Below are 72,089 nucleotides of genomic sequence, written 5' to 3'. Positions count from 1 at the left end.
TTGTTTTTACAAAACAAATATGCTTTGGCTCTGAGGGGGTAGCAAAGCATAAACTAGTGTTTGGGATGTTGAAACATGGCCATGTGTAATTTCAAATCCTGACTTAGATCCTTTTGTAGTATGGATTTTTGGGACAAAACCTTAACAACATGCCCTTAATTGTTTTTTGTTCTTTTTTTTATTTTTTTATTATCCTAATTTTTGCTTAGGCCGCCCTTTCAGGTTTTCAACCTAACGGGTGAGAAATTTTGATATGCCCCCTAGGTTCGCTTGAGGCTCATGCATGGTGCCTCTCATTGCCCCAGTGTAGGGCTTTGAGGTATCTATTCCTGTTTTTTTTTTTTTTGTCATGACCTTGTAGCAAGGAAGAACGAAAGAAACTATGCAGATTCTCGAAAATGATTTTTCAAGGACGTGAAATATTTGAAGGGTTTTCAATTGACTGATTAAGTCAAATGACTCTTATTCTCAATAACTCACTTTTCTCTCATAAAGACAAACTTTAAAGAATGATAAAATGAGGTCACGTGAATGTTTGTACTTTTTATTTGAAACACAATCAATCAAACGCTTTTTTTTAACTTATTGTTTTAAACTTTACTTGTTGTTTTATGGCACCCTCACCAAATTTGTAGAACGAGTAATTTCTTATTGAACAGTCTTGGAAGTCAAAACCTAGGACCGCAGGTCAACCGAGCAAACAAACCAATGGCTTACACTTACCTTCCAGTGGAAGTTAAATAAGCAAAGATGTAATTGTGAGAGGATGAGAGACGAGGATGTCAAATTTATCCATATTATTAGCACTATAACTGTGGTTTACAATAATGGCATAAACTTGAAAATGCTAATGAGTCATTAGAGACATCTTCAAACTGCCCCATGTATAGTTTCGTTTGCCAACGTCAGAATTCACAAGCAATTCTCTTCAAATCTCATCCTCTCTATTTGCCCCAGGCTTTTTATTTGTCAAAGTAGGATGATCAAATTTACCTCTTTTCAGACCTACTTCAATCCTTTCACCGACGAAAACTAAATCCGCAAAGGTTGAAGGTGTGTAACCCACCACCTTCTCATAGTAGAACACTAGTAACGTGTCTACTATCATTGTTATCATCTCCTTTTCCGTCATTGAGGGTGCCACTTGGGCTGCCAGATCCCTCCACCTTTAGGCGCATTCTTTGAAAGATTCGTGCCCCTTTTTATCCATGTTCTGTAACTGCATCCTATCCGGAGCCATATCAAAATTGTACTGATACTGCCTAATGAAGGCAACCATTAGGTCCTTCCAAGAATGGACTTGGGAAGGTTCCAAATTAGTGTACTAGGTGATGGCTGCCCCAGTAAGACTTTCCTGGAAGAAATGGATCAGCAATTATTCATCTTTCGAGTATGCCCCCATTTTCCGACAATACTGTTTCAGGTACTTTGATGATGTCGAGTACTAGGCACAGCTCTTCCATGTCAGCAAAGGCATAATCTCTGCCTCCTTCAATAGCCCTTAGCCTTTCCTCTATATGATTCAATTTCTCCCTTTCCACCATGGCAGGAGGGCCCTCCAAAGTGTTTGGCTGGGGTATGCCAAAAAATTCTTGTCCCTCAGTGGCATATCCAAGGTGAGGCTCAAAGTCGACTAAATTATGACCTCGGGGTGCTTCATGTGTCTCCCCCATGGGTTGAGAGACATGTGCATGATCAGATTGAGGTTGTTGGCTCTCAATGAGTATGGGAGTGGAGTTATTGACATTCTCATCGAGAGTGTGCACCACATTGGGTGGTGTATAGTTGGGAGGCAAGCCATATGGCGGGAAGGCATGCTTGTTCTGAACTTGCATGAAATGGGGGCCGCCTGTACTTCCTAATGCTTCGCCACCCTGCCCTACCATATCCGAGGCTGGATTACTTATTTGGTTGAGGCCAAATAGGGGAGTCGGGTCCACCCTAGCAATGGCGCTGGTAGCTGCAACTGCATCCGCATTGACCTCCATTATCTTCTTCATGCTCATCATGGCCTCCATCATTGTGGCCATTTGCTCTTTCATGGCCTCCATGTCGGCCTTCATACGCTCTTGCACCTCCTCTATTTCTCCCATTACTTTAGCTCCAGCATGTGTTCGGTAAGGGCGTTGTAAAGCGAGTTCTTTCCTTTTGATAACAATGATTACAATTCTGATTTCAAGTAAAGAATGCAATGAGCAATGCAACCAGTGAAAAGCATGGATGTATGAGAATGATGCATGGTTGAATTATTGCGAATTTTACACAGGACATAGGGTTGAATCAATTTAGATTTTCATTAAAACAACATGTTCCATCACATCTTGTCAAAGTGAAACTAGAAAGAACACATGGATGTCAACAGTCGTCCTTATTTTTTTTTTTTTTGTAAATCATGTGTTGGCAGTAGACAAAGAAGCAATGTAAGTCTTCTGCCCCAATTTTTGCAAGCCGATTACTTCCATACTTAACCTTGACTTGATGAACCTTTCCTTAAAAGCATGTGCTTGGTTCAACCCCATAATCCCAGGAATAGGATTTTTGATCGTCAATACTTCAACAACATCTCATAGAGATGAAAGACTTGGGCATACTTATGCTATGCATGGCAAATGCAATTATGAGATTGACATGAGATGCTCGACATGGTTGGTTTATAGCCATCATCATGGTACCCGACACATGTAACTAAGAATGTGGCGTAAACTTTCATTCTTCATTGTGCCTTTCATTTTGTTCTTCTTTTGCTTTTTTGTTTCTTTTCTGTTTTTGCAGAGGAAAATGCAAGGATCATGCATGACATGCGACAATGGAAGTAGAATATATGCAGTTGACCGAACAAAAGCATGTTAAATGAAGGCGTATGATAATGCAGTGATATATGAAAATGCAATGCATGAATATGATGTAGGAATGATATGCCTATTTACGATGCCATGAAGAGATGCATGACGCAATCAAGGAATATGCCAGTGTAAGCTTGGTACGTGCCCCCTAATTGAGGAACCTAATGGAAATGATCTAAAAGTCCACTTCTAGTGATGACTTCAAAGGGTGGTTTCAAGTAACTTTACTAGCTTCTAGAGATATCATCCTCTTAGTTAATACATCATGGTGATAGGGACTATCAGCGACAATGCATCACTAAAAGAGGAAAACTCTAGATGAGGTTTCATTGTCATCTAGCGAGTCGGAGACCCAGCATGACCACAGATCGACCTCCACTCTTTATGGCTCACATAGACCCGGGTATAGGGCCTAATATCTCAATGTGTGTGCGAGGTGTAGATGCCATGTGTGTGTAGAAAAAATATTTCTAACTATAAATGCAATCGATAGACAAACACACACCAAGCACAATAACATAACAAAGGTCATGTACAAATAAAAACAAAAGATAAAAGGGAATAGGGAGCATAAATAAAGAAGAAGTTGTGATAAAAACATTGCACACTGACTGAATGACCTAACTCTCACAGTCCCCAGTGGAGTCACCAACTGTCGCAACCTGCCCTTCGCCTGGAGGGTGACGTGAAGGCTCACGGGGCGTCTTCCGAGGAAGGAAAATGCGCGGAGTTGCCACCAAAATTTATTTGAGGAAAACGTCAGAAAAACCAAAAAGACGATGGTCTACGTATTTTGAAAATGAGGGTTCGAGAGTTGTTTACGCACGGGGAAGGTATTAGCACCCCACATGCCCGTCACAAGGGACAGCAGCCTCTAATCGAGTGTGCAAAACATGACTTCAAAATTATATATTTTCCCTTTTTATGCTTTTTTACGTATTTTTCCCTTTTATGTTTATCTTTTTGGGATCGACAAGGGTGTTTCCCTCGCTCCTACGTATTCTTAAGTGCAATGAGGAAATCAGACCTACGTAGTTCTTTGAGAACTGAAGGTTTGTTTGTTAAATTGATTTTTATCTTTTTTGAAAGATTGATTTTTGTTGCGAACAAAAGTCGTTTAAGGCATTGGACCTTTGAAACGATCTTTTGATTTTTGAAAAGAGAGAATCGTTAAGGCGTTGGACCTTTGAACGATCTCTTGATTTTTGAAAGGGGAGAAATCGTTAAGGGGTTGGACCATTGAACGATCTCTTGATTTTTTTATGAAATGAAGAAGTTTATGAGTTGGTTTTATTTTGGTTTTGGCTCATTAATTTTCAATCCCTTTTTTAAGATAACTTGCGATGTTAATGACCAGTTAAAACTTATGTTACATTGATGGAAAGAGTTTACAACACAAACAATCGATCGGAATTTATTTAAACAGTGATTAAGTGAGATTACAACACAAACGATTGGTTGAAACTCATTTAAACAGTGATTAAGTGAGATTACAACACAAACGATCGATTGAAACTCATTTAAACAGTGATTAAGTGAGATTACAACATAAACGATCGGTCGAATTTTATTTTAACGGTGATTAAACGAGATTACGGTACGAACGATCGGTCGAAACTCACTTTAAACAAAGAAAAATATCACCAATGATCGAAGAAGGAGATGAAGATCCACAAACAATAAAGGGGGACCCCTAAGGGTCCATAAATCAAGTTAAAATCCTTAAAAGCAAACACTAACCGGATGAAGAACGAAGAACAATGAAGAACAGTCAAAGAACGAACGACGAATGATGTAGGAATCGATCACAGATGCGATTCAGAAGTGTTTTGGCCTTGTTTTTTCTTTTTTCTTCCTCTTTTCTCTTCTTTCTTCTTCTTTCTGGACCTCTGGACTTCAGGGAACTCAGGGACCCTTTACTTCAGCCTTCTCACGCTTATTTATAGTGAAATAAGCCACTTGGAATGAAGGTAGCTCCCCCAGGCGAGCTGAGCTTGCCCAGGCAAGCTGGTTACTTCATCATGAATTTATCTAGGTGGCTTAGGGGTTGAAGAATGCCCCAAAAGTAACCATTTTGCCCTCCTTTTGAGTATTTTGCACATTTCCTTCCGAAACGTTGAAAAACCTTACAGAATGTGCTAACCTTCGAAACTGGCAAGAATCCAAATGTTTACAAATGATCGTTCCTGGACAAAATTAGGGTATGACACATGTTATGGTTCCTTTTATACAGGATACCTGCACTTAGGAAGAAACCGGCTGCTAACCTTCGCAACATTCTCTTGTCGTTGTCAGAAGCCTCCCATGGGTATTCCTTGTCTTTGACGTACCGCTTCATGTGGAAGTACCAAGGTTAACCATCTTGCTCCTTTTCTATCAAACAACAATGTGTGGGCTTGCCGCGACATCTAAATTCAATGTACGGCAAGTCCCCATGCGAGGTCAGCTGAAACATGGATACCAGAGTGGCGAGCACATCGGCGATTTGATTCTCCTCTCTAGGAATGTGGTGGAAGGATACGTCATCGAAGAACTCTGTTAGTTTCTTGATGTAGGCCTGGTAGGGTATCAACTTATGATCCCTAGTCTCCCATTCTCCTCTCAATTTGTGGATCACCAAGGCTGAGTCTCCATATACTTTGAGCAATTTGACCTTGAAGTCGATTGCTGCTTGGATCCCGAGGGCGTGTTAGACAAGTGGCCTCAGATATCTTAAGAACGGGGAGGGGGGTTGAATTAAGATATCACAAACTATTTCCCCAATTAAAATTCTATTTCACTTTCTATTCAAGTTACAAATTCCCTTAACAATGAACTTCTTAAATATTGATTCAAATAGAACAATCTGAATATAAATATAAAACAATAATAAATAAAAGAGTTTAAGGGAAGAGAAAGTGCAAACTCAGATTTATACTAGTTCGGCCACACCCTTGTGCCTACGTCCAGTCCCCAAGCAACCCGCTTGAGAGTTCCACTATCTTGTAAAATCCTTTTACAAGTTCTGAACACACAAGGACAATCCTTCCTTTGTGTTCATAATTCTTTTACAACAAGAGACCCTCGGTCTCTTAATCCCTTAGAGAATTAGAAAGAGGAGAAGAATGAATCTCTCTTGAAAGAGATAGATTTTACAATCTGAGCCCTCAAATGATTCCGTAATGAATTGCAAGTGGATTGGCCTAGGAATTCTTAAGAGGATAAAATGATTTTTCTCTTTGAGAGAATAAATACTTGTTGTTCTAAAAAACTCTGAGCAAATTCGTGTTCTAAGTCATATATATATAGACCATTGGTGGTCATGTAAAAACCATTTGAGAAGTTGTGACTCTTAGAAATATTTTTCTGAAAATCTTGTCTAGTAATCGATTACAACTTTTAAAATTTGAATTAAATCGTTTATTAACTGCTGGTAATCGATTACCAATATTGTGTAATCGATTACACAGTCTAAAATTTAAATTCAAATATTTAGTAGTTGTTGTAAATCATTTTTGGCCACTAGTAATCGATTACATCCTCTGGTAATCGATTACCAGAGAGTAAATCTCTTGAAAAACACTTTTTAACTTAAATTACTTGGCCAAACCTTTTGCTATATCAATTAGGAATTCCCTTCCTAAAATACTAGTGATCATCTTGATGTTGTGGCTTGTATTCTTGAATCATTGCCTTGAATTTAAACTTGAAAAGCCCATTTGCATCAAATCATCATGATCATTATCAAAACACCAAAGTCATTTGCTTCTACAGGGCGCACGCCTCATACTCAGCCATGTTATTCGTGCAGTCAAAGCCCAACCTAGCCGTGAAAGGTATGCATTGGTCGTCGGGGGTAACCAAAACCGCCCCAACTCCATGGCCTGGTGCATTAGACGCACTGTCAAACCACACAATCCATTTGTCCTTATCTTCATCCACCACCTCCTCCTCGAACAAGGTCATGATGTCCTCATCCAGGAATTCTAGATGCATAGGCTGGTAGTCATTGATGGGTTGCTGAGCCAGGTAGTCTACCAAGGTGCTTCCCTTTATCGCCTTTTGAGTGACATAAACAATGTCAAACTCTGACAGCAGAACCTGCCACATAGCGATTAGTCCGGTGAGAGCAAGCTTTTCAAATATGTACTTGACTGGGACCATCTTGGACACCAACCATGATGCAATCCTACCCCCCAAGGGCATTGGATAGAAGACTCCAAGAAGATTGGGCCAAAGATGCAAGAGAAGGCCCTATGATTCTCATGAGCCTTAGGGTAGATTACGGGCCCATGGGCTAAGTATGAGCCCACTTATCTTTGTACATATTAGATTAAGGTTTCATTAATTTTGGTCCTTGTATTTAGGGCTCCATAATGTAGGTAGGGTACCCAAGAAATATAGGATTTTTTAGCCCTTGTATTTTAGGGCACCTAGACTAGTTTTTGTATTAAGGGTAGTTTAGTAATTTCACATGCAATAAGTGAATATTTGATGTGTGTGGTTGGAAATAAATTTAATTGAATTGGTAGAAGCCCAATCCAATTAAATTTTAGAGGGCAAGGAGAGCATTTGTTTACCACACCCCATTTCCACATCATATAGTCACACTTTGTGCATGTTCTTCATGCTTTACATGCCTCATGACGCCTAAGCACACTTAGTGGAGAATCTTGGAATTGATCTTGGATTCATGGGCTGAACCATAAATAAAATTAACTAATCATAATTAGTGAAATTTTGGCTCCCAAGTTTGGCTCCACAAATTCAATTTCAAATTCAAGTGAAATTTGAATTGAAATTCAAATTTCCCTCCAATTTTGTGTGACACCTAGGCTATAAATAGAGGTCTTGTGTGTGCATTTTTTTAGAACTTTGATCATTTGAATATTAAACTTCAGTTTTCAGAGCACTTTTAGAGCACAAAAATTCGTGCTCTTCTCTTCCTCTCCCTTCATTCATCTCCTTCTTCCTCCAAGCTCTTATCCATGGCCTCCTATGGTGGTGAGCTTCTTCTAGACTGATCTTCTCCTTGAAGTGGCATCTCCTCTCTCTCTTCCTTCTCCATTCCACTGCCATTCATCTTCCAAGAAGCAAAGGAATCCATTGATGAAGAAGATCCTAGGCCTACAAGCTCCAATGGAGCTTACATCATGTGGTTTCAAGAGCATCTTCATCTAGGTGATGTTCTTTTGCCTCCACAATCTTTTTGTTCGGTGAATTCTCTTTAATTCCTTGTTCTTCATCTTACTCTCCATGTATATCCTCCATTGTCTTGTGGTTTGGTGCTGTTTAGAGTAGATTCAAAAAAATAAACCGATTAAATCTTAGATCTACACTTGTTATTGCATTTCTATGGTTCAAATTTTGTAGATCTACTCTTGAATCATGTTTTTGTGTTGATTTTAGGTTCTATCATTTTTCATTCATAATATTCTTGTGCTGAACCTTAGATCTAAATTTTCTTCCAAAATATTGATTAGAAAAAAAAACACAAAAATCTTAGTGTAAATCACTTAATCCATGTTGTCTTAGAGTCATGTTTAGTCATAGTAATTGTCACATTATGTTCTAAGTTTGCGTTGAATTTTTATTTTTGTTGATTGAATTCTAGATACATTTGTTCATGTATTCTTGTCATTCTTAGCCTATCTTTTGAATTTTGAGTCTAATTCATGCATGGTATTTAGTTCATAACATGTTCTAAGCTTGTTGTTTTGGCTCAAAATTTGTTCTATAATTGGTGCCTATTTTATACCAATCCTAGTTCTGAAATTTCAATTGAAAATTACTTTGAATACAAGTTCCAAAACTAGAGGTTTCTTGAGTCTTTTTTTTTTTTGTTTTTTTACTCTACTCTAGAGCCATTCTAAGTTTCTCTTTGAGTCCTAGCTTGCTTTCATGTGCTTTTCATTGCTTTAATTGTTGAATAATCCTTGAAAATTTGTCTTGTTAAAACTTTATTGATTTAGCTTTCATTTCATTTTTTTGGTCTTTGGTTATTGCTTGTCTCTTTGTTTCCTTGTTTGTGAGTTGCCATATAGGAAATTGGAAAGGAGGATTGGTGTCATCCCTTAAAGAAATTTGAGTCAAGAAGCAAGGGGAAAACCACCTTAAGAGCTATTGGACTAAGAAGCACTCCAAATTAAGTGAATCACCAAAGAGAGAACAACCACCAAAGTTGAGGACCTTGTTGTAATTTTGTAATTGACAATTTACTTACTTTCATTGATTTCAAATTTTGTAACAAAAACGCCTTTCATTGGAAGTAAGTTGGGAGCCTCCAATAGGTCACCCTACTTCCATTTATGTGTAATAATTTTAGGCAATTTTCCCTTCAGATTGTGAGTGTTTTGTTGGGAACCTTAAATTTGGTCATCCAAACACTCTTAGGATTCGCCTAGTTTATATTTCTTGCTTACTTTCATAGCTTATTTCCTTTACCTTCCATTGTCAAACCGCCTAGATAGCTTACCTTTTACCAATTAGTTTTTACCTTGTCTTTCACACCTCTTTTAGTGTTTATTTTGGCTAGTTTCAACCATAGTTTCTTTGACCTTTTGTTTTCAGACCCCCAACAAGAAAGAACCACAACTTAGGAACCAACATGAGTCTTCATTCTTCATCTAGTGTTAATGGTGAGGGTTCTACTCCTAAGGACCCCTTGTAAATGATATTAGATGAGTTGAGATCCCTTAAGTTGTGGAAAGAAAAACAAGAGAGAAAAGAAAAAGGAAAAAAAAGAGTGGAAGAAATAAGTGAAGATAAAAGAGAGGAAGAAAGAAGAAAAATAATGAAGGAAATGAAAAGAGAAAAACATGTCTCCTATAGTAGTCATGACTCTTGAAAGAGTTTAAGTGAAGAACTTAGCGACTATTATAGAGGGCGCCATAGTTCACATACTTAATATCATTCCCAAAGAAGAGAAAATGATAGAAGGCCTCAAAAGGTTAACATTAGACTCCCATATTTACATGGAAAAGATAATGTTGAGGCCTACTTAGATTGGGAAATGAAGGTTGAAAAACTCTTTGCTTGCTATCATATTAGCGAAGAGAGAAAAGTTCCATTGGCTACCCTTAGCTTTCAAGGGTACGCCCTCAATTGGTGGACTTCCCTTGTTAGGGAATGAAGGATTCATGGGGATCCTGCAGTAGAGTATTGGAATGATCTTAAGAGTGCCCTTAGGAAGAGGCACATTCCCTCCTACTATGAAAGGGAGCTTATGGACAAGCTCCAAAGGCTTAGACAAGGGAGTATGAGTGTTGAAGAATATAGACAACAAATGGAACTATTCCTTTTAAGAGTTGGACATAGGGAGGAGGAAAGAACAAGCATAGCTAGGTTCCTTAGTGGGCTTAATATGGAAGTGAGGGACAAGGTTGAACTCCTTCCATATAGGGACCTAGATGAGCTAGTCCAACTTTGTATAAGAGTGGAGCAACAACTTAAAAGAAAGCCTTCTTCAAAATCTAATGGTTGTCACTCTTATCCAAGGAAGGACCAAGCCCATGGAATTTTTGGTGCTGCACCTTCAAAACCCAAGGAAGATAAGGGTAAGACCGTAGAGAAATACACCCCTAAAACTAGTTCCCAAGTGTCATACCCTAATTTCGTCCGGGGACCATCTGTTTGTTGGGATGCGACCCTCGGTTGACCACTTCGAGGTACTTGGCACCCATCGTTAGGCGATCCGTGAAGTTCTGTGACATGCCGGAAGTCAAAAGAAAGCATTGTTGCACAATCCGTGAAGTTCTGTGACATGTCGGAAGTTAAAAGGAAGTGTTAATTTGCAATCCGTAAAGTTTCGTAACATCCCGGAAGCCAAAGATGGGATGATTACGTAATTCGTAAGGTTTCATGACATTTTGGAAAGAAAACATGTATCGTTACATAATCCGTAAAGTTCCGTAACGTTACGGAAAAAGAATCAGCAAAAAAAGGCAAGGGGTGTATTTAGTAAACAGGGGGTGAAAATTGCAACAAGGCCCACTTGGGCCTTCCTGGAAGTTCTCCAGAAGGCACCGCCTTCTGGAGGAAGCAACCTAGCTCGCCTGGGCGAGCTGGGTGGCAAGCTCCTCCATCATTTTCCTATAAATAGGGGGAGCAGGAAAGAACAAAAATGTTCAACCCTCTTGGTATCTGAGAATCACTTAAAATTAGTGAGAAAAATTGTTTCCGTGAAGAAAATCCAAGCCCAAGCGCTTCCGTAACGCTTCCGAGACGTTTCCGTGGGTGATTTCGCAAAGATTTTCCACCGTTCTTGGTCGTTCTTTGTTTGTTCTTCGTCGTTCTTCGGTCTTCAACCGGTAAGTTCCCGAAATCGAACTTTTTCAATTCATTCTATGTACCCTTAGTGGTCCCCACTTGTTTCGCGTGCTTTTATTTTCATTTCATTTACTTTCCGTACCCCCTTTTGACGTGCTTTAGTCATTTATTTAAGTCGTTTTCTCGCCTAATCAAAAATAAAAATAAATTTCCACCGATCATTCGTATTGTAACATCTTTTAATTTCTGTTAAAATGAAATCCGACCGTTCGGTCATGGCGTAACCACGTTTAAAACCAAAAAAAGGCAAAATAATAATATAATAATAAAACAAAATCAATCGGACTTTTCTTTCTCTCGGATTTTTCTTTCTTGATCGAATTGACTAATAACCAAAATGAAACCAAGGCTTAAATCAATTCATAAATCAAGCTTTTGTCATCACCTGAAAGAACCATTTTCAAGGTCCAACGCCTTGAAATGGTCTTTTCCGCTTTTATTGGTTAAACGTAGATTTCTAAAGGCCTAAAATCAACATGTAGCTTTATTACCTCTTTTCAAAAATAATAAGAGATCATTAATGGTCCAATCCCTTAATGTTTTCTCTCCTTTCAAAAGAATCGAAAGATTATTTAATGGTCCAACGCCTTAAATGACCTTTTCATTCAATAAAAAACATATTTTGCAAAAAAGGATAAAAACAACTTAACCAACGCTTAATCCTCAAAGAACTACGTAGGTCTGATTTCCTTATCACAATTGAGGAATACGTAGGAGCAAGGGAAACACCCTCATCGATCACAAAAAGATAGAGATATAAAAAGGCATAAAAGACATAAGAACGTAAAAAAGGGAAAATAACATAAATTGAAGTCATATTTGCACATTTGATTAAAGGCTGTCGTCTCTTGCGACGAATGTGTGGGGTGCTAATACCTTCCCCGTCCGTAAATACAACTCCCGAACCTTTCACTTAAATTTCTTAGACCACGTCTTTTCCGGTTTTTCCGAAGTTTTCCTCAAACAAACATTGGTGGCGACTCCGCGCGCATTCCTTTCCTGGAAGACGCACCCGCGAGTCACGCGTTGCCTTCCCGCCGAAGGGTAGGTTGCGACACCAAGAAAGGACTGGAAACATTAAATTCTTCAAATGTCTTTGAAGAGGTCACATTGTCTCTCAATGCCCCACAAAGAAAACCATGATAATGAGGGGTCAAGACATTTATAGTAGTCAAGGGGAGACTACTTCTTGCCCTTCCTCTAGTGGAAGTGAAGATGAAGTAAGGGGTGAAGAGTCTAGTGAGGAAGTCTACCCCCTTGAAGAAGGTGACCTCTTAATGGTTAGAAGGCTCCTTGGAGGTCAATCTTGTGATCTATCTCAATCCCAAAGAGAGAACATCTTTCATACAAGATGCAAAATTTTAGATAAAACTTTTCTCTCATTGTGGATAGTGGATCTTGTTGCAATTGTTGTAGCACAAGATTAGTTTCCAAGTTGAACCTCACTATCATTCCCCACCCAAAACCTTATAAACTTCAATGGCTCAATGAGCAAGGGGAAATGATTGTTAACCAACAAGTGAAGGTACCTTTCTCCATTGGGACATATAAGGATGAAGTTAGTTGTGATATAGTTCCCATGGAGGCAGGACATATTCTTTTAGGAAGGCCATGGCAATTTGATAGGAAGATCATTTACAATGGCCTAACTAATGAAATTACCCTCACCCATCTTGGCACTAAATTTGTGTTGCATCCTCAAACACCTTCACAGGTAGCCAAATATCAACTAACTATGAAAGATAAGAGGGATGAGGAAGAAAAACTAGAAAAACAAAAGAAAAAGAAGGATAGTAAGGCCTTGTCTTCAAAGGCCAAGGGGAAGGAAAAGGAGGATAAGGATTCCTCCAAGAAGACTGTTAACAAGGAAAATCATTTTGCAACAAAAGGTGATATTAAAAGAGCACTCCTTCTTAAACAATCTTTCTACCTTCTCCTATCAAGGGAAACAACCCTTAGCACCGCCATACCTCTTGAGCTTGAGGTTATTCCTCAAGTAAAGGAGTTGTTGGATGAGGGTTTGGGTCGCAAGAGCTTAAATCTTTGTGCTTTGTTGGTGCCTAAAATAGGTATTATTATTAGGCACCAAATCCCTATGATAGGTGGTATGGTGAATGTGTTGAGTGGTGTAACACTCTTTTGTAAAATCACTCATGCACCCAACATCTTCATGATTTGTGTACGTAGGGACTCATTACGTAGGTTTGTTCTTATTTTTTGTTTCAATGCAAACCTTGGTGCTTATGTGGGACACCTTAGGTTTGTCGTCATTTTTTGTTGGAATAATCAACATGAAAATAAAGAAAAAGGTATGTTTTATTCCATTACTTTCCCTAACTTTTTAAATAGTCATCAAGAGCTTCCCATGGACCCTAAGAGAATAAAGGTCATTCCTGAGTGGCCTACTCCACCAAGTATAAGGGAAATTTGGGGCTTCAATATATTAACAAACTTTTACAAAAGGTTTGTCCCATATATTTCTATACTTGTAGCACCACTCATTGAGTTGGTGAGGAACTATATTCTCTCATAGAAAGATGGCCAGGAAAGGGGTTTTCCGTCCTTACCGTACTCTAACATACCCAACATCACTAATACATATGTTTTTATTCTTTTTACAGGTGTTGAGGAAAGAATCCATGAGTTTCAAGAACCTTTGAATTTGAGGTCAAATCCTTTTCAAGGGGGAGGGAATGATGGAATCCTATCCCCCAAGGGCATTGGATAGAAGACTCCAAGAAGATTGGGCCAAAGATGCAAGAGAAGGCCCTAAGGTTCTCATGAGCCTTAGGGTAAATTTCGGGCCCATGGGCTAAGTATGAGCCCACTTATCTTTGTACATATTAGATTAAGGTTTCATTAATTTTGGTCCATGTATTTAGGGCTCCATAATGTGGGTAGGGTACCCTAGAAATATAAGATTTTTCAGCCCTTGTATTTTAGGGCACCTAGACTAGTTTTTGTATTAGGGGTAGTTTTGTAATTTCACATGCAGTAAGTGAATATTTGATGTGTGTGGTTGGAAATGAATTTAACTGAATTGGTAGAAGCCCAATCCAATTAAATTTTAGAGGGCGAGGTGAGCATTTGTTTACCACACCCCATTGCCACACTTTGTGCATGTCCTTCATGCTTTACATGCCTCATGACACCTAAGCACACTTAGTGGAGAATCTTGGAATTGATCTTGGATTAGTGGGCTGAACCATAACTAAAATTCACTAATCATAATTAGTGAAATTTTGGCTCCAAAGTTTGGCTCCACAAATTCAATTTCAAGTTCAAGTGAAATTTGAATTGAAATTCAAATTTCCCTCCAATTTTGTGTGACACTTAGGCTATAAATAGAGGTCATGTGTGTGCATTTTTTTAGAGCTTTGATCATTTGAATATTAAACTTTAGATTTTAAAGCTCTTTTAAAGTACAAAATTTCGTGCTCTTCTCTTCCTCTCCCTTCATTCATCTCCTTCTTCCTCTAAGCTCTTATCTATGGCCTCTTATGGTGGTGAGCTTCTTTTTGACTCATCTTCTCCTTGAAGTGGTGTCTCCTCTCTCTCTTCCTTCTCCATTCCGCTGCCATTCATCTTCCAAGAAGCAAAGGAATCAATTGATGTAGATGATCCTAGGCCTACAAGCTCCAATGGAGCTTACATCAAACTAAGTGGTGTAGCTGAGCATGTACTACCTTAGACAGTGGGCTGCCCATACTAGGGCACAACATGTCCTTTCAAGAAAAGAGTAGTTCATTTCACATGCTGTGAACTTCTTGCTTAGACGACCAGTTCCCTCTTTCTGGACTCATCATGTTGCCCCAGCATACACCCCTTCGACTCATCCAACACCATCATATATAGTATAAGGGGTCTTTCGGGCACCGGTGGCACAAGCACAGGTGGATTCATAAGGCATTGCTTGATCCTTTCGAACACAATGACTTCCAAGATTATTTTGATGATGCCAAAGAATCAAGAGTTAAGAAAGTTCCAAAGAATCAGGAGTCAAAAAGCTTCAAGAATCAAGTTTCAAAGAATCAAGATTCAAGAACAATCAAGTTTCAAGATTCAAGAACAATCAAGACTCAAGATTCAAGAATCAAGAGAAGACTCAATCAAGATAAGTACTAAAAAAGTTTTTCAAAACATTGAGTAGCACAAGAATTTTTCACAAAATCTTTTACCAAAGAGTTTTACTCTCTGGTAATCGATTACTACCTTCGGGTAATCGATTACCAGTAGCCAGCATTGTTTTCAAAACTGATTTACAAAGTTGTAATCGATTACCATGAGCATGTAATCCATTACCAATGTTTTCAAATGTTAGATGTCAACTTTCAAGAGTCACAACTAGTGATAAAACATTTTCAAATCATTTTAAACTTGTGTAATCGATTACCAGAGTTTCTAAACGTTTTGATTTTCAAATTTAAACATGAAGAGTCACATCTGTTGATGTGTAATCGATTACACCTTGATGGTAATCGATTACCAGTGATTGATTTCGAAAAATAAATTACCAAAAGTCATAATTCTTAAAGTGATGTGTTTCTGAAGAGTTTTTCAAAAGTCACAACCTTTAAGTGACTAGTTTTCAAATGAGTCACAACTTTTAAAGTTACTAGTTTTCAAAAGAGTCACAATTTTTAAAAGGTGACTAGTTTTACAGAAATTGCCAAGAGTCACAAACTTTAACTCGAGTCATCAAATGATTATAAATATGTGACCATGGCACGAATTTCGAAAAACTAAGACTGATTCCTTTCATTCTAAAAGATTGATTTCTTTTTATGATCAACATATTTCTTTCATAGAGTTTTTGCTCAATACTTTCTCTTCCAAGAAAAGTTCATTGTTCAAAAACTTGTGTGACTCTTCTTCTTCATTCACTTCTTTCTCTTGTCAAAAGATTAAAGGACTAACCGCCTGAGAATTCTTTTGTTTCTTCCCTTCTCCTGCTTGACAAGAGATTTCAAAGGACTAACCGCCTGAGATATCTTTTGTATCCCCATCACAGAGAATTCAAGGGACTAACCGCCTAAGAATTCTTTGTCCTAACACATTGGAGGGTACATCCTTTGTGGTACAAGTAGAGGGAACATCTACTTGGGTTGTTATACTGAGAACAAGAGAGGGTACATCTCTTGTGGATCAGTTCAAGTGGAGGGTACATCCACTTGGTTGTTCAAAGAGAACAAGGGAGGGTACATCCCTTGTGGATCTTTGGCTTGTAAAGGATTTTACAAGGTTGAAAGAAATCTCAAGAATTGTTGGTTGCTTGAGGACTGGATGTAGGCACGGGTTGTTTCCGAACCAGCATAAATCTTGTGTTTGTCTTCTTCTTCCCTACACTCTTTAAATTCCGTTGTGTACTTTTAATTGCCGCTTTTACTTTTGGTTAAGTTTTTGTTTCTATTCTTTACTTTGTTAACTTAGTAGTAAAAGCCTAGTTGAATCTAGTGACATTAAGAAGGATAAAATTTTAATTAGTCAAGACACATTAATAATTAATTCAACCCTGATGGAAGCTTGCTTGTAGGGCTTCTATGGAGGCTGGATTTTTGAGCTTCAATGAGGTCCTTTAATGGTGATTTTCCACCATGGAGATGAAGTGAATGAAAAAGGAGAAGAGGTGAGAGGAGGCGCCATCCACTAGGGAATAAGCAATGGAAGAAGGAGCTTCACCACCAAGATGAGCCTTGGATAAGAAGCTAGAGGATGCTTCAATGGAGGAAAAGAAAGAGGGGGAGAAAGAGATAGGGGGAGCACGAACTTAAAGGAAGAAAAAGGGAGAGAAGTTGAACTTTGAGTTGTATCTCACAAGACTCTCATTCATCAAAGTTACAACAAGTGTTACACATGCTTCTATTTATAGACTAGGTAGCTTCCTTGAGAAGCTTTCTTGAGAAAACTTCCTTGAGAAGTTTCTTTGAGAAAACTTCCTTGAGAAGCTAGAGCTTAGCTACACACACCCCTCTCATAACTAAGCTCACCTCCTTGAGAAGCTTCCTTAAGAAGATTCCTAAAGAAGCTAGAGCTTAGCTACACACACCTCTCTAGTAGCTAAGCTAACCTCCTTGAGATGAGAAACTTGATCTTAGCTACACACCCCATATAATAGCTAAGCTCACCCTCATGACAAAATACATGAAAATAAAAAAAATTCCCTACTACAAAGACTACTCAAAATGCCTCAAAATACAAGGCTAAAACCCTATACTACTAGAATAACCAAAATACAAGGCCCAAACAAAGAAAAAACCTATTCAAATATTCACAAAGATAAGCGGGCTCGTACTTAGCCCATGGGCTCGAAATCTACCCTAAGGCTCATGAGAACCCTAGGGCCTTCCCTTGGATCTTTGGCCCAATCTACTTGGAGTCTTCTATCCAATGCCCTTGCGGGTTAGGACTGCATCATTCCCTCCACCTTGGAAAGGATTTGACCTCAAATCCTGAGGTACTTCATACTCTGGGCTCCTTCCATCAACACCTGTAAAAAGAACAAAAACATATGTATTAGTGGTGTTTGGTATGTTAAAGTAAGGTAATGTCTGAAAACCCATTTCTTGGGCATCTTCCCATGAAGGAACATGGTTCCTCACCAACTCAATGAGTGGTGCTACAAGTATAGAACAATATGGGACAAACCTTTTGTAAAAGTTTGTTAATTTATGGAAGCCCCAAATTTTTCTTATGCTTGGTTGAGTGGGCCACTCAGGAATGACCTTTATTCTCTTAGGGTTCATGGGAACCCCTTGATCACTATTTGAGAAATTAAGAAAACTAATGCAATAAAACATACCTTTTTCTGTATTTTCATATTGATTATTCCTACCAAAAAGTATGACAAACCTAAGGTGTCCCGTATGAGTACCTAAGTTTGTATTGAAACTAAAAAGAAGAACAAACCTACCTAATGGGTCCCTATGTACACAAACCATGAAGATGTTAGGTGAACGAGTGATTTTACAAAAAAGGGTTGCACCACTTAAAACATTCATCATACCACCTATTTTAGGGACTTGGTGCCTAATAGTACCTATTTTGGGCACCAACAAAGCACAAGGATTTAAGCTCTTGCGAACCAAACCATCATCCAACAACTTCTTTACTTGAGGAATAAACTCAAGCCCAAGAGGTGTGGCAATGCTAGCAAGTGTCATTTTACAAAGGAGAAAATGTGAAGGTTGTCTAAGAGGGAAAGTTTCTTTAATGTTTGTCTTTAACCACTAATGTTTGTCTTTAACCTTCTTAGCTAACCTCTTGGAGGAGACACTTACCTCCTTACACTTCTCTTTAACCACTAATGGTTGTCCTTCTTCTTGGGGGTAGATTTCTTCACTAGATTCTTGCCCTTTTGCTTCTTCACTTTCACTAGAGGAAGGTGAAGTAGTAGCCTTATCTTGGCTACTATAAATGTCTTGGCCCCTCATAATCATGGTTTTTGTGGTGGGGCATTGAGAAGTAATGTGTCCTCTTCCAAGACATTTAAAGCACTTTATAGAGCTAGTTTTCTCTTGCATACTAGCCTTAGGGGCTTGCTTTTCTATTGTGTTCCCCTTATCATCTTTGGGCTTAGAAGGTGTCACCCTTAAGATGCCTTGACCTTGGTCTTTCTTTGGATAAGAGTGAGAGCTATAAGATTTTGACGTAGACTTCTTTTTAATTTGTTGCTCTACGCTTATTTCCCAAACTAAGTTAGCCTCTACATTGTCCTTCACATAGAAGCATGGGAGGTTAATGTTACCTTCTTGAGACTTTCTTTCCTATTCTCTTCTATGGGAGTGAGGTCTAAGATGTGACCTGTCGCAACCTACCCTTCGGCGGGAGGGTGACGCGAGACTCATGGATGCGTCTTCCAAGAAAGGAAAATGCGCGGAGTCGCCACCAACGTTTATTTGAGGAAAACGTCGGAAAAACCGGAAAAAGACGTGGTCTACGAACTTTAAGTGAAAGGTTTGGGAGTTGTATTTACGCACGGGGAAGGTATTAGCACCCCACGCGTTCGTCACAAGGGACGACAACCTTTAATCAAGCGTGCGAATATGACTTCAATTTGTGTTATATTCCCTTTTTTACGCTTTTTATGTCTTTTTATGCCTTTTATATATTTTTTTATCTTTTTGTGGTCGACAAGGGTGTTTCCCTTGATCCTGCGTATTCCTCAATTGTGGTTAAATTATTTTTATCCTTTTTTGCAAGATATATTTTGATTGAATCAAAGGTCATTTAAGGCATTGGACCATTAAAACAATCTTTCAATTCTTTTGAAAGGAGAGAAAACATTAAGACATTGGACCATTAATGATCTTTTTTTTTTGAAAGAGGTAACAAAGCTACGTGTTTATTTTAGGCTTTAGAAATCCACGTTTAACCAATAAAAGCGGAAAAGACCATTTCAAGGCATTGGATGTTAAAAATGGCTTTTTAGGTGATGACAAAAGTTTGATTTATGAATTGATATTAGCCTTAGTTTCACTTTGGTTATTAGTCAATTCGATTAAGAAAGAAAAATCCCAAAGAAAAACGTCCGATTGATTTTTTTGATTATTTTATTAAAAGATATTTTTTTGATTATTATATTATTATTTTATCTCTTTTTGGTTTTAATCGTGGTTACGGCATGACAGAACGGTCGAATTTCATTTTGACAAAAATTAAAAGATGTTACAATTCAAATGAACGGTGGAAATTTATTTTATTTTTGATTAGGTGAGAAAACGACTTAAATAAATGACTAAAGCACGTCAAAAGGGGGTACGGAAAGTAAATGAAATAAAAATAAAAGCATGCGAAACAAATGGGGACCTCTAAGGGTACATAGAATGAATTGAAAAGTTCAATTTCAGGAACTTACCGGTTGAAGACCGAAGAACAACGAAGAATGAACAAAGAACGATGATGAACGGTGGAAAACCTTCGCGAAATCGCCCACGGAAACGTCTCAGAAGCGTTACGGAAGCGCCTCGACTTGGATTTTCTTCACGGAAACAATTTTTCTCACTAATTTTAAGTGATTCTCAGGTACCAGGAGAGTTGAACATTTTTGTTCTGCCCTCCTCCCTCGATTTATAGGGGAAAAGAGGGTGGTGGTTGCCACCCAGGCGAGCTGGGTTGCTTCCACTAGAAGGCACTGCCTTCTGTTGGAAGATCCTGGAAGGCCCAAGTGGGATGATTGCTATTTGTACGCCTTGTTTACTAAATACACACCCTATCCCTTTTTTGCAGATTCTTTTTTCATAACGTTACGGAACTTTACAAATTACGTAATGATACTTGTTTTCTTTCCGTAATGTCACGAAACCTTACGGATTACACAATCATCCCTTCTTTGGCTTCCATAATGTTACGAAACTTTACGGATTGCACCTTAACACGTCCTTTCAACTCCTGACATGTCGCGGAACTTCACGGATTGCCTAACGATGGGTGTCAAGTACCTCAAATTGGTCAAGCAAGGGTCGCACCCCAACAAACAGATGATCCCCGGACGAAATTAGGGTATGACAGTTGCCCCTCTTTGCTTGTCATTTATTGGAGATAAAAGGGAAGTAAAGATAAGACACTAATTTCGTTCGAGAGGAACACCATTCGGCCGATCAATCTCCTCGCCAACGGTACCTGTAAAAGTCTTGAAAATGATCAGCACCGAACGACCAACATCATCCTGATACTGACAAATTCGTTCCTCTCGGTTGACACATGGCGCAGAATGACCATAATTTGTCTCTGCGTGCCATCGGACACGATCGTATCTGGATGGCAAAAGGTCCCTCTCGACCATCATGGTAATCATCTCCCTGTCGACCATGGGAGGGGACACTTGTGCTGCCAGGTCCCTCCACCGCTGGGCGTAGTCTTTAAAGGTCTCACCTTCCTTTTTAACCATGTTCTGCAACTAAGTGCGATCGGGAGCCATATCAGAATTGTATTGATATTGCTTAAGGAAGGCAGTAATCAGATCCTTCCAAGTACGGATGCAGGAAGCTTCCAGATTAGTGTACCAAATGACCGTGGCTCTAGCCAAGCTATCTTGAAAAAAGTGCATTAACAACTTTTCATCCCTAGAATGCGCCCCCATCTTGCGACAATACATCTTGAGATGGTTCTTAGGACAAGTCATCCCTTTGTACTTGTTGAAATCAGGTACCTTGAATTTTGGGGGGATGACGACGTCTGGTACCAAGCAAAGATCCGCCATGTCCGCAAACGGATAGTCGCCAAAGCTTTCAACAGCTCTCAATCTCTCCTCGATGAGATCGAGTTTCCTTCTTTCTTCTGCCACCGGGGGTGGTCTATCTGTGGACAAGAATATTGGTTGTGCTGGGAGGTTGGGTTGAGGAAGTACGTTGGGTGCCGGACCCTCGACGGGGACCGGGGGGTAGAAATCGACATCTACTTGGGCATACTCTCTATGATTCTCGTGAACCTCGTCTGACTATCGAGGACGTTCCCCATCAAGGACGAGGGAAGGGACATGACTCGCATCATCACGCATGACTGGTGGCGTGTAATTAGGTGGTAGTCCATAAGGGTAAGCCACCCGGTTGTATCCCAAATGGGGGTTGCTGATGTGCCTCAGTGTGCTCCTTTCTCGTCCTATCGTGTTTGGGAGAGGATGGTGTGCGGTAGCTGGGAGAGTTGGGTCTGCTTCGGCAGCCAAATTAACAACGGCAGTGGTGGCCATGTTATTCTCCATGAGTTGTCTCATCAGTAACATGGCCTCCATCATGGAAGCCATTTGCCCTTTCAAAGCCGACATGTCGGCTTTCATCTGTTCCTATGTCTCCTTTTAGTCACCCATCGTCCTAGAGTTTGATCTGGTGCGATAGGGATGCCTTGGGGCGCGTTTAGTTATGGCGTTTTTCCTAAAAAACCAAACGTGAGGAGTAGGTAAAGAAAAATGAATGCATGCTAGAGATAAAATGTGGGAGTGATTTGATTCGCACTGATCTTTAGAGTAAAAACATGGGATAAACTCATTATATTCAGAAAGTTGTAACTAGTCAAGATCTGAGCGACAATACAAACTTCCTAGCGGTTTCTAATTATATGGGCCATTAAGTCTATCATATGCTGACAATAGCTGAGAAGCCCGTGGATCTCCTCAGGGGTGGAGTAGGTGTCCGCCATTGATTTGGCCTTGGCTAACAATCGGGGAAGTTCTTGAATCCCGTTCAAGGTAAGAGGAAATCGGTCCATCCACATTGTTACCTCTTGATGTAACGAGTCAATCACCCTTCCTCTAGCCTCCTTTTCCGCGTACACTTGGGCATACTCGTCCGCCACTTTATGCTCGTGGGTCGTGGCTAGATTTAGTTCTTCTTGGTACTTGCTAACGATGGCTAACATGTTGGTCTCTGTCTCGCATAAACGTTGAGACAAGTTTGTTTTGGACCTTGAGCAAGTAGCTAACTCCTCTTTCAAGACCATGCTATGTGCTCGTGATTGGTCTCTGATGCAATCCAACCCGCAAGGGCATTGGATAGAAAACTCCAAGTACATTGGGCCAGAGATGCAAGAGAAGGCCCTAGGGTTCTTATGAGCCTTAGGGTAGATTTCGGGCCCATGGGCTAAGTACGAGCCCACTTATCTTTGTAAATATTAGATTAAGGTTTCATTATTTTTGGGCCTTCTATTTAGGGCTCCATAATGTAGGTAGGGTACCCTAGAAATATAGGATTTTTCAGCCCTTGTATTTTAGGGCACCTAGACAAGTTTTTGTATTAGGGGTAGTTTTGTAATTTCACATGCACTAAGTGGATATTTGATGTGTGTGGTTGGAAATAAATTTAATTGAATTGGTAGAAGCCCAATCAAATTAAATTTTAGAGGGGGAGGTGAGCATTTGCTTACACTTTGTGCATGTCCTTCATGCTTTTCATGCCTCATGACACCTAAGCACACTTAGTGGAGAATCTTGGAATTGATCTTGGATTAGTGGGCTGAACCATAACTAAAATTCACTAATCATAATTAGTGAAATTTTGGCTCCAAAGTTTGGCTCCACAAATTCAATTTCAAGAAGCAAGGGGCCAACCACCTTAAGAGCTATTGGACTAAGAAGCACTCCAAATTGAGTGAAACACTAAAGAGAGATTAGCCACCACAATTGAGGACTTTTTTCTTTGTAATTTTGTAATTGACAATTTGCTTTGCTTTCAAATTTTGTAACAAAAAGGCCTTTCATTGGAAGTAAGTTGGGAGCCTCCGCTAGGTCACCCTACTTCCATTTGTGTGTAATAATTTTAGGCAATTTTCCCTTAGGATAGTGAGTGTTTTGTTGGGAACCTTAAATGAGGTCATCCAAACACTCTTAGGATCCGCCTAGTTTACATTTCTTGCACTTTAATTTCTTGCTTATTTTCATAGCTTATTTCCTTTACCCTCCATTGTCAAACCGCCTAGAGAGCTTGCCTTTTACCAATTAGTTTTTTCCTTATCTTTCACACCTCTTTTAGTGTTTATTTTGGCTAGTTTCAACCATAGTTTATTTTACCTTTTGTTTTCAAACCCCCAACTAGAAAGAACCATAATTTAGGAACCAACATGAGTCTTCATTCTTCATCTAGTGTTAATGGTGAGGGTTCTACTCCTAAGGACCCCTTGTATAAGATATTAGATGAGTTGAGATCCCTTAAGTTGTGGAAAGAAAAACAAGAGAGAAAAGAAAAAGGTAAAAAAAGAGTGGAAGAAATAAGTCAAGATGAAAGAGAGAAAATAAGAGAGGAAGAAAGAAGAAAAATAATGAAAGAAATGAAAAGAGAAAAACATGCCTCCTATAGTAGTCATAACTCTTGCAAGAGCCTAAGTGAAGAACTTTGTGACTATTATGAAGGAAGGCATAGGTCACATCTTAGACCTCACTCCCATAGGAGAGAAAATGAAAGAAAGCCTCAAGAGGTTAACATTAAACTCCCATACTTCCATGGGAAGGACAATGAAGAGGCTTACTTAGATTGGGAAATAAGGGTAGAGCAAAAACTTAAAAGAAAGCCTACTTTAAAATCTTATGGCTATCATTCTTATCCAAAGAAAGACCAAGGTCTAGGCATCTTAGGGGCAACACCTTCTAAGCCCAATGATGATAAGGGGAAGACAATAGAAAAGCAACCCCCTAAGGCTAGTATGCAAGAAAAGACTAGCTCCATAAAGTGCTTTAAATGTCTTGGAAGTGGACATATTACTTCTCAATGCTCCACCAAGAAAACCATGATTATGAGGAGCCAAGACATTTATAGTAGCCAAGATGAGGCTACTACTTCACCTTCCTCTAGTGAAAGTGAAGAAGCAAAAGGGGAAGAATCTAGTGAAGAAATCTACCCCCAAGAAGAACAAAAACCTTTAATGGTTAAGGAGGAGTGTAAGGAGGTAAGTGTCTCCTCCAAAAGGTTAGCTAAGAAGGAAAGAAATTTTGAAATAAAGACAAATATTAAAGAAATTTCCCCTCTTAAACAACCTCAACATTTTCTCCTTTGTAAAAAGACACTTGTTCACATTGCCACACCTCTTAGGCTTGAGTTTATTCCTCAAGTAAAGGAGTTGTTGGATGAGGGTTTGGTTCGCAAGAGCTTAAATCCTTGTGCTTTGTTGGTGCCCAAAATAGGTATTATTAGGCACCAAATCCCTAAAATAGGTGGTATGATGAATGCTTTGGGTGGTGCAACACTCATTTGTAAAATCACTCGTGCACCCAACATCTTCATGATTTGTGTACATAGGGACTCATTAGGTAGGTTTGTTCTTATTTTTAGTTTCAATACAAACTTAGGTACTCATATGGGACACCTTACGTTTGTCATACTTTTTGGTAGGAATATTCAACATGAAAATACAGAAAAAGGTATGTTCTATTGCTTTACTTTTCTTAATTTTTTAAATTGTGATCAAGGGGTTCCCATGAACCCTAAGAGAATAAAAGTCATTCCTGAGTGGCCCGCTCCACCAAGTGTAAGAAAAATTTGGGGCTTCCATGACTTAATAAACTTTTACAAAAGGTTTGTCCCATATTTTTCTATACTTGTAGCACCACTCATTGAGTTGGTGAGGAACTATGTTCCTTCATGGGAAGATGCCCAGGAAATGAGTTTTCAGACCTTACCTTATTTCAACATACTGAACACCACTAATACATATGTTTTTGTTCTTTCTACAAGTGTTGAGGAAAAAAACCCAGAGTTTCAAGAACCTCGGGATTTGAGGTCAAATCCTTTTCAAGGGAGAGGGAATGATGCAATCCTACCCCGTAAGGGCATTGGATAGAAAACTCCAAGTAGATTGGGCCAGAGATGCAATAGAAGGCCCTAGGGTTCTTATGAGCCTTAGGGTAGATTTCGGGCCCATGGGCTAAGTACGAGCCCAATTATCTTTGTAAATATTAGATTAAGGTTTCATTATTTTTGGGCCTTGTATTTAGGGCTCCATAATGTAGGTTGGGTACCCTAGAAATATAGGATTTTTCAGCCCTTGTATTTTAGGGCACCTAGACTAGTTTTTGTATTAGGGGTAGTTTTGTAATTTCACATGCACTAAGTGGATATTTGATGTGTGTGGTTGGAAATAAATTTAATTGAATTGGTAGAAGCCCAATCCAATTAAATTTTAGAGGGGGAGGTGAGCATTTGCTTACTACACCCCATTACCACATCATATAGTCAGACTTTGTGCATGTCCTTCATGCTTTTCATGCCTCATGACACCTAAGCACACTTAGTGGAGAATCTTGGAATTGATCTTGGATTAGTGGGCTGAACCATAACTAAAATTCACTAATCATAATTAGTGAAATATTGGCTCCAAAGTTTGGCTCCACAAATTCAATTTCAAATTCATGTGAAATTTGAATTTTCCTCCAATTTTGTGTGACACTTAGGCTATAAATAGAGGTCATGTGTGTGCATTTTTTTGAACTTTGATCGTTTGAATATTAAAATTCAGACTTCAAAGCTCATTTAGAGCACAAAATTTCATGCTCTTCTCTTCCTCTCCCTTCATTCATCTCCTTCTTCCTCCAAGCTCTTATCCATGGCCTCCTATGGTGGTGAGCTTCTTCTAGACTCATCTTCTCCTTGAAGTGGCGTCTCCTCTCTCTCTTCCTTTCTTCATTCCGCTGCCATTCATCTTCCAATAAGCAAAGTAATCCATTGATGAAGAAGATCCTAGGCCTACAAGCTCCAATGGAGCTTGCATCAGTCTCTCTCTTCCCTTCGAAGCTTGAGCTCACTATTGCTGCCCCACAAAGCTCCACGGAATTTGTCTCGGCCATGCTCTTCCTTGCAAGCCCTCTTGGTTTCTTGTTCAAGGGCTCTTGCGGTAGCTGCATTTTCTTCTCGTAACTCGGCACACTCTTTCCGAACATCTGTAGCGACCAACTTGAATTTTTCTTAGGCAAGTCTTGCTTTTCCTAGTTCAGTTTTTAGAGCTCGAACTTCTTCATCCTCTTCCGAAGCTTCGAAGTTCTCCTCATTGATAATTTTCAACTTGGAGAGCCAATCTAACCCTTGTGTACGAACTTTCAGCCATTCATGATAACCACCGATGATGCCATTACGGATGCCTCTAAGTTCTTTATCTTTCCTTAACGGGCCTTCCCACGCCTTATGGACTCTTTGTATAACCTTGAAACCTTGTGCGCCAAAATCTCTCATAAGGACAGGAGAAAGGCTCTCTTCCGTCGGTGCTCCCCTCATGGGGTACCCTAACTATCTTATAGCAAGTACGGGATTGTAGTTAATGAAACCCCTCGTTCCTATCAACGGGATGTTTGGGTAGTCCCCACATGAGAAGAGAACTCCCTCCTTTGCTTCCTTCCATCGAGGAAACCAGTTGATTGTTCTGCCTCATATCCTAACCAAGTGCTGGTCCCAATTTACTCTTCTTTTTTCGACACACGAGCGATGGCTTCGGAGCGGACATGGATGCCTTATGTCTTGTTGGAATAGGTGCAAAATCAACTATACACAAAGAGCGGGTAAATAGCAGATGATCTGTGCGCTACTCTTCTCGCACCTTCGGTCAAATGTGTCAAATAAGTCTGCCAAGATAGCTACCACCGGGCTTTCTTTGCTATGGTGATATGCAAGGAAAGTATCAATTGCGGCTAGGTCCACCAAACCGTCCACGTTTGGAAAGAGAACAACCCCAAAGATTAGCAATGCTAATACGTCCATAAACGGGACCCACTCCTCTTGATTCGCCATATCCCTTGCCCTGCCTTCTAAGTACTTCTGTGGTAGGCCCACTACGCCGTTTCGAGTTTGCTTTACACGATCCAATTCTCTTGCCGAATCCCTGACCATAACTGCAATCTTGCTCAAGGAAAGATGAAACCCAGAGAAAAAATACGGTTTCCTTCCCCCAAGAGGACATCCTAGAATCACCTCAAATTCTTCAACAATCAGTACTAATTGGAAGTCTCCAAACATGAAGCATCTCAAAGGCTGGTCATAGTTTGGGTGAGTGATATAACGGCTTCCATGGATATCTCTGCAAAGGTCAAATCTAAAATCTTTCCGTACACCTTGCGGAAGGCTTGCATTTGGAGAGGTCCCATCAACCGCCCCAACTCCTTAATGCTGGGGATATCTGGGCCCTTAATCTTGACTTGATAAAACCTTTTTCCAATTTGATTTGTTCCCATGTTTTACTAAAGTGAAACAAAAACCCAGTGCGAATCAAAACTCCGACATCTATCATGAGTGGAATGGATGAATGCATGAAGAAATGCATATGACACAGATGCAATTTATGAATACGGGAGCCTGGGAAATTGTCTCCTTCTTAGATACAACGCCTTGGGGTAGCACGGTGCCCGACGTATGTATTTAAGAAGGTGACATGGACCTTCCGTTGGTTTGCCAAAGAGAGGGGATCAAGACGAAACCCGTGCATGACAAGGCACAACATGGGAATGTACATAGTACGACACTATCCACAAACAAATATAATCAAAGGGGTACACGACATTTGACTACATGCATGGAAGTGTGGAAAATGGCACGCAGCGTGTTTGCTTCGTGCCCCTATTTTAGGGACCTACATGGGAGGGAGCTAAAAGGGCTTTTAGTGATAATTCCCAAGGTGGTCATATCTCTCTTGATGGTCTCTAGAGGTATCATCCCCTTCGAAGAACATATTGCAGCAGTAGGGACTACTAGCAACAATATGTTATCAAAGAGAAAAACTCTAGACGAGGGTTCACTATAATCAAGCAAGTTGGAGACCTAGCATGATCACAGATTCACCTCCACTCCTTATGTTCCCACGAACTCGGGTATAGGGCTCTTTTTCAACTCATCATGTGTGCAAATAGTGTTGGTGTTTGTGTGCATCAAATGAATAAATATTTACCTCATGCATACATTTTAAAACACTAAAAGCATCAAAAGAGTTTATATACACAAGAACATAAGAAAAAAAGACAAAGAAAAAGAACAAAAGGGAAGTCATAGTAAAGAAAGCACACTGATTGATTGGCCTAACTCTCTAACAATAGTCCCCAATGGAGTCGCCAATAGTCGCAACCTACCCTTCGGCGGGAGGGCGACGCGAGACTCACGGATGCGTCTTCCAAGAAAGGAAAATGCGCGGAGTCGCCACCAACGTTTATTTGAGGAAAACGTTGGAAAAACTGGAAAAAGACGTGGTCTACAAACTTTAAGTGAAAGGTTCGGGAGTTGTATTTACGCACAGGGAAGGTATTAGCACACCACGCGTCCATCACAAGGGACGGCAACCTTTAATCAAGTGTGCGAATATGACTTCAATTTGTGGTAAGAAAATCAGACCTACGTAGTTCTTTGAGAACTAAACGTTGGTTAAATTATTTTTATCCTTTTTTGCAAGATATATTTTGATTGAATGAAAGGTCATTTAAGGCGTTGGACCATTAAAACAATCTTTCGATTCTTTTGAAAGGAGAGAAAACATTAAGGCATTGGACCATTAATGATCTCCTTTTTTTTATAAAGAGGTAAGAAAGCTACGTGTTGATTTTAGGCTTTAGAAATCCACGTTTAACCAATAAAAGCGGAAAAGACCATTTCATGGCGTTGGACCTTAAAAATGGCTTTTTAGGTGATGACGAAAGTTTGATTTATGAATTTATTTTAGCCTTAGTTTCATTTTGGTTATTAGTCAATTCGATTAAGAAAGAAAAATCCCAAAGAAAAACGTCCGATTGATTTTTTTGATTATTTTATTAAAAGATTTTTTTATTATCATATTATTATTTTGCCTCTTTTTGGTTTTAAACATGGTTACGGCATGACAGAACGGTCGGATTTCATTTTAACAGAAATTAAAAGATGTTACAATTCAAATGAACGGTGGAAATTTATTTTATTTTTGATTAGGCGAGAAAACGACTTAAATAAATGACTAAAGCACGTCAAAAGGGGGTACGAAAAGTAAATGAAATAAAAATAAAAGCATGCGAAACAAATAGGGACCTCTAAGGGTACATAGAATGAATTGAAAAGTTCGATTTCAGGAACATACCGGTTGAAGAACGAAGAACGACGAAGAACGGACGAAGAACGATCGAAAACCTTCACGAAATCGCCCACCGAAACGTCTCGGAACCGTTACGGAAGCGCCTCGACTTGCATTTTCCTCACGAAAACAATTTTTCTCACTAATTTTAAGTGATTCTCTGGTACCAGGAGGGTTGAACATTTTTGTTATGCCCTCCTCCCCCTATTTATAGGGGAAAAGAGGGTGGTGGTTGCCGCCCAGTTTGCCCAGGCGAGCTGGGTTGCTTCCACCAGATGGCACCACCATCTACTGGAAGATCCTGGAAGGCCCAAGTGGGCCTGATTGCTATTTGTACCCCCCTGTTTACTAAATACACCCCTGCCCCTTTTTTGCTGATTCTTTTTCTGTAACGTTACGGAACTTTATGAATTACGTAACCATACTTGTTTTATTTCCGTAATGTCACGAAACCTTACGGATTACGCAATAATCCATTCTTTGGCTTCCGAAATATTACGGAACTTTACGAATTGCACCTTAACACGTCCTTTCAACTCCCGACATGTCGCAGAACTTCACGGATTGCCTAACGATGGGTGTCAAGTACCTTGAAGTGGTCAAGCATGGGTCGCACCCCAACAAACAGATGATCCCTGGACGAAATTAGGGTATGACATAACCTATGCCTTCCTTCGTAATAGTCACGAAGTTCTTCACTTAGGTTGTTGCAAGAGTTATGACTACTATAAGAGGCATGTTTTTCTCTTTTCATTTCTTTCATTATTTTTCTTCTTCCTTCCTCTCTTATTTTCTTTCTTTCACTTGACTTATTTCTTCCACTCTTTTTTTTCCTTTTTCTTTTCTCTCTTTTTTTTCTTTCCATAACTTGAGGGAACTCAACTCATCTAAGATTCTAGATAAAGGGTCTTTATGACTAGTACCCTCACCATTAACACTAGATGAATGATGACTCATGTTGGTTCCTAAGTTGTGGTTCTTTCTTGTTGGAGGTTTGAAAACAAAAGGTAAAAGAAACTATGGTTGAAACTAGCCAAAATAAACACTAAAAGAGGTGTGAAAGATAAGGTAAAAAACTAATTGGTAAAAGGAAAGCTATCTAGGCAGTTTGACAATGGAAGGTAAAGGAAATAAGCTATGAAAGTAAGCAAGAAATGTAAACTAGGTGAATCCTAAGAGTGTTTGGATGACCACATTCAAGGTTACCAACAAAACACTCACTATTCTAATGAAAAATTGCCTAAAATTATTACACACAAATGGAAGTTTGGTAACCTATTGGAGGCTCCCAACACACTTCCAATGAAAGGCCGTTTTGTTACAAAACTTGAAAGCAATGAAGGTAAGTAAATTGCAAATTACAAAACGGCCCTCAATTTTGGTGGTTGTTGTCTCTTTGGTGATTCACTCAATTTGGAGTGCTTCTTAGTCCAATAGCTCTTAAGGTGGTTGGCCCCTTTCTTCTTGACTCAAATTCTTCAAGGGATGGCACCAATCCTCCTTCCAATTCCCTATATGGCAACCCACAACCAAGGAAACAAAGAGACAAGCAATAACCAAAGACCAAAAAAAATGAAATGAAATCCAAACCAATGGAGTTTTAACAAGACAATTTTTCAAGGATTATTCAACAATTAAAGCAATGAAAAGGACATAGAAGCAAGCTAGGACTCAAAGAGAAACTTAGAATGGCTCTAGAGTAGAGTAAAAAAACTATATAAAAAAAAGACTCAACGAACCTCTAGCTTTGACACTTGTTTTCACAGTAATTTTCAATTGAATTTCGAAACTAAGATTGGTATAACATAAGCACCAATTATAGAATAAATTTTGAGCCAAAACAACAAGCACACTTCCCTTTCACTTTTTTTTTCCTGGATACTTATTTTTCTTCCAACTTGTGTGATTTTTAGTATTTTATCCTTTTATCCAAATCACTTGGTTATTTTTATAACTTTTTTACAGATGTCTAGCAAATTCAGTAAAATTTTCAGCTCAAAATTAAAAGTAACCAATTCTCAGTAATTTTTATAACTTTGTATGTCCAAGCTGCCAGCACCAACGATTTTTTTTAAGCATGGTATATTGATTGCATTGGGCTTACTTTCAACCTTCCTATGTATGTTGAACTCACTAGGATTGTTTACCACAGTTTTAGGAGTTCAATATTCACTTAGGATCAACATTTCAGCCAGCAATTCAATCACCAAAACTCAAATTCACAATAGACACGATCATAAGGAAACCTAAAAGTTCAAGAAAAGGTTCACAATCAAAGACTCTCTAAGAATTTTGCATGAACATGTTAAGGACTAATTAACATGAAAGATTTGACTCAAATCAAATAATAGGATAAAATAATTTCATACACTCATGAACAAATGAGTTAGACAAAGAAACAAGAAAATAAAATTCAGCACAACATAAGAAATCTTATGTGACAAGTTTCATGACCAGACATGACTTCTATGACAAAACTACAATAGGTGAACAAGTCACTCTAGATTTTTGTGGTTTTCTTATACTTTAATATTTTTGTAAGAATTTTATGGTTTAGGTTTCAGCCACAAAAAATAACAACACAAAACTCAAAGGAACCTAAACTCAACACAATTCATGGTTCAATAACAAAAACAAGAAATTTGAACCATAGAAAATCAAATCTAGCTTCTATAGCAAGTTTAATTGGTGGAAACATTTAGCACAAGACATGTGAGGAGATACATGGAGAAAAATGAAGAAACAACAATGGAAGAGAAGGTAAAGCAAAAAATTAATGGAGGTTTAAGGAGCACCTACTTGAAGCTCTTGTGCTCTGATTACCACTTGATGGAAGCTTGCTTGTGGGGCTTCTATGGAGGCTGGATCTTTGAGCTTCAATGAGGTCCTTTAATGGTGATTTTCCACAATGGAGATGCAGCGGAAGACAAAGGAGAAGAGGTGAGAGTGTTGGATCAAGTGGCCTCGGAATAATTAAGAAGAGGGGGTTGAATTAATTATTAACGAACCTTTACTAATTAAAAATCCATCCTTCGTAATGTTACCAAAAGTAAAAGCAATAATTAAAGTGCACAGCGGAAATTAAAAAGTGTAAGGAAGAAGAAGAAAAACAAAAGAGTTTTATACTGGTTCGGCAACAACCCGTGCCTACATCCAATTCCCCAGCGACCTGCAGTCCTTGAGATTTCTTTTCAACCTTGTAAAGTCCTTTACAAGAAAAGATCCACAAGGGATGTACCCTCCCTTGTTCTCTTTGAACAACCTAGTGGATGTACCCTCCACTAGAACTGATCCACAAGAGATGTACCATCTCTTGTTCTCAGTCACAACAACCCAAGTAGATGTACCCTCTACTTGTACCACAAAGGATGTACCCTCCAATGTGTTAAGACAAAAGAATTCTCAGGCGGTTAGTCCTTTGAAATCTTTTGTTTATGGGAAAGGGAAGAATCAAAAGAATTCTCAGACTATGTCATTTTGAATTCTTTGACAAGGGATAAGGGAGACACAAAAGAATTCAAGTGGTTAGTCCTTCGTTCTTTTGGAAAAGGGAGAAGAGAGACACAAAAAGAATTCAGGCTGTTAGTCCTTGGCGAATTCTTTTTGGCAAAGGGAGAAGGGAATAAAAAAGATGAATAACACACTTTTGTTTTCAAGGTTTAGAAAACCAGAAAACTTTAGAAAGTTTTTGGCAAAGGAAGAAGAAGAAGAAGATGTTCAAAGAGATTCAAAGATTGTAAAGGATTGTAATAATTGTGTCATACCCTAATTTCTCCCGGGGACGGTCTATTTGGTGGGATGCGACCTACGCTTGACCGCTTCGAGGTACTTGACACCCATCGTTAGGCAATCCGTGAAGTTCTGCGACATGTCGGGAGTAGAAAGGAAGCATTATTGCGCAATCCAGAAAGTTCCGTAACATTCTAGAAGTCAACGAGGGGATGGTTGCGTAATCCGTAAAGTTTCATGACATTACGGAAAGAAAACAAGTATCGTTACGTAACCCGTAAAGTTCCGTAACGTTACGGAAAAAGAATCAGCAATAAAAGGCAAAGGGGGTGTATTTAGTACACATGGGTGTGCAAATAGCAATCAGGCCCACTTGGGTCTTCACAACAGAAGGCGGTGCCTTCTGGTGGAAGCAACCCAGCTCGCCTAGGCGAGCTGGGTGGCAACCACGTCCCTCTTTTCTCCTATAAATAGGGGAAAGAGGGCAAAGCAAATTCGTTCAACCCTCCTGGTATCTGAGATTCACTTAAAATTAGTGAGAAAAATTGTTTCGGTGAAGAAAATCCAAGCCGAGGCGCTTCCGTAACGCTTCCGAGACGTTTCCGTGGGCGATTTCGTGAAGGTTTTCCACCGTTATTCATCGTTCTTCGTTTGTTCTTCGGTCTTCAACCGGTAAGTTTCCGAAATCGATCCTTTCAATTCATTCTATGTGCCCTTAGTGGTCCCCACTTGTTTCGCGTGCTTTTATTTTTTTTTCGTTTGCTTTCCTACCCCCTTTTGACGTGCTTTAATCATTTATTTAAGTCATTTTCTTGCCTAAATCAAAAATAAAATAAATTTCCACCGATCATTTGAGCTGTAATATCTTTTAATCTTTGTTAGAATAAAATCCGACCAATCTTTCACGCCGTAACCACGTTTAAAACCAAAAAGAGGCCAAATAATAATATAATAATCAAAAAATGTCTTTAAATAAAATAAATCAAAAAAATCAATCGAACTTTTTTTCTTTGGGATTTTATTCTTAATCAAATTGACTAATAACCAAAGTGAAACTAAGGCTAAAATCAACTCACAAATCAAGCTTTTGCCATCACCTAAAAACCATTTTAAGGTCCAACGCCTTGAAATTATCCTCTTTGTTTTTATTAAACGTGGACTTTTAAAAGCCTAAGATCAACACATAACTTTGTCACTTCCTTCAATAAAAACCAAGAGATTATTAATGGTCCAATGCCTTAATGTTTTCTCTCCTTTCAAAAGAATCAAAAGATCATTTAAATGGTCCAACGCCTTAAACGACTTTTTGTTTGGTCTCAATATATCTTGCAAAAAAAGATAAAAACAACTTAACCAACGTTTAGTTTTCGAAGAACTACGTAGGTCTGATTTCCTTACCACAATTAAGGAATACGTAGAAGCAAGGGAAACACCCTTGTCGACCACAAAAAGATAAAAAAATACAAAAGGCATAAAAAGACATAAAAACATAAAAGGGAAAATAAAACAAATTGAAGTCATATTTGCACACCTGATTAAAGGTTGTCGTCCCTTGTGACACACACGTGGGGTGCTAATACCTTCCCCGTGCATAAATACAACTCCCGAACCTTTCACACTTAAAGTTCGTAGACCACACCTTTCCGGTTTTTCCGACGTTTTCCTCGAATAAACGTTGGTGGCGACTCCGCGCATTTTCCTTTATTGGAAGACGCACCCGTGAGTCTCGCATCGCCTTCCCGTCGAAGGGTAGATTGCGACAAATTTTTATGAATGAATTCTAAAATGCAAGTCAAGGTCTTGCTTGATGCAATCCTACCCCGCAAGGGCATTGGATAGAAGACTCCAAGTAGATTGGCCAGAGATCCAAGGGAAGGCCCTAGGGTTCTCATGAGCCTTAGGGTAGATTTTGAGCCCATGGGCTAAGTATGAGCCCGCTTATCTTTGTAAATATTAGAATAGGTTTTATCCATGGTTTAGGCCTTGTATTTTGGCCATTCTAGTAGTATAGGGTTTTAGCCTTGTATTTCAAGGCATTTTGAGTAGTCTTTGTAGTAGGGACTTTTTTTTTGTATTTTCATATATTTTGTCATGGGGGTAAGCTTAGCTATTATAGGGGGTGTGTAGCTAAGTTCTAGCTTCTCATCTCAAGGAGGTGAGCTTAGCTATTAGAGAGGTGTGTGTAGCTAAGCTCTAGCTTCTTTAGGAATCTTTTCAAGGAAGCTTCTCAAGGAGGTTAGCTTAGTTATTAGAGGGGTGTGTGTAGCTAAGCTCTAGCTTCTCAAGAAAGTTTTCTCAAAGAAGCTTCTCAAGGAAGTTTTCTCAAGAAAGTTTCTCAAGGAAGCTACCTAGTCTATAAATAGAAACATGTGTAACACTTGTTGTAACTTTGATGAATGAGAGTCTTGTGAGACACAACACAAATTTCAATTTCTCTCCCTTTTTCTTCCATCAATTTCGTGCTCCCCCCTCTCTCTTTCTCTCCCTCTTTCTTTTCCTCCATTGAAGCATCCTCTCCAAGCTTCTTATCCAAGGCTCATCATGGTGGTGAAGCTCCTTCTTCCAAGGCTTATTCCCTAGTGGATGGCGCCTCCTCTCTCCTCTTCTCCTTTGTCTTTCGCTGCATCTCCATGGTGGAAAATCACCATTAAAGGACCTCATTGAAGCTCAAAGATCCAGCCTCCATAGAAGCCCCACAAGCAAGCTTCCATCCATGGGAAGGACAATGTAGAGGCTAACTTAGATTGGGAAATAAGGGTAGAGCAACAACTTAAAAAGAAGTCTACTTCAAAATCTTATGGCTCTCACTCTTATCCAAAGAAAGACCAAGGTCAAGGCATCTTAGGGGTGACACCTTCTAAGCCCAAAGATGATAAGGGGAAGACAATAGAAAAGCAAGCCCCTAAGGCTAGTATGCAAGAGAAAACTAGCTCTATAAAGTGCTTTAAATATCTTGGAAGATGACACATTACTTCTCAATGCCCCACCACAAAAAGCATGATTATGAGGGGCCAAGACATCTATAGTAGCCAAGATGAGGCTACTACTTCACCTTCCTCTAGTGAAAGTGAAGAAGCAAAAGGGGAAGAATCTAGTGAAGAAATGTACCCCCAAGAAGATGGACAACCAGTAGTGGTTAAAGAGAAGTGTAAGGAGGTAAGTGTCTGCTACAAGAGGTTAGCTAAGAAGGAAACTCATTTTACAATAAAGACAAACATTAAAGAAACTTTCCCTCTTAGACAACCTCCACATTTTCTCTTTTGTAAAAAGACACTTGCTAGCATTGCCACACCTCTTGGGCTTGAGTTTATTCCTCAAGTAAAAAAGTTGTTGGATGAGGGTTTGGTTCGCAAGAGCTTTAATCCTTGTGCTTTGTTGGTGCCCAAAATAGGTATTATTAGGCACCAAGTCCCTAAAATAGGTGGTATGATGAATGTTTTGAGTGGTGCAACCCTCTTTTGTAAAATCACTCGTACACCTAACATCTTCATGGTGTGTGTACATAGGGACCCATTAGGTAGGTTTCTTCTTATTTTTAGTTTCAATACAAACTTAGGTACTTATATGGGACACCTTAGGTTTGTCATACTTTTTGGTAGGAATAATCAATACGAAAATACAGAAAAAGGTATGTTTTATTGCGTTACTTTTCTTAATTTTTCAAATAGTGATCAAGGGGTTCCCATGAACCCTAAGAGAATAAAGGTCATTCCTGAGTGGCCCACTCCACCAAGTATAAGAAAAATTTGGGGCTTCCATGACTTAACAAACTTTTACAAAAGGTTTGTCCCATATTTTTCTATACTTGTAGCACCACTCATTGAGTTGGTGAGAAACCATGTTCCTTCATGGGAAGATGCCCAGGAAATGGGTTTTCTGACCTTACCTTACTTCAACATACCAAACACCACTAATACATATGTTTTTGTTCTTTTTACAGGTGTTGAGAGAAGGAGCCCAGAGTATGAAGAACCTCGGGATTTAAGGTCAAATCCTTTCCAAGGTGGAGGGAATGATGCAATCCTACCTCGCAAGGGTATTGGATAGAAGACTCCAAGTAGATTGGGCCAGAGATCTAAGGGAAGGCCCTAGGGTTCTCATGAGCCTTAGGGTAGATTTTGAGCCCATGGGCTAAGTAGGAGCCCGCTTATCTTTGTAAATATTAGAATAGGTTTTTTCATTTGTTTAGGCCTTGTATTTTGGCCATTCTAGTAGTATAGGGTTTTAGCCTTGTATTTCAAGGCATTTTGAGTAGTCTTTGTAGTAGGGACTTTTATTTTGTATTTTCATGTATTTTGTCATGGGGGTAAGCTTAGCTATTCTAGGGGGTGTGTAGCTAAGTTCTAGCTTCTCATATCAAGGAGGTGAGCTTAGCTATTAGAGAGGTGTGTGTAGCTAAGCTCTAGCTTCTTTAGGAATCTTTTCAAGGAAGCTTTTCAAGGAGGTGAGCTTAGTTATTAGAGGGGTGTGTGTAGCTAAGCTCTAGCTTCTCAAGGAAGTTTTCTCAAAGAAGCTTCTCAAGGAAGTTTTCTCAAGAAATCTTCTCAAGGAAGCTACCTAGTCTATAAATAGAAACATGTGTAACACTTGTTGTAACTTTGATGAATGAGAGTCTTGTGAGACACAACACAAATTTCAACTTCTCTCCCTTTTTCTTCCTTCAATTTCGTGCTCCCCCTTCTCTCTTTCTCTCCCTCTTTCTTTTCCTCCATTGAAGCATCCTCTCCAAGCTTCTTATCCAAGGCTTATCTTGGTGGTGAAGCTCCTTCTTCCAAGGCTTATTCCCTAGTGGATGGCGCCTCCTCTCTCCTCTTCTCCTTTGTCTTCCACTGCATCTCCATGGTGGAAAATCACCATTAAAGGACCTCATTTAAGCTCAAAGATCCAGCCTCCATAGAAGCCCCACAAGCAAGCTTCCACCATTGGTTTTATAGACTCTTCATGTCTGGTCAAGAAAACCATTAGAAGAGTTATAACCTTTAGAAAAAGTTGAAAAACATTGGAAGAGTTACATCTTTTGATTGTTATTCAAAACTTATCATTAGTAATCGATTACCAAATCATTGTAATCGATTACACAAAGCATTTTTGTGAAAGGATCTGACTCTTCCCAATTGAATTTGAATTTCAATGTTCAAACACACTGGTAATTGATTACCAAAATCTTGTAACCGATTACACCATTTTGAAATTAATTGGAACATTGTAAATTCAGTTTGAAAGCTTTTGAAAACAAACTTTGCTACTGGTAATCGATTACAGTAAACTAGTAATCGATTACCAGAGAGTAAAAACTCTTTGGAAAAAACTTTTGTGAAAACTTCATGTGCTACTCAATGTTTTGAAAAACTTTTTAGTACTTATCTTGATTGAGTATTTTCTTGATTCTTGCATCTTGAGTCTTGAATCTTGATCTTGATTATTCTTGATTCTTGATTCTTGAAACTTGAAACTTGAAACTTGAAATTTGATTCTTGATTCTTGAAATCAAATTTCTCTTGATTCTTGAATTGTTCTTGACTCAATCTTGAAGTCATTCTCTTGGGCTTTTTGTCATCATCTTTGTTATCACCAAAACACCTTGAATCAATCTTGATTCATCATCATGAATCAATCTTGATACATGAATCAATCTTGATTCAATCATGAAGCTTGCTTCTACAATCTCCCATTTTTTTATGATGACAACCCTGAAATCAAGAAACACATACACACATTTTTTCCTAGTCGATCTCTCACTTAATTTTCCATATTCTCCCCCTTTGTTTTTGAGTTTATGCTTCACTTGAAATTAATTTAATTACTTATGTGAGTTCTTGATTTAATCCCTATTTCTCTCCCCCTTTGGCATCAACAAAAAGCCAAAGTGCGTAACAAGTAAATGTTGGATCGAGTGGCCTCAGAATAATCAAGAAGGGGGGGGGGGGGTTGAATTAATTATTCCTAAACCTTTACTAATTAAAAAATTACTCTTCTAAGACTTTTACTTATGTTGTTAAGAGATTATGGAGTAGAAGAGAAACTTAACAGAAAGTAAAAGCAAAAATTAAATGCACAGCGGAAAGTAAAAGAGTAGGGAAGAAGGAAACAAACACACAAGAGTTTTTATACTGGTTCGGCACAACCCGTGCCTACCTCCAGTCCCCAAGTGACCTGCGGTCCTTGAGATTTCTTTCAACCTTGTAAAAATCCTTTTACAAGCAAAGATCCACAAGGGATGTACCCTCTCTTGTTCTCCTTGAACCTAGTGGATGTACCCTCCACTAGAACTGATCCACAAGAGATGTACCCTCTCTTGTTCTCAGTCAAACCCAAATAGATGTACCCTCTACTTGTACCACAAAGGATGTACCCTCCAATGTGTTAAGACAAAGGTCTCAGGCTGTTAAACCTTTGATACTTTGTGAATGGGGATACAAAAGAATTCTCAGGCGGTTAAACCTTTGAACGCTTTTTTATTAGGGAATGGGAAGAATCAAAAGAATTCTCAGACTGTGTCGTTTTGAATTCTTTGACAAGGGAGAAGGGAGACACAAAAGAATTCAGGCGGTTAGTCCTTCCTTCTTTTGGAAAAGAGAGAAGAGAGACACAAAAAGAATTCAGGCGGTTAGTCCTTGGCGAATTCTTTTTGGCAAAGGGAGAAGAGAATGAAAAGATGAATAGCACAAGTTTTCAAGGTTTGGAAAACCAGAAAACTTCAGAAAACTCTATGTACAAAGAAGAAGAAGAAGTTCAAAGAGATTCAAGGCTTGTAAAGGATTGTAATGAAATGATTGGAAAAGTATTCAAGATTGTTGAAATGCAAAACAAAGCCTTGCTTTTATAGACTCTCCATGTCTGGTCAAGAAGACCATTTAGAAGAGTTATAACTTTTAGAAAACTTAAAACCCATTTGAAAAAGTCAAAACCTTTTTGAAGAGTTACATCTTTTGATTTTTTTCAGAAACAGTCACTGGTAATCGATTACCAAATTAGTGTAATCGATTACACAAAGCTTTTAAGTGAAAGGATGTGACTCTTCACCTTTGAATTTGAATTTCAACGTTCAAGGGCACTGGTAATCGTTTACCAAAACATTGTAACGTTGTAAATTCAGTTTGAAAACTTTTTCAAACTCATTTTGCTACTAGTAATCGATTACACCAATATGGTAATCGATTACCAGAGAGTAAAAACTTTTTGGTAAAGGTTTTGTCAAAAACTCATGTGCTATTCAAAGTTTTGAAAAAACTTTTTAATACTTATCTTGATTGAGTCTTTTCTTCATTCTTGAATCTTGAGTCTTGAATCTTGTTCTTGATTCTTGAGATCTTGAATCGTGAATCTTGATTCTTGATTCTAGGCTTTCTTCTTGAGTCTTGAATTCTTCTTGATTCTTGAACTCTTGACTTGTTCTTGATTCACCTGAGTTGTTCTTTGATCTTTGAGCTTTTTGTTCATCACCTTTGTCATCATCTTTTATATTCATCATTGTTATCATCAAAACACCTTTGAATCACATTCACCATGAAGCCTTGCTTCTACAATCTCCCCCTTTTTGATGATGACAACTTCTAAAATCAAGAAACACACACACACTTTTTCCTAGTCGATCACTCTCATAAATTCTCCCCCTTTGTTTTTGAATTTATGCTTATCTTAAAATTAAATTGATTACCCATGTGAGTTCTTGATTTATCCCCATTTCTCTCCCCCTTTGGCATCAACAAAAAGCCAAAGTGCGTATCAAAATTTAAGTATGCAAATATAACTAAATATTCATACAGCATTCATGAAAAACCATCAATCAAATCATGAAGTAAGAACCATGAAGCAACAATCATAAATAGATTAACTATAAAATCCACATAGCCAAATAACATACTTGTTCAACCATACCATGCAAATAAGGAAATAGTAAATTGTTCAAATACCATAATAATATAGCCAAAATACATGAGAATAGAAAACAATCAAACAATATATCATAACCATTCATCACACTTAGAAAGATAATACTTCATAGAATGTCATATAATCCAGAAAGTCATTCATAATATTCAAATAAAACATATATGAATAATTAAAAAAAATATAAAACACAATATCAAATGTAAGTACATACCACTTGTCATATATTATTAAAGTAATTAAGTTTAAAACACACAATCATAAACAACCAAGAGCAAGTCAATATAATCATCATGTTCAGTCATACTAAGCAAGTATTAAAAGAAATACTAAGTTTTCAAATTTCATAAAAACATAGCCAAATACAAGGTTTAAAAAAAAACAAAATATAATTATAATCTAAATCTATTATCAGAGAATCAAAACTTAATTCTAAGTAACAAAAATTAGTTATGAACACATACATGGTAACTCATTACTTATCTCTATTATTTTAGCATATTAATATAATTTTGACAAAAATCTAATCATGTCAAATTATATAAAAATGGATAAACATACAATACATGTATTCATACAAGAGAGAAAAACTTATAAAAATCAAACGAGATAATAAATCATCCTCACATTATAATAGAAGCATATGTGCATAAATAACAAATAAGTCATAAGTCATCAAAACATAAATCATTTGTCTAAGTCACTTGCATCTAGAAGTCCTAATTCTCTTCTAATGGTGTAGAAAGAGTCTTTGGTTAGTGGTTTTGTAAAGATATCTGCAAGTTGGTTTTTAGTGTCTATAATTTTTTTAAAAACACAATCACCTTTTTCCTAAGACTAAGTGCTAATTGACTATCAACACTTACCAAGATGAGTTTTTATTATCATAGAAGGTTTTATCATATCAAAATAATTTTGTTTGAAATACAATATAATAATTTTGAAAAGCATAAAAAAATATTTTGAACAATCAATCAAGTAATTTAAACATATCAAACAAGAATTATACAAGGATTGAAGGATATAGATCACAAACATTATCAAACATTCAGATTTGTTAAAGATAATTTAAAAACTTAGAAAGTTCAAAGAACTTAGTCAATCATATAATTATTATTTTCTCTGAAACCTACATGCTCAATATCTTTATCATGCTCATGCTTGATAACACATCTTTCAGAATAAAAAAGACACTTTATATATGAAAATTCTTATAAAACTAAATAAATATAACATAATGGATTTTGAAAAAATTTATGAATGAACCTTAAGCAAGTAATTCACATGTCATATTTAAAAATTATGCAAGAATCATACAAGAGATATAAAACCATACATAACCATTCATAAATGACTAATCACATATCACATAAAAAATCATGCATAATCATTTTAAATATATATTATTAAAATAATCAACATAACTTTTAAGCACAATCAATCATCAAACATTTCAAAATAATATTTAATTAATAATCAACTAACTATGCACAATACTTTAAAAATTTTCAAATTTTAAATTTTAAATTTTAAATTTCAAATTTCAAATTTCAACTTCCAGTAACTTCCTTTTTCAACTTCCAACTTCCAATAACTTCCACTTTCATTTTCAACTTTCAACTTCCAATAACTTCCAAATTTTTAATTTTGAAACTTTCAATAACTTCCAAATTTTAATTTTGAAACTTCCAATAACTTCCAAATTTTAATTTTCAAAACTTCCAACTACTTGGACACAATTACCAAAGACAAAAAATCAATCATGTATATTGAAATTATTTAAACTAAATATAGTTAATTAATCATAATAAATTTTAACATAATCAAATAATTTTAAACTTATCTTCAATTTATAGAACTAAGTCTATTCTATTGTAATCGATTACACATAGTGGTAATCGATTACCAGAGAATTAAATACTGAAATTTAAGTATCAAATAATAATTATCAAAACATGTCATGGTAATTATTTACTTAATTCAATTATCCTATCATGTCAAAACAAACAAAACATAAGCAATTCAAGCATTAAACAAAATTCAATTAATCATATATATTCAAAATTAAAACTAAATATAATTAATTAAACATTGTAAACACAATCAAACAATTTCATCAATTATTTTCTATTAGCCACAAAAATAACTTAATTGAAAATACTACTCATACCTTAATTCATAGAAATAGCTTAGATGTTACCTCTTTTGAGATTTTACTGATATTGTTGTCACCGTATGCAACATGTCCACTTTTCTTGGGAGAAATGGTTGTGAATTTGGATACATCTCCTGTTATGTGCTTGGAACATCCACTATCAATGTACTACTTCTTCCTTACAGATTCTTCTTCATTGTTATCATGAGATTTTGTCATGAGACATAAGTTGACTTGGTCTTCATCATGATCTTGGAATAACCTGTTCCTGAAAACACTTTTGAAAAACAAAGAATCTAAAGAGGCCATTAATCTTGAAGTTGTTAGACTTTCTACAAGAAACCTGCTCTGATACCACTTGCTGGATCGAGTGGCCTCAGAATAATCAAGAAGGGGGGTTGAATTAATTATTCCTAAACCTTAACTAATTAAAAAATTACTCTTCTAAGACTTTTACTTATGTTGTTAAGAGATTATGGAGTAGAAGAGAAACTTAACAGAAAGTAAAAGCAAAAATTAAATGCACAGCGGAAAGTAAAAGAGTAGGGAAGAAGGAAACAAACACACAACAGTTTTTATACTGGTTCGGCACAACCCGTGCCTACCTCCAGTCCCCAAGCGACCTGCGGTCCTTGAGATTCCTTTCAACCTTGTAAAAATCCTTTTACAAGCAAAGATCCACAAGGGATGTACCCTCCCTTGTTCTCTTTGAACCTAGTGGATGTACCCTCCACTAGAACTGATCCACAAGAGATGTACCCTCTCTTGTTCTCAGTCAAACCCAAGTAGATGTACCCTCTACTTGTACCACAAAGGATGTACCCTCCAATGTGTTAAGACAAAGGTCTCTGGCTGTTAAACCTTTGATACTTTGTGAATGGGGATACAAAAGAATTCTCAGGCGGTTAAACCTTTGAACGCTTTTGTATTAGGGAATGGGAAGAATCAAAAGAATTCTCAGACTATGTCGTTTTGAATTCTTTGACAAGGGAGAAGGGAGACACAAAAGAATTCAGGCGGTTAGTCCTTCCTTCTTTTGGAAAAGAGAGAAGAGAGACACAAAAAGAATTCAGGCGGTTAGTCCTTGGCGAATTCTTTTTGGCAAAGGGAGAAGAGAATGAAAAGATGAATAGCACAAGTTTTCAAGGTTTGGAAAACCAGAAAACTTCAGAAAACTTTTGGTAAAAAGAAGAAGAAGTTCAAAGAGATTCAAGGCTTGTAATGGATTGTAATGAAATGATTGGAAAAGTATTCAAGATTGTTGAAATGCAAAACAAAGCCTTGCTTTTATAGACTCTCCATGTCTGGTCAAGAAGACCATTTAGAAGAGTTATAACTTTTAGAAAAACTTAAAACCCATTTGAAAATGTCAAAACCTTTTTGAAGAGTTACATCTTTTGATTTTTTTAAGAAACAGTCACTGGTAATCGATTACCAAATTAGTGTAATCGATTACACAAAGCTTTTAAGTGAAAGGATGTGACTCTTCACCTTTGAATTTGAATTTCAACGTTCAAGGGCACTGGTAAGCGATTACCAAAACATTGTAATCGATTACAACCTTTTGAAAATAATTGGAACGTTGTAAATTCAGTTTGAAAACTTTTTCAAACTCAATTTGCTACTAATAATCGATTACACCAATATGGTAATCGGTTACCCGAGAGTAAAAACTCTTTGGTAAAGGTTTTGTCAAAAACTCATCTGCTATTCAAAGTTTTGAAAACATAAGGTGTGGAGGTGAGTCTGTGGTCATGGGAACATAAGGTGTGGAGGTGAATCTGTGGTCATGTTGGGTCTCCGACATGCTTGATAACAGTGAATCCTCATCTAGAGTTTTTCTCTTTGATAACATATTGTTGCTAGTAGTTCCTACTGCCGCAATATGTTTTTCGAAGGGGATGATACCTCTAGAAACCATCAAGAGAGATATGACCACCTTGGGAATTATCACTAAAAGCCTTTTAGTTCCTCCCGTTTAGGTCCCTAAAATAGGGGCACGAAGTGAACACACTGCGTGCGTTTTAAACACTACCATGCGTATAACCTAAATGTCATGTACGCCTTTGCTGTATGATTATTTGAGGATATTGGCATGTTGTGTACATCCCCCTATTGCACTTTTGCGCATCTGCAGCATGTCGTCACGCATGCGTTGTATGTTGGTCTCGTCTTTTGTCACGGGAAGCTGGAAGGTCCGTATCACCTTCTTAACTGTACACATGGGGCACTGTGCCCCCAAATGCACAAGTAAGAAGATATGATTTTTTGGTCTCTCATGTCCGTAAATGCATTCATATCATGCACCGCATAAGCATCTTTTCATGGCATCGTAATGGAAGTATCGTTCCTGCATTTGTCACTTACCATATTCATGCATTGCATTTTGCATAAGTCACTTCATCACCATGTATCTGCATCTAACATGTTTTTTTGTGTACCATTTGTTTTCATGTTTAGTCATGCATGATCCTTGCATTTTCCTCTGCAAAACAAAAACAAAAAAAGGAAGCATGAAAATTCACGTTGCATGCTTAGTTGCATATGTTCAGTACCATGAGCCAACCATGTTGGGATCATAAACCCATTTCACTTAAAAACAAAATGATTGAACATGGTACCTAAAGCATGGTTAACTAAGAAAAGATATTTCTTCGGGCATCTCAATTTCATAATTACATTTTCCATGCATAGCATACGTATTCCCGAGTCGTTCATCTCTATGAAATGTTGTCGAAGTATTGGCGATCAGAATTGCCATTCCTTGGATTATAGGGTTGAACCAAGCTCATGCTTTTTCGAAAAGGTTCATCAAGTCAAGTTGAAGCATGGAAGTAACCATCTTGCAAAAATTGGGGCAAAAAAAGGATCGAGTTTCATCGCTGCTTCATCTACTGCCAAACACATTTAGGATTGTTGATGTCCTTGTTACTTCCATTTTCACCTTGACAAAGATGTCATGGACCATGTTGAAAATCTAAATTGATTCAACCCCATGTCCTGCGTAAAAATGTGCAATACTTAACTATACATCATTTGCATACATCCATGCTTTTCATTGGTTGCATTGATCATTGTATTCTTTCCTTGAAAAAAAACAAACTTAATCATTGTTATAAAAAAGAAAAGAACATGTTTTACGGTGCCCTTACCGAACCTGTGCTAGAGCTAGAGTAATGGGTGAAGTAGAGGAGGTGCAAGAGCAGATGAAGGCCAACATGGAGGCCATGAAAGAGCAAATGGTCACAATGATGGAGGCCATGATGAGCATGAAGAAGATAATGGAAGCCAATGCGGTTGTAGTAGCCGCTACTAGCGCTGTTGCTAAGGTGAACCCGATGCCCCCATCTGGCCACAACCAAACGAATCATCCCACCTTAGATATGGTAGGCAAAGATTTGGGAAGTACGGGCGGCACCCTTTTAGAGAAAAAACAAGCATGCCTTCCTACTATCATACCCTAATTTCATCCGGGGACCATCTGTTTGTTGGGATACGACCTTCGCTTGACCACTTCGAGGTACTTGACACCCATTATTAGGCAATCCATGAAGTTTTGCAACATGTTGGGAGTCGAAAGGAAGCGTCAATGCGCAATCCGTAAAGTTTCGTAACATTCCAGAAGCCAAAGAGGGAACGATTGCGTAATCCGTAAGGTTTCGTGACATTACGGAAAGAAAACAAGTATCGTTACATAATTCGTAAAGTTCCATAACGTTATGGAAAAAGAATTAGTAAAAAGGGGCAAAGGGGGTGTGTTTAGTAAACAGGGGTATGCAAATAGCAATCAGGCCCACTTGGGCCTTCCAGGATGTTCCAACAGAAGGCGATGCCTTCTGGTGGAAACAACCCAGCTTGCCTGGGCGAGCTGGGCGGCAACCACCTCCCTCTTTTCCCCTATAAATAGGGGAAGGAGGGAAGAACAAATTTGTTCAACCCTCTTGGTATCTAAGATTCACTTAAAATTAGTGAGAAAAATTGTTTCCATGAAGAAAATCCAAGCCGAGGCGCTTCCGTAACGCTTCCGAGATGTTTCTGTGGGCGATTTCGTGAAGATTTTCCACCGTTCTTCGTTCTTTCTTTGTTCGTTCTTCGTCGTTCTTCGGTCTTCAACTGGTAAGTTCCCGAAATCAAACCTTTCAATTCATTCTATGTACCCTTAGTTGATGGAAGCTTGCTTAACGAGCTTCTATGGAGGCTGGATCTTTGAGCTTCAATGAGGTCCTCTAATGGTGATTTTCCACCATGGAGATGCAGCAGAAGACAAAGGAGGAGAGGTAAGAGGTGGCGCCATCCACTAGGGAATAAGCCATGGAAGAAGGAGCTTCACCAGATACCTCTACAAGGGCCCAGATTCAAAAATTACTATTTGCACCCCCTATTTTACTAAATACACCACCTTATGCTTTTTTTGGTGATTCTTTCTCCGTAACGTTACAGAACTTTACGAATTCCGTAATGATACTTGTTTTCCCCCCGTAATGTTACGGAACCTCACGGATTACGTAATCATCCCTTTGTTGGCTTCCGGAATGTCACAGAACCTCATGAATTGTGCATCAATGCTTTCTTTTGATTTCCGACATGTCACGGAACTTCACGGATTGCCTAACGATGGGTGCCAAGTACCTTGATGTGGTCAAACGAGGGTCGCATCCCAACAATCAATAGTCCCCGGACGAAATTAGGGTGTGACAGTTGCCCCTCTTTACTTACCTTTTATCGGAGATAAGAGGAAAGCAAACATAAAACACCGATTTCGTCCGTCTTGTCTCTCTCCGTGATTAGTCCATGACAACTTCCGTCTCTCCTTCTTCTTTCTCTACTCAACACAAAACAAACACAAACAACCAAAAAAATACCAATAACACAAATACATACATATACACATGTTCGGCGAAGGAACCGATCAGGGAAATAACAAAAAACACATTTCCCGGTCACCGGAGGCTCCGCGCTTGATAACGGCGGACACATGAACAACACTAAGCAATCAATTCATGGGTCTGCGAATAAGATTTGAGGGTGGAGGATAGGCGAACAGCGTTAGGCAATCAATTCGCGGGGCTCCAGACTCGATGGTGGAGGACACATGAACAGCGCTAGGCAATCAATTCATGGGTCTTCGAATAAGATTTGAGGGTGGAGGATAGGCGAACAGCGCTAGGCAATCAATTCACGGGGCTCCAGACTCGATGGTGGAGGACACATGAACAGCGCTAAGCAATCAATTCATGGATCTCCGAACAAGATTTGAGGGTGGAGGATAGGCGAACAGCGCTAGGCAATCAATTCGCGGGGCTCCAGACTCGATGGTGGAGGACACATGAACAGCGCTAGGCAATCAATTCATGGGTCTCCGAATAAGATTTGAGGGTGGAGGATAGGCGAACAAGGCTAGGAAATCAATTCATGGGGCTCCAGACTCGATGGTGGAGGACACATGAACAACGCTAGGCAATCAATCCATGGGTCTCCGAATAAGATTTGTTGTCAGGACCGAATGGTCCACCGGGTTTTTTCCACCTAAAAAGGAAAACATGCTTTTTGCAAAGAAAAATAAATCATTCGCAAGAGCACCATATCTTAGAGAAACAATATACCCATGCCAAAAGCAATTTTCCTTGTAACCGAAAATGAAGGGCAGGATGTCAACATTTAGCTTTTAAGTGAACATTCAGGGGAAACGTCGGGTCAAACTGAAACTGGGAATAAAGTCACTCATAGTGTATAAAACTCACACAGATAAGTGTTTTACCCTAATTCTAAACCATAACTGCACCATGACTTTATTTTGCACATGATTTCCTATCGAACCAAAAGATCACACGCACGATCACGGATCAATAGGATTTTCTCGAAGGTAGTGTTTTGGAGAGGAAGCTGGGTGTTTCGGTCTTTTCCTCTTTGTCTAGGTGGGGTGGGATATCGCCAGTCGAGAACGACTTTGAATGGCAATCCCAAAGGAAGAACCACTTAAAAAATGGGTTTTCTCTTTGCCGGCGGTTATTTACCTCGCCGAAAATTTATTTGGTCCAAAGATCTCCTGTCCTCTCTTTCTTTTATTGATCGGGAATTATTCTGTTTTCCTCTGATCTTTTCCTTTTTACTTTCTTCCGATCTTTGATCGAGAATCCTTCTTTTCCTTTCTTTTCATTTCTTCCTTTTCTTTCTTTTCATTTCTCCCTTTCCGTTTCTTTCTTTGGGAATTCGGGTTTTAGCATTCATTATTTGCTCTCCCTTGAGGAGATTCTGCTGTCCTTTTCTTCGGGGGAAAGGATGAGGATTCTTTTCATAGGCCAAGGTTCAAAGTAGCCTAAGTTGTGTCTCAACATGGTCTTTTCATCGTTGGAGCCCGATCTTGATATATGGGGCAAGGTATCAGTCTCGGGTTGAATTTCCATATTATTTCCACGAGGCACGTGTAACAATGATGATTTGGAAACAACGTGCAAAATTAGTCATGGCTATAGCTAGGTGGGTACTCAAGCATCCAGATTATGGCATTGTGATACAAAAGGCTTGGGATTTACACAAGTAGACCCAATATTTCCAAATTATGTTCTTTCATCGGTTCAATGAATCCATCCATTCTTACCTCGGTTATTCAGGAAAATAAACTCTTAGCGTTAGTCCCTTGTTTCCAAAAGATATGTTTGCTCTCTACGAATAATTTATGCTTCCTATGACCATAACATGTGGACCTTCGAGGTCTTTCTTTCTTTTTCTTTTTGTTTCATTTTTTTATGTTTACAAAAAACTATACATCCATTGCCATCTATGAGAAAAACTTTTCTTTGTACACCTACATTCCTATACATGACGAACTTTTTCTGTACACACGCATTAAAACTCTTTCTCTTTACATCAACACGGTCTATATACAAACCCTATTCCTGTTCAAAGATTTCTTTTTCGTTTTTTCCAACACACACTCGTCGTAGTTTATACAAAAATTTCTTTATATCCACTCGTCGCTCACACACAAGAATTTCTTTTCACACATTATTTACACACACAAAATCCTTCTATACACATTTTTTCTTTTACATATAAAAAACTCTTTTCTTTTCTTTATATATATAGACACGGCATTTGTTCACAATGCTTCTTTCTTTTTTCTTATTTTTGGCGTTATCATGATTTTTTTATTTTTTATTTTTTGGACGACGTTCCTAAATGAAAACTCTACACGGTTCCGGAATTTTAACAAACACTATTGACAACAATGAAGTAAGCACTAACGTAACAGTCCAAACGACATGTATGCACAAAACAAAGGACGATCGAAAAAACAAAACAAACGTTAGTCCCTCAAGTCATAGAAATAAGATAACATACAAATGATAAATGATGGAACATACGAATTTGGGGATCCCACGGTCATGTGGCTCCGCATGCCACCGGACTCTTGGGTCATGGTAACAAAAGGTGGGGTGGTCGACAAAAGCAGGGCTTTTGCTCCTACGTATCCTCAATTTGTGATGAGGAACTCAGACCTACATAGTTCTTGATAACTGTGAGACTAAAAATAGTCTCGGTGTTTTCTTCACTAAAATGCGAACATGCTTTAGTAAAGAGACAAAACTTCCAACTGATCAGAGCAACATATGTTTTTTGGATGAAAAACAATGTGTCTATCGGGGAAGGAGAGTATGCTGATGAAATTTTCTCATAACCGTAAATGAGATTTTGGATGTTAGCATTTCGTTTCTAAATGACCATTTAGAGGAAGCACTGGGTTCAACAAAAATAGAAGAAAATCACTCAAAGTGTATCAATCTCACACAAGTAAGTGTTTTATCCTAATTTCGAACCATAGATATGTCATGACTTGATTTTGCAAATCATTTCCTATCAAATCAAAGATTACATGCGTGATCATGGATCAATAGGACTTTTTCTTGGGAATGGTTTGTTTTCTTGGTGGGAAATTTGGCTTTGAGTGTTTTTGGCCTTTTCCTTTTTTGTTTTTGTTTAGTGTGAGGTGAACAAGTCACCGACGCACAGGATTTTGGTTGGCAATCAAAGGGAGAGGGCCACTTTATGTCGTGGTTTCCTTTCTTTTTTTCGTTTACTTGGTGATAATTCTGTATTGTTCAGATATTGTCTGGTCCAAAGACCTTTCTGGATGTTTCTTCTGTTTTCTTCCGATCCTTGATCGGGAATTTATTTTATTTTTTGCTTTCTCCCACTCTTTGATTGGAATTTTCTTTTTCTCTCTTTTTTTTTGTTTTCTTCCGAGGGCAAGGATTGACATTCTCACCCTGGGTCAAGGTTTATGATAAGTTGGGATTTTGGCTCAAGGCTTGTAGAAAGGCTGGTCATGATATATGTCATGGTTTGGCCAGCGGTTCGGGGATAAAGGGGATGTCCTACATTATTTCCATGATACACATGCAACAATGATGATTCAGAAATTTTATGCAAAACTAGTCATGCATGCACCTATGTTGACACTCAAGTGTCGAAAATTTTTTGGTCATGTGATGCTAGGGCTCATAATTCATTTTCTCTATTTTAGTCAACCTAGTGTTTCCAAAATATGTTCTTTTATCAATTTGTGCATTTATTCGAGTCTATCTTGGGTGTTCGGAAAAACTTTCACGGCATTTACCCTTCAAATGTGTACACACATTTTTTTTCAAAAACTGGTTATGATCACGACATTTTTTTTCAAAAACTGTTTATTTCTTTTTCTTGTTTGTTTTTGTTTTTTCCTTTTTTTTCATGAGGTATTTTGCTACCTAAACACATGTATATTTTTGTGAGGTATTTTTGTTATATACATGCATATCCAAGGTATCTTGCTACCTAAACACACACACACACACACACACACACACACATATATATATATATATATATATATTGATGAGGTATCTTTTTGCTACATACATGCATATCTAAGGTATCTTGCTACCTAAACATACATATATATCTTTTGTGAGGTTTTTTTTGCTACATACATGCATATCCAAGTTATCTTTCTACCTAAACATACACACATATATATTTTTTTTGTTTACATACATGCATATCTAAGGTATCTTTCTACCTAAACATACATATACATATTTTGTGAAGTATTTTTTTGTTTACAAAGATGCATATCCAAGGTATTTTCACTACCATACATATATATATATATATTTTGTGAGGTATGACTATCTTCCGAGCTTGTGCTTGTTTTATTCAAATTCCTAGGATCATGAGCAACTAGGTGTGTCCTACTATAACTTGCGAAAAAAAAAGGTGATCAAATAACAAACAGAAATTTAAAAGTTACTAGGTTGCCTCCTAGTAGCGCTTCTTTAACGTCTTGAGTTGGACGCGTGATGACTTGTCGGTCACGGACCTAGTACTTTGGCTTTGGACTTGGTCGCCTATGGGTTGGCCATGTGTCGTAGGCAACGCTCTAACCTTTTTGTGGACGAGCTGAGGTGAACTCTAGAGGTGGTGGCAGTGTGCCTGTTGCCCGCTGTCAGCCATCCCCAGGCTACTGTGGTGTCTCGCCCTGCGCTTGCCTGGGGGCACAGTACTTCTTGATGAAAGCCTGGTTAATGGGGGGCCTAATGACCTTGTTGGGAGCGACGGACGCTTCGTAGAACTGACAAAGGCCCGTAATCAGAGCTAGAAACTCCAAGACCCTGTTGAACTTCTCCGGGTCCACTGGGTGTCTTGCGGGCGCGATCCCTGCAAACAATAGATGACATCAGAAATCAGTTGAGAGAAGTGCATACTTACCTACGTCACGATGGTATGACCTTGCTAGGAGGGGACGAGCACCCTGTAGGACTGATAGAGGCCCGTAACCTGAGCTGGAAACACCAGGGCCCTGTTGGACTTCTTCGGGTCCACTGGGTGTCTTGTTGGCGCGACCCCTGCAAATAATGGATGGCATCAGAAATCAGTTGAGCAATGTGCATACTTACCTATGTCACGATGGCACAGATCAGCTGATACTTCCGTAGGGGGAGATCGGCATTGTGGTCGCTGGGCAGAATGTTGCTAAGTGGCAACGCCATCTATATCTGTGTAAGAGTGGTCATGTTGGTGCACATGATGCATACTCATTTCTTTGTAACGGCACAGGTGAAATCTTGCCCCAGTATGCATAGTGGTTGTACGATAGCCTCCTCCTCTAGCTATGCTCACACAGTTGGCCCTCCTCCAGGATCAGGGGGTGGCCCAGGAACTGAACTGATAAAAGGAAACTACTGGCCCCCGTAACCTGGAGCGCAAGTCTCGGTTAAGCATTAAGGGTAGAGGACCTTAAATTCTCTTAAGGTGCGGATGTGGAGCCCACTAAAAGTGAGGACAGGTAGCCCTCTAAAGTTGGGGACGTGTCACCCTTTGAAGGCGAGGGCGTCCAGCCCTCTAAAAGCGAGGGCGTGCAACCCACTAAAGGAGAGGGTGTGCAGCCCTCTGAAGGCAAGGACGTGCAACCCTCTAAAGGTGAGGACGTGTAGTCCTTTGAAGGTGAGGGCGTGTAGCCCTCTGAAGGCAAGGACGTGTAGTCCTCTAAAGGTGAGGACGTGTATTCCTCTTATGGTAAGGGCGTGTAGCCCTCTAAAGGCGAGGACGTGTAGTCCTCTGATGGTGAGGGCGTGTAGCCCTTTGAAGGCGAGGACGTATAATCCTCTAAAAGCAATAGGTTCTAGTACCCAAGGGTCCACCCTTATGAGAAAGCATGAGATTGACTCATTGAGAGAGCCGGTCAATTCAAAAGATTGGACATTAGATGTAGGAAATCTATGCAGTTAACATGAATTTTAGGGATGCAGATGCATGCAACCTTTGTCGTGAAATTTGGTAAATGCAGACTTCATATGAAACAATGCAATGTAATGGAAAGTTGTACAATGTTCATGACATTCTTTCCCTATTTTGTGATTTTGATTTTGATTTGATTTTTTTCGAAAACACAGATTGACTGTTCTTTTGAAAGAGGTGATAGTCCATGCAACCTTATCCTATCTTTTGCAAATCTCTCCGGGAACTCCCTTAAAGTGTATGTTCTGTTTGATTTAGTCACTTGACCATTTTGGAGTGACATCAATGGAGTCGTTTGATGTTTAATCAATCCATTGAAATTCCAGGATTTGTCCCCCCATTTTTTTCTGTTTAAAAACATCGACGGGTGAGAACTTTTTATCTGCCCCTATGTTCACTTGAGGCTCATGCACGATGCCCCTCATTGCCCCAGTGTAAGGCTTTGAGGTACCAATCGTCGTCTTTCGTCATGACTTTGTAGTAGGGAATCTATTGGGTGAGAACTTCTAATCTGCCCCTAGGTTCACTTAAGGTTTATGCATGGTGCCTTTCATTGCCCCAGTGTAAGGCTTTGAGGTACCAATCGTTGTCTTTCGTCATGAACTTGTAACAAGGAAACTATTGGGTGAGAACTTCTAATCTACCCCTAGGTTCGTTTGAGGTTTATGCATGGTGCCTTTCATTGCCCTAGTGTAGGGCTTTAAGGTATCCATTTTTGTTTTCACAACCTTGTAGTAAGGAAGAATGAAAGAGGCGGTTTGATTCTCGCAAAAAGAATTTTTCAAGGACGAGAAATAGTTTGAAGGATTTTTTTTCAGTTGATGGATTAAGTCAAATGACTCCTATTCTTGATAATTCACTTCTCTAGGAATGATAAAATGAGGTCACATGAATGTCTATATTTTTACTTGAAAACACAATCAATCAAATGCTTTTTTTTTTCTTTTATTTTGAAACTTATTTGTTTTGAACTTTACTCGTTGTTTTACGGCACCCCCACCAACATGCAAGACGAGTAATCTCTGATTGAACGGTCTTGGAAGTCAACACTCAGGAGAGCAGGTCGCTTGAGCAAACAGACCAATGGCTTGCACTCACATTCCGGTGGAAGTTGAATAAGCAAAGATGTGTTTGTGAGAGGATGAGGGACAAAAATGACAAATTTATCCATTTTATTTAGCATTGTAACTGTGGTTTATAATAATGGCATAAACTTGAAAATCCTGATGAGTTATTAGAGACATCTAACAACAGCTTTCAAAATCGCCCCATGTGTGGTGTCGCTTGTCAACATTAGGATTCACAAGCGATTCTCCTCAAATTTCAGCCAGCCCGCATCAATTAGACTTTGCACCTTACGCTTTGAGGTCATACAGTGCTCAATGGAATGCCCCGGGGCTTCTCCATGACAAGCATACATTGCGTTCGAGTCGTATCCTCGGAAAAATGGAGGTTGAGGAAACCTAGCAGGGGTTATGGCTACCATTGCATTATCAAGTAGATAAGGGAGCAAGTTAGCATAAGACACCCGAATTGGGGTGAATTCTACAGGCTTTTTACTGCAAAATTCCTTCCTTGGTTGGTGTTTTGGTTCGTGCTAAAGGTGGTGTTCGTGATTGGAAGTGTGGTAGATAGGCTTTGTGGTTGATTTAGGGATGACCTTTGTGGATAACTGGGTGGTGGGTAAGGAGAAGGGTTGTTATTGGCTGAGTAATGACATTGTTGGGTTGGTGGGAAACTTGGCCGTATAGGAATGGCAGTCACAACATGGGTTTCTCCCTCATTCTCACCCTCTTCATTTGCCCCAGTTTTTTTGCATTTATCAAAGCATGATGATCATATTTTCCTCTTTTTAGACCCACTTCAATCATTTCGCCAGCGAAGACCAAATCCGCAAAGCTTGAAGGTGTGTAACTCACCATTTTCCATAATAGAACACTAGTAATATGTCTACTATCATTGTTATTATTTCTTTCTTCGTCATTGAGGGAAACACTTGGGCTGCCAGATCCCTCCATCTTTGGGTGTATTCTTTGAAAGATCTGTTCCCCCTTTTTGCACATGTTTTGTAGTTGCATCCTATCTGAAGCCATTATACTAACACTGCCTAACGAAGGCAACCATTAGGTCCTTCCAAGAATGGACTCGGGAATGTTCCAAGTTAGTGTACCAGGTAACAACTACCCCAGTAAGACTTTCTTGGAAGGAATGTATAAGCAATTCCTCATCTTTTGCGTATGCCCCCATTCCGACAATACATCTTTAGATGGTTCTTGGGGCAAGTAGTCCCCTTGTACTTGTCAAAGTCCAACACCTTGAACCTGGGAGGGGTGATGATATTGGGTACTAGGAACAATTCTTCTAGGTTAGCAAAGGCATAATCTTCACCTCCTTCAATGGCCCTGAGCCTTTCCTCTAGATGATCCAACTTTCCCATTTCTGCCATAGCATGAGGGTTTTTACTTGTTGTGGAATGCAAGAGGTGTAGTTGTGGGTGATACTGAGGGCCCTCCAAAGTGTTTTGCAGGGGTATACCACCAACTGCTTGCCCTTCAGTGGCATATCCGAGGTAAGGCTCGAAGTCGGCTAGATTGTGGTGGGGAATTTCATTTGTCTCCCCCATGGTTTAAGAGACATGTGCATGATCAGTTTGGGGTTGTTGGCTCTCAATGGGTATAGGAGTGGAGTTATTGACATTCTCATTGGAAGTGTACGCCACATTGGGTGGCGTATAGTTGGGAGGCAAGCCATATGGCGGGAAGGCGTGCTCGTTTTGAATTTGCCCATCATGGGGTCGTCCGTACTTCCCAAATCTTTGCCCACCATATCTGAGGTTGGATTATTCATTTGGTTAAGGCCAGATGTGGGCATCGGGTTCACCTTAGCAATAGTGCTGGTAGCGACAACTGCAACCACATTGGCTTCCATTATCTTCTTCATGATTATCATGGCCTCCATCATCGTGGCCATTTGCTCTTTCATGGCCTCCATGTTGGCCTTCATCTTCTCTTGTACCTCCTCTACTTCACCCATTACTCTAGCTCTAGCACAGGTTCGGTAAGGGCACCGTAAAGCATGTTTTTTTTCTTTTTTATAACAATGATTAAGTTCGTTTTTTTTTTCTTTTTCAAGAAAAGAATGCAATGAGCAATGCAACCTGTCATACCCTAATTTCGTCCGGGGACCTTTGCTTGATGACATGCGACTTTTCTTTGGTCCTTGCAAGGTGCTTGGCACCCATCATTAGGCAATTTGTGAAATTCCAGGACATGCCGGAAAACCAAAAAAATATTGATGCACAATCCGTAAGTTTCCGTGACACACCGGAAATCAAATGGAAGCATCGTTGCTTAATTAAGTGAGGTTCCGTAACATTCCGTAAGTCAAAAAGGGGATGATTATGTAATCCGCAAGGTTCCATAACATTACGGAAAGAAAACAAGTATCGTTACGAAATTTGTAAGTTTCCGTAACGTTACGAAAAAAGAATCACCAAAAAAAAGCAGAGGGGGGTGTACTTAGTAAAAATGGGGGTGCAAATAGCACCCAGGCCCACTTGGGCCCTCCAGAATATTCCTCCAGAAGGCTGTTGCTTCTAGAGGAAGCAACCTGGCTCGCCTGGGCGAGCTGGGCGGCAAGCACCTCCCCTATTTTGCTATAAATAGGGGAGGAAGTGAAGAAGAAAAGGGGTCAGCCCCTTAGGCACTTCTCTCTCTTTCGAATTTGCTTGGAAAAATTGTTTCCGTGAAGAAAATCTAAGCCGAGGCGCTTCCGAAACGTTTCCGTAACGTTTTCTGTGAGGAATTTCGCGAAGGTTTTCGACCGTTCTTCATTCGTTCTTCATCGTTCTTCGATCTTCAACGGGTAAGTACCTCGAACCAAGCTTTTCGATTCATTCTATGTACCCGTAGTGGTCCACATTGTGTTTCGTGCATTTTTATTCTCGTTTTGTTTACTTTTTATACCCCCTCTTGACGTGCTTAAGCCATTTTACTTAAGTCATCTATCGCTTAACTTAAAAATAAAATAAATTTCCACCGAACGTTTGAATTGTATTATCCGTTAACTTCGGTTAAAATAAATTCCGACCGTTCGGTCGTGCCGTAACCACGTTGGAAATAAAAAAAAAGAGGTAAAAAATAATATAATAATCAAAAAAATCTTTTAGCAAAATAAAGCGGAAAATCAATCGGACGTTTTCTCTTTGGGATTTCTCATTCTTAATCGAATTGATTAATAACTAAAGTGAAACTAAGGCTAAAATCAACTCGCCTAGTCAAGCTCGTCCATAAAAAATAGGCTTTTGAAGTTTGTCATTTCAATTTATCACTAAGTAAAATGGATCATTTTCAAGGTCCAATGCCTTAAAATGATCACCTCTTAAGTAAAAAAGAATCACTTGATAAGAAAGAACTACGTAGGTCTGATTTTCTCATCCCAAATTGAGGAATACATAGGAGCAAAGGGAAACACCCTTGTCGACCACAAAAAAGGAAAAATATAAAAAGGGTATAAAGGATATAAGGACATAAAAGGGAACGTAAAAATCAAAGTCATGTTTGCACATTCGATTAAAGGCTGCCGTCCCTTGGGACGGACGTGTGGGGTGCTAATACCTTCCCCGTGTGTAAATACAACTCCCGAACCTTTCACTTAAAAGTTCGTAGATCGCGTCTTTTCCGGTTTTTCCGACGTTTTCCTCAAATAAACGTTGGTGGCGACTCCGCGCGTATTCCTTTCATGGAACACGCATCCCGTGAGTCTCGCGTCGCCCTCCCGCCGAAGGGTAGGTTGTGACACAACCAATGAAGAACATGGATGTATGCGAATGATGCATAGTTGAAGTATTGCGAATTTTTACGCAGGACATGGGGTTTAATCAATTTAGATTTTCAACATGGTCCATGACATCTTTGTCAAGGTGAAACTGGAAGTAACAAGGATATCAACAATCCTAAACATGTTTGGCAGTAGACGAAGCAATGATGTAACACGATCTATCTTTTGCCCCAATTTTTGCAAGATGGTTACTTCCATACTTCAACTTAACTCGATGAACCTTTTCGTAAAAGCACGAGCTTAGTTCAACCCCATAACCTAGGGAATGGCAATTTTGATCGCCAATACTTCAACAACATTTCATAGGAATGAAAGACTCGGGAATACGCATGCTATGCATGGAAAATGTAATTATGAGATTGAGATGCCCGAAGAGACATCCTTTCTTAGTTTACCACGCATTAGGTACCATGCTCAATCATTTTTTTTGTTGTTTGTGTTTTGTATTTATTTTAGAAATGGGTTTATGATCCCAACATGGTTGGCTCATGGTACCTAACACATGCAACTAAGAATGCATCATGAATTTTCATGCTTCCCTTTTTTTTGTTTTTGTTTTGTAGAGGAAAACACAAGGATCATGTATGAGCAAACATGTAGAACAAAAAGTATGTTGAACGCATATGCATGATGATGCAATGACTCATGCAAAATGTGAGGCTGGAATGTGATAATGGACAAATGCAGGAACGATATGTTCATTATGATGCTGAAGAGATGTTTATGCAATGCATGATATGAATGCATTTACGGACACGAGAGCCCGGAAAATCATCTCTCCTTACTTGTGCATTTGGGGTCGCAGTGCCCCATGTGTGCAGTTAAGAAGACGATATGGATCTTCAGACTTCCCGCGACAAAAGACGGGACCCACATACAACGCATGTGTGACGACATGATGCAGATGCGCAAAAGCGCAACAGGGGAATTTACACAGCATGGCAATATCCTCAAATAATCATACAACAAAGGCGTACATGACATTTAGGTTATATGCATGACAGTGTTTAAAAGGCACGCAACGTGTTCGCTTCATGCCCCTATTTTAGGGACCTATAGGATAATATCTAAGGGTCTCTAATAACTATTCCCAATGATCCATATCTCACATGGTTGTTTTCTAGAGGTATCATCACTCAAGATAATAATATTGCGGCGGTATGGAATACCAGCGACAACACATTATAAAGAGAGAAAGCTCTAGACGAGGTTTCACTATTATCAAGCAAGTCGGAGACCTAGCATGACCATAGATTCACCTCCACTCCTTAAATTCCCATGGACCCAGGTATAGGGCCCCTTTTTTACTCAAACCCATGGGTGCTTAGAATGCAGTGTAAAAATGTGGAAGAGACAACATTTATTATATTTACACAATACAAAAAATGCACACACAATGTTTCACAATTTCCTAAAATAGGCCTAACTCACAAAAACAGTCCCCAGTGGAGTCGCCAACTGTCGCAACCTACCCTTTTGCGGGCAAGTGAGGCGAGGCTCACGGGTGCGTCTTCCAAAGGAGGAAAATGCGCGGAGTCACCACCAACATTTATTTGTGGAAAACATAGGAAAAACCGAAGGAAACCGGTCATGAAGAATATTCTAGATTCGGGAGTTGTATTTACGTTTGAGGAAGGTATTAGCACCTCTCACGTTTGTCCCAAAGGACAACAGCCTTAATTTTAGAATTGTGTAAAATTGTGTATCTAAACTTTATTTCTTTTTATTTTTGAGGTCGACAAAAGCGGGGCTCTTGCTCCTACGTACCCTCCATCGAAGAGAAAATCAGACCTACGTAGTTCTTTCTTAAGGGCAAATCAAGCGATTCTTTTTACTTGGAAGGAGGTCCTTTTAAGGCGTTGGACCTTAAAATGACCCATTTTTACTTGGTGAGAAAAAAAAAACTGAGGTATTGAACCTTAAAATCCTTTTTAGTGATTTTTTGCGGACGAGCTTGACTTTGTGAGTTGATTTTAGCTTTAGTTTCACTTTAGTTATTAGGCAATTCAATTAAGAAAGAGAAATCCCAAAGAGAAACGTCCGATTGCTTTTTTTGGTTTATTTTACTAAAAGATATTTTTTGATTATTATATTATTATTTTACCTCTTTTTGGTTTCCAACGTGGTTACGGCATGACCGAACGATCGGATTTCATTTTAATAGAAATTAACGGATATTACAATTCAAATGATCGGTGGAAATTTATTTTATTTTTTGATTAGGCAAGAAAACGGTTTAAACGATCGGTTAAAGCTCGTTAACAACGGAAGAAAAGAAACCAAAATTGAACGAAATAAAAATGAAAGCCAAGAAACAAGAAATGAATTAAAAGTCTCGGATTTGGAAACTTACCCGTTGAAGAACGAACAACGGATGAAGAACGGTGAATAATGGAGGAAAACCTTCACGGATTTGCATACGGAAACATCTCGGAAGCGTTACAGAAGCACCTCGACTTGGAGTTTCTTCACGGAAACAATTATTTTCACCCAAAACAGCTGAAATACATCACCAGGGGGATTCGGGACCCTTAGAACAGCCCCCTACAACCTATTTATAGGAAAAAGGGGGAGGAGGTTGCCGCCTAGCTCGCCCAGGCGAGCTAGGTTGCTTCCTCCAGAAGCAATCCAGCTTCGAAAATACTCTCGAAAACCAATTTCAAAATTTCAAAACTGCTATTTGCACCCCCATTTTTGATAAGTTCACCCCCTTCTTTCATAATTTACGTAAAAGTTACGGAAGCCTATAGGATTTGATTTTCTTCTTTTTTTCTCTTCCTTATCACCCATATTAAGTGAAATATGCTTATTTAGGGTTATGGGAATTTTACGGAAGCATTACGGGTGTCCCGGAAGCCAATTTTTTAACAACACGGGGGAGGTGGTTGCCACCACGCTCGCGCAGGCGAGCTAGGTTGCTTCCACCTTAAGCAAGAAATTGCCCAAAAACCTCAAGAAGGGCAAGATTCGAAAATTACTAATTGCACCCCCATTTTACTAAATACACCCCCTTTTGCTTTTTTTTGGTGATTCTTTCTCCGTAACGTTACGGAACTTTAGGAACGTCACGGATTACGTAATCATCCCTTTTTTGGCTTCCGAAACGTCACGGAACCTCACGAATTGTGCATCAATGCTTTCTTTTGATTTCCGACATGTCACGGAACTTCACGGATTGCCTAACGATGGGTGCCAAGTACCTCGATGTGGTCAAACGCGGGTCGCATCCCAACAAACAATAGTCCCCGGGCGAAATTAGGGTATGACAGATACCTTATGGTCATCCGCGCCTATTGTCAACTGAGATGCACGAATTCGGCAGTATCAGGATGATATTGGTCGTTCGGTGCTGATCATTTTCGAAATTAGTGAAATATGCTTATTTAGGGTTATGGGAATTTTACGGAAGCATTACGGGTGTCCCGGAAGCCAATTTTTTAACAACACGGGGGAGGTGGTTGCCACCACGCTCGCGCAGGCGAGCTAGGTTGCTTCCACCTTAAGCAAGAAATTGCCCAAAAACCTCAAGAAGGGCAAGATTCGAAAATTACTAATTGCACCCCCATTTTACTAAATACACCCCCTTTTGCTTTTTTTTGGTGATTCTTTCTCCGTAACGTTACGGAACTTTAGGAACGTCACGGATTACGTAATCATCCCTTTTTTGGCTTCCGAAACGTCACGGAACCTCACGAATTGTGCATCAATGCTTTCTTTTGATTTCCGACATGTCACGGAACTTCACGGATTGCCTAACGATGGGTGCCAAGTACCTCGATGTGGTCAAACGCGGGTCGCATCCCAACAAACAATAGTCCCCGGGCGAAATTAGGGTATGACAGATACCTTATGGTCATCCGCGCCTATTGTCAACTGAGATGCACGAATTCGGCAGTATCAGGATGATATTGGTCGTTCGGTGCTGATCATTTTCGAAATTAGTGAAATATGCTTATTTAGGGTTATGGGAATTTTACGGAAGCATTACGGGTGTCCCAGAAGCCAATTTTTTAACAACACGGGGGAGGTGGTTGCCACCACGCTCGCGCAGGCGAGCTAGGTTGCTTCCACCTTAAGCAAGAAATTGCCCAAAAACCTCAAGAAGGGCAAGATTCGAAAATTACTAATTGCACCCCCATTTTACTAAATACACCCCCTTTTGCTTTTTTTTGGTGATTCTTTCTCCGTAACGTTACGGAACTTTAGGAACGTCACGGATTACGTAATCATCCCTTTTTTGGCTTCCGAAACGTCACGGAACCTCACGAATTGTGCATCAATGCTTTCTTTTGATTTCCGACATGTCACGGAACTTCACGGATTGCCTAACGATGGGTGCCAAGTACCTCGATGTGGTCAAACGCGGGTCGCATCCCAACAAACAATAGTCCCCGGGCGAAATTAGGGTATGACAGATACCTTATGGTCATCCGCGCCTATTGTCAACTGAGATGCACGAATTCGGCAGTATCAGGATGATATTGGTCGTTCGGTGCTGATCATTTTCAAAATTTTTGTAGGTTTTTTTCACTCTCGTCGTCCGGAAACATTCATGTCCAGCGACGCGCGGAATTCTTCTCTGCTGGTCAGAGACGATTGGGTGCAATGGCAAAGGAAGTGTCGTGGTTGTCCAACTTTGTCGTTTTCAAAACACTGAAGTTTATTGACGCTTCTGATGCCTTTTCTTTTCTTACTAAACGACAGGTTCCGCTGGCGGGGATATTGACCGGTCGAATGATGTTCCGCTCGAACGAAATTAGTGTCTTATCTTTACTTCGCTTTTATCTCCAATAAAAGACAAGTAAAGAGGGGCAACTGTCATACCCTAATTTCGTTTGGGGACCATCTGTTTGTTGGGATGCGACCTTCGCTTGACCACTTCGAGATACTTCACACCCATCGTAAGGCAATCCTTGAAGTTCCGCTACATGTCGGGAGTCGAAAGGAAGCGTCAATGCGCAATCCGGAAAGCTTCGTAACATTCCAAAAGCCAAAGAGGGAACGATTGCGTAATCCGTAAGGTTTTGTGACATTACGGAAAGAAAACAAGTATTGTTATGTAATTCATAAAGTTCCGTAACGTTACGGAAAAAGAATCAGCAAAAAAGGGCAGAGGGGGTGGATTTAGTAAATAGGGGTGTGCAAATAGCAATCAGGCCCACTTGGGCCTTCTAGGATGTTCCAACAGAAGGCGGTTGGAACGCAGCTCGCCTGGGTGAGTTGGGCGGCAACCACCTCCCTCTTTTCCCCTATAAATAGGGGAAGGAGGGCAGAACAAATTCGTTCATCCCTCCTGGTATCTGAGATTCACTTAAAATTAGTGAGAAAAATTGTTTCCGTGAAGAAAATCCAAGCCGAGGCGCTTCTGTAACGCTTCCGAGATGTTTTCATGGGCGATTTCGTGAAGATTTTCCACCGTTCTTCATCGTTCTTCGTTCGTTCTTCGTCATTCTTCGGTCTTTAACCGGTAAGTTCCCGAAATCGAACCTTTCAACCGGTAAGTTCTTCGGTCTTCCGCGTGCTTTTATTTTTATTTCGTTTGCTTTTCGTACCCCCTTTTGACGTGCTTTAGTCATTTATTTAAGTCATTTTCTTGCCTACTCAAAAATAAAATAAATTTCCACCGATCATTTGAGTTGTAACATCTTTTAATTTCTGTTAGAATAAAATCCGACCAATCTTTCACGCCGTAACCACGTTTAAAACAAAAAAGAGGCAAAATAATAATATAATAATAAAAAAAATATCTTTAAATAAAATAATCAAAAAAATCAATCGGACATTTTTTTCTTTGGGATTTTCTTTCTTAATCGAATTGACTAATAACCAAAGTAAAACTAAGGCTAAAATCAATTCATAAATCAAGCTTTTGTCATCACCTAAAAACCATTTTTAAAGGTTCAATGCCTTGAAATGGTCCTTTTCGCTTTTTTTTGGTTAAACGTGGATTTTAATAGCCTAAAATCAACACATAGCTTTGTCACCTCTTTCAATAAAACCAAGAGATCATTAATGGTCCAATGCCTTAATGTTTTCTCTCATTTCAAAAGAATTCAAAGATCGTTTAATGGTCCAACGCCTTAAATGACCTTTAATTCAATCAAAATATATCTCACAAAAAAAGATAAAAACAAATTAACCAACGTTTAGTTCTGAAAGAACTACGTAGGTCTGATTTCCTTATCGCAATTGAGGAATACGTAGGAGCAAGGGAAACACCCCTTGTCGACCACAAAAAGATAAAAAATATAAAAGGCATAAAAGACATAAAAAAGCATAAAAAAGGGAAGATAAAAAAAATTAAAGTCATATTTGCACACTTGATTAAAAGCTGTCGTCCTTTGTGACGGACGCGTGTGGTGCTAATACCTTCCCCGTGCATAAATACAACTCCCGAACCTTTCACACTTAAAGTTCGCAGATCACCCCTTTTATGGTTTTTCTGACGTTTTCCTCGAATAGACGTTGGTGGCGACTCCGCGCATTTTCCTTCCTTGGAAGATGTACCCGTGAGCCCCGCGTCGCCCTCCCGCCGAAAGGTAGGTTGCGACACCCACCATATGACTTGCCTCCCAACTATACACCAGCCAATGTGGCATATACTCCCAGTGAGGATGTCAATAACTCCACTCCCATACTCATTGAAAGTCGGCAACCTCAAACTGATCATGCACATGTCTCTCAAAGCATGGGGGAGACACATGAAATTCCCCACCACAATCTAGCCAACTTCAAGCCTTGCCTCGGATATGCCACTGAAGGGCAAGCAGTTGGTGGTATACCCCTGCAAAACACTTTGGAGGGCCCTCAGAGTCACCCACAACCACACCCCTTGCATTCCACATGGCAAAAATGGGAAAGTTGGATCATATAGAGGAAAGGCTAAAGGTCGTTGAAGGAAGCGGAGGTTATGCCTTTGCTGACGTAGAAGAGTTGTTCGTAGTACCCAAACATGGTCATTCCCAAGTTCAAGGTGCCGTACTTTGACAAGTACAAGGGGATTACTTGCCCCGAGAACCATCTAAAGATGTATTGTCGGAAGATGGGGGCATACGCAAAAGATGGGAAACTACTGATACATTTCTTCCAAGAAAGTCTTACTGGGGCAGCTGTCACCTGGTATATTAACTTGGAACCTTACCGAGTCCATTCTTGGAAGGACCTAATGGTTGCCTTCGTTAGGCAGTATCAGTATAATTCTGATATGGCTCCGGATAGGATGCAACTACAGAGCATATGCAAGACGGGGCACGAATCTTTCAAAGAATACGCCTAAAGGTGGAGGGATCTGGTAGCCCAAGTGGTTCCCTTAATGACGGAGAATGAAATGATAACAATGATAGTAGACACATTACCAGTGTTCTATTATGAAAAATGGTGGGTTAAATACCTTCAAGCTTTCCGGATTTGGTCTTCGCTGGCGAAATGATCGAAGTAGGTCTGAAAAGAGGCAAATATGATCATCATGCTTTGATAAATGCAAAAACTGGGGCAAATGAAGAGGGTGAGAATGAGGGAGAAACCCATATCCTATACGGCCAAGTTTCCCACTAACCCAACAATGTCATTACTCAGCCAATAACAACCCTCCTTACCCACCACCCAGTTATCCACAAAGGCCATCCCTAAATCCGCCCCAAAACCCACCTACCACACAACCAATGCTAAACACCACCTTTAGCACAAACCAAAACACCAACCAAGAAATGAATTTTGCAGCAAAAAGCCTATAGAATTCACCCCAATTCTGGTGTCCTATGCTAACTTGCTCCCTTATCTACTTGATAATGCAATGGTAGCCATAACGCTAGCCAAGGTTCATCAACCTCCATTTCTCCGAGGATACGACTCAAACGCAACATGTGCTTATCATGGAGGAGCCCTGGGGCATTCCATTGAGCATTGTAGGGCCCTGAAGCATAAGGTGCAAGGTCTAATTGATGCAGGCTGGCTGAAATTTGAGGAGAATCGCTTGTGAATCCTAACATTGACAAGAGACACCACACATGGGGCAATTTTGAAAGCTGTTGTTAGATGTCTCTAATGACTCATCAGATTTTTCAAGTTTATGCCATTATTATAAACCACAGTTACAATGCTAAAGAAAATGGATAAATTTGACATGTTTGTTCCTCATCCTTTCGTAATTACATCTTTGCTTCCACTGGAATGTGGGTGCAAGCCGTTGGTTTGTTAGCTCAAGCCACTTGCACTTCTGAGTTTGGACTTCCAAGACCGTTCAATCAGAAATTACTCGTGCTACACATTCAGTAAGGGTGCCGTAAACGACAAGTAAAAATATAGACGTTCATGTGACCTCATTTTACCATTCCAGAAAGTTTGTCGTTTTTAGAGAGAAGTTAGTTATCAAGAATAGGAGTCATTTGACTTAACCCATCGACAGAAAAAAGTCCTTCAACTATTTCTCATCTTTGAAAAATTCTTTTTACGAGAATCAACCGCCTCTTTCATTCTTCCTTGCTACAAGGTTGTGAAAACAAAACAACGATGAATACCTCAGAGCCCTACACAGGGGCAATGAAAGGCACCATGCATAAACCTCAAGCGAACCTAGGGGCAGATTAGAAGTTCTCACCTAATAGGTTCCCAGCTACAAGGTCATGACGAAAGATAACAATCGGTACCTCAAAGCCTTACACTAGGGCAATGAGGGGCATCGTGCATGAGCCTCAAGCGAACTTAGGGGCCGATCAAAAGTTCTCACCCGTCGATGTTTTTAATAAAAAAAGGGGGGGGACAAACCCTGGAATTTCAATGGATTGATTAAACATCAAACGACTCCATTTTCGTCAATCCAAAATGGTCAAGTGACTAAATCAAACAGAACAAACACTCTGAGGGAGTTCCCGGAGAGATTTGAAAAAGATAGGATAAGGTTTCATGAATTATCACCTTTTTCAAAAGGACAGTCAATTTATGTTTTCCAAAAAAATCAAATCAAAATCAAAATCACAAAAATAGGGAAAGAATGTCATGAACATTGTACAACTTTCCATTACATTGCATTTGTTCCATACGAAGTCCACATTTCAAGACAAAGGATGCATGCATCTACATCCCTAAAAATCATGTTAACTGTATAGATTTCCTACATCTACTGTCCAATCTTTTGAATTTAGGATGACCGGACCTCTCAATGATTCAATCTCTTACTTTTTCATAAGGGTGGACCCTAGGGTACTAATACCCTCGCCTTCAGAGGGCTGCACGCCCTCGCCTTTAGAGGGCTACACTCCCTCGCCTTCAGAGGACTACACATCCTCACCTTGAGAGGGCTACACTGATGCAAGCTCCATTGGAGCTTGTAGGCCTAGGATCTTCTTCATCAATGGATTCCTTTGCTTCTTGGAAGATAAATGGCAGCGGAATGGAGAAGGAAGAGAGAGAGGAGACGCCACTTCAAGGAGAAGATGAGTCTAGAAGATGCTCACCACCATAGGAGGCCATGGATAAGAGCTTGGAGGAAGAAGGAGATGAATGAAGGGAGAGGGAGAGAAGAGCACGAAATTTTGTGCTCAAAAGGAGCTCTGAAATCTGAAGTTAATATTCAAATGATCAAAGTTGAAAAAAATGCACACACATGACCTCTATTTATAGCCTAAGTGTCACACAAAATTGGAGGGAAATTCAAATTTCACTTGAATTTGAAATTGAATTTGTTGAGCCAAACTTTGGAGCCAAAATTTCACTAATTATGATTAGTGAATTTTAGTTATGGTTCAGCCCACTAATCCAAGATCAATTCCAAGATTCTCCACTAAGTGTGCTTGGGTGTCATGAGACATGAAAAGCATGAAGGACATGCACAAAGTGTGACTATATGATGTGGCAATGGGGTGTAGTAAGCAAATGCTCACCTCCCCCTCTAAAATTTAATTGGATTGGGCTTCTACCAATTCAATTAAATTTATTTGCAACCACACACATCAAATATCTACTTAGTGCATGTGAAATTACAAAACTACCCCTAATACAAAAACTAGTCTAGGTGCCCTAAAATACAAGGGCTGAAAAATCCTATATTTCTAGGATACCCTACCTACAATATGGAGCCCTAAATACAAGGACCAAATATAATGACATCCTAGTCTAATACGTACAAAGATAATTGGACCCAACTTTGGCCCATGGGGTCAGAAATCTACCCTAAGGCTCATGAGAACCCTAGGGCCTTCTCTTGCATCTTTGGCCCAATCTTCTTGGAGTCTTCTATCCAATGCCCTTGGGGGGTAGGATTGCATCATACATGCCCTCGACTTGGGTACTTGTACCCTCAACTTCAGAGGACTACACGTCCTCACCTTCAGAGGGCTGTACACCTTCTCCTTCCGAGGGCTACATGCCCTCACCTTCAGAGGACTACATGTCCTCGCCTTCAGAAGGCTGCACGCCCTCGCCTTTAGAAGGCTACATGCTCTCACCTTCAGAGGACTACACATCCTCGCCTTGAGAGGGCTACAAGCCCTCGACTTGGGTACTAGAACCCTCACCTTCAGAGGGCTACATGCCCTCGCCTTCAGACGACTACGCGTCCTCGCCATAAGAGGGCTACACGTCCTCGCCATCAGAGGGCTACACACCCTCGCAATCAGAGGACTACATGTCCTCGCCATCAGAGGGTTGCATGCCCTCCCTTTCAGAGGTCTACACTTCCTCGCCATCAGAGGGCTGCATGCCCTCACCTTCAACGGGCTGCACGCCCTCACCTTCAGAGGACTACACGTCCTCGCCTTCAAAGGGCTACACGTCCTCTCTTTCAGAGGGCTACTTGTCCATGCTTTCAAAGGGCTACATACCCTCACCTTCAGAGGACTACACGTCCTCACCTTTAGAGGGCTACACACCCTCGCCTTCAGAAGACTACACGTCTTCGCCATCAGAGGGCTGCACGCCCTCACCACAGAGGACTACACGTCCTTGCCTTCAGAGGGCTACACGCCCTCTGATGTGCCATCATTTTCTTTTATTTTCTAAACCCTTTTTGCACCATTTTAATTACTGATTGGTCTTAATTGTAAATTAATCAGGCATTTTTATTATTTGGGCTCATTTAGCTAATTTGATGTTTTTAATCTAATTTCAGGAATTAATGAAACATTGGGCTTAATCCGGATTTTTGGTTATGGACTTGAAGAGGGCAAATAAAGCAGCGCTTACCTTAGTTAATTTCTAATTAGGAAATTTCGCAATTTTATTTTATGTTGTTCAGTGTTTATTTCGTTTTGGGCCAGAGTATTGTAATAGGGCCCAGTGACTTTGAGTGACTCTTTTTAAATAGCAGCCTTGGGATTCGTGCAAGGCTATTCGGTTATGCTATTTTATTATTCAGAGCTTTTGTTTTAGGTTTTTACGTTTTTCTGTTCTAAGGCTACTGTTTTCGTTCTTAATGCAATTTTCTGTTTTCTGCTTCTAATTACAATTTCGTTCTTGCTTCTTCTTCTACTTTCATTTACGTTTCTGTCTCATTTATGTTTCTGTTTCATTTACATTTCTGTTCATTTATGTTTCTGTTCATTTACGTTTCTGCTTCATGTTTCATTTGCATTTTCTGTTGGAATCTATGGAAGGCTAGTTTTTCTGGTGTTGTTTCCTTTTGAGGACGAAGCCCAACTCTCTTTGAGGTTTCGTTTGTAATGTGGTTTCCTGGGAGTTTTCCCTTCACCAGTTATCCCAAATTCGTGAACATTAATCAGTGCACGCTTCGTGTTCGATTAATTGCCTCTGAGCCTAACTTGCATTCATGCTTAATGGACGAAGGGCTAACTGGTGTATGTTGTGCCTAATCACGTATTGACAACCCTAAGTTGATTTTCGCTTAGTAAATTGAAATAGGGTTGGATTAAGTGGTTGACTGTTAGGGACGAATTCTCCATAACCCAGGATAAGAGAATGGCTTCTAAATCAGAGGAAACAACCCATTTTTAATATTAGTAGTTTCATATTCCAGTTTACTTGTTCTACTCTTAAATCACAAAACAAAACCCCCCCTGTGGCGTCCCCAAAATAATGACTGGTTAAATAGTAATGATTTAATTAACAAAAACCATGGTAAATTTTTTTTTTCTTCTTTTTCTTTTTCATTTCTTTCTCTTTTCACCATAACTAGGTTTAGAAGGAAAATCCTCACGATAGAGTTCTGAATGGCCAGTTCACAACTCTATTCAAAGTCAATTCTTTCTTACCGTTCGTAATCTCTAAAACTAATTTGTTGTTTCAAAAGGAAGAATATACTAGCCATTACTTTAGGTCGTCACGTGAAAATAAAAGAATAAAATACGGTCGGTAAACTCTTTTACAAATAAAGTTACAAATGCTTTCTTCTCAAATAACAAGATTGATCATAAATACATTCATCATTTAAAGCTGTCCAAAATATGGGAGTTTTACAAAATGCATAGTGTCATCCAGAGCAAAGGCGTCCACAGTGGTGGCTTCAACCACATGTATACAATCATCAAATTCCTATACATCAGGTCTACCCATACAAAAACAAAAGAGTAAACCTAACAGTCAGTCCTAGATACACCCACCCTCAAAAGTATACAAAACTAATCCAAAGAGTTGTCCACTAGGATGAAGAGCCTCCGCTGATCGCCATCTCCCTCGGGCCACTATCCTCCGTAGAGTCTGCCTCAGATGCCGACATGACTTCCTCGGGAGAATCCACCTCAAGAAGTGGATCCTCATCACCCTCTAGAAAGTCAAGGGCATCCACAGCAGGCTCAGGAGGTAGCTCCTCTAGATCCTCCTCAGGGTCTTCCTCGGATGACGTTACCTCGATCACTTGGACGGACTCCACTAGACGATATGGTGTAGGCGTGGGTAGTATCCACTCCACTGTGTGCTGAAGCGTCCGTGCAGGTTCATCTGGATGCACCAAAGAAGTAGCCGTGAATCGAATGGTGCCCCGAAATTGGCACCTCGTGTTGCCTTCGAGCGTCTCCCAAGCTCCCTCTAGGCACTCCATCTCCACTCGATCATGGATTAGCTGTGCCGCCATCACAATCTACAAGAAGGAAAAGAAAGGGGTAGACTCTTTC

This window comes from Glycine soja, chromosome 20 (genome assembly GCF_004193775.1).
Source record: "Glycine soja cultivar W05 chromosome 20, ASM419377v2, whole genome shotgun sequence".
In the NCBI taxonomy this organism is placed as follows: Eukaryota; Viridiplantae; Streptophyta; class Magnoliopsida; order Fabales; family Fabaceae; genus Glycine; species Glycine soja.
The sequence above is the reverse complement of the archived record's forward strand: the minus strand, read 5'-3'. Positions refer to the sequence as shown.